Source organism: Schistocerca cancellata, chromosome 4, assembly GCF_023864275.1.
Source record: "Schistocerca cancellata isolate TAMUIC-IGC-003103 chromosome 4, iqSchCanc2.1, whole genome shotgun sequence".
Lineage (NCBI taxonomy): Eukaryota > Metazoa > Arthropoda > Insecta > Orthoptera > Acrididae > Schistocerca > Schistocerca cancellata.
This window is the reverse complement of record NC_064629.1, coordinates 293,070,293-293,131,240: the sequence shown is the minus strand read 5'-3', so window position 1 is coordinate 293,131,240 and position 60,948 is coordinate 293,070,293. Positions and strand designations below refer to the sequence as shown.

General features: G+C 38.8%; 5 protein-coding genes across 5 annotated transcripts; all 5 read right to left on the bottom strand.

Moving 5' to 3' along the window:
- Nucleotides 1–3,176: 3,176 nt before the first annotated feature.
- On the bottom strand, nt 3,177–4,392 carry LOC126184118 (translation initiation factor IF-2-like). The gene is made up of 3 exons (XM_049926483.1): nt 4,214–4,392; nt 3,926–4,129; nt 3,177–3,756 (listed from the first exon to the last, which is right to left on the bottom strand). Exons 1-3 carry the CDS (start codon nt 4,390–4,392, stop codon nt 3,177–3,179), a joined length of 963 nt encoding a protein of 320 aa, XP_049782440.1.
- A 5,592-nt stretch (nt 4,393–9,984) lies between these two features.
- On the bottom strand, nt 9,985–10,560 carry LOC126184117 (uncharacterized). Its single transcript, XM_049926482.1, has one exon. It carries the CDS (start codon nt 10,558–10,560, stop codon nt 9,985–9,987), a length of 576 nt encoding a protein of 191 aa, XP_049782439.1.
- Nucleotides 10,561–11,354: 794 nt separating this feature from the next.
- Nucleotides 11,355–11,813, bottom strand: LOC126184116 (uncharacterized). The gene has a single exon (XM_049926481.1). It carries the CDS (start codon nt 11,811–11,813, stop codon nt 11,355–11,357), a length of 459 nt encoding a protein of 152 aa, XP_049782438.1.
- A 4,732-nt stretch (nt 11,814–16,545) lies between these two features.
- On the bottom strand, nt 16,546–17,004 carry LOC126184115 (uncharacterized). Its single transcript, XM_049926479.1, has one exon. The coding sequence runs from the start codon at nt 17,002–17,004 to the stop codon at nt 16,546–16,548; it is 459 nt and encodes a 152-aa protein (XP_049782436.1).
- A 33,758-nt stretch (nt 17,005–50,762) lies between these two features.
- On the bottom strand, nt 50,763–51,323 carry LOC126184114 (GATA zinc finger domain-containing protein 14-like). The gene has a single exon (XM_049926478.1). It carries the CDS (start codon nt 51,321–51,323, stop codon nt 50,763–50,765), a length of 561 nt encoding a protein of 186 aa, XP_049782435.1.
- Nucleotides 51,324–60,948: the final 9,625 nt, after the last annotated feature.

Here is a 60,948-nt window from a genome sequence, read left to right as displayed (position 1 = left end):
TGCCATTCTTGGGTTTTTGCCGTACTTGGGTTTTTGCCATACTTGGGTTTTTGCCATTCTTGTGTTTTTGTCATACTTGCGTTTTTGCCATACTTGCGTTTTTCCCATATTTACCTTTCTCATATAATTCGTGAACCTTTAAGGTTTCAGACAATGTCCTACCAACCAATTCTTTCCTGTTGTCAAGTTGTGCCAAAGGTTTATCTTCTCCCACATTTGTGTCTTTCCCAAATTTGCGTCTTTCCCAACATTTGCGACTTTCCCAACATTTGCGTCTTTCCCAACATTTGCGTCTTTCCCAACATTTGCGTCTTTCCCAACATTTGCGTCCTTCCCACATTTGCTTCCTTCCCACATTTGCGTCCTTCCCACATTTGCCTCCTTCCCACATTTGCGTCTTTCCATCATTTGCGTCTTTCCCTCATTTGCGTCTTTCCCACATTTGCGTCTTTCCCAACATTTGCGTCTTTCCCAACATTTGCGTCTTTCCCAACATTTGCGTCTTTCCCAACATTTGCGTCTTTCCCAACATTTGCGTCTTTCCCAACATTTGCGTCCTTCCCACATTTGCGTCCTTCCCACATTTGTGTCTTTCCAACATTTGCGTCTTTCCCTCATTTGCGTCTTTCCCTCATTTGCGACTTTCCCTCATTTGTGTCTTTCCCTCATTTGCGTGTTTCCCTCATTTGCGATTCTCTAATATTTCGTGTACCTATGATACTTCAGATTACGTGCGACCAACCGATTCTTGCCTCTTGCATGTTGTGCCACAAGTTGATCTTCTCCCATATTTGCGTTTTTCCCATATCTGCGTTTTTCACAAATTCGCGTTTTTCCGATATCTGCGTTTTAGCCATGTTTGTGTTTTTGCCATACTGCGTTTTTGCCATATTGCGTTTTTGCCATATTGCATTTGTGGCATATTGCGTTTTTGCCATATTTTGTTTTGCCATATTTTCGATTTTGCCACATTTTCGTTTTTGCCACATTTTCGTTTTTGCCACATTTTCGTTTTTGCCATATTTGCGTTTTTGCCATATTTGCGTTTTTGCCATATTTGCGTTTTTGGCAGGCGTTTTTGCCATATTTGCGTGTTTCCCATATTTGTGTTATTGCCATAAGTGTGTTTTTGCCATATTTGTGTGTTTCCCATATTTGCGTTTTTCCTATATTTGCGTTTTTCCTATATTTGCGTTTTTAATATATTTGCGTTTTTTCTCTATTTGGGTTTTTCCGATATTTGAGTTTTTCCCATATTTGCGTTTTTCCCATATTTGCGTTTTTCCCATATTTGCGTTTTTCAAATATGTCCATTTTTACCATATTTGCGTTTTTCACATATATGCGTTTTTCCCATATGTGCGTTTTTCCCATATGTGCGTTTTTTCCATATGTGCGATTTTCCCGAATGTGCGTTTTTCCCATATGTGTGTTTTTCCCATATGTGCGTTTTTCCCATATGTGCGTTTTTCCCATACGAGCGTTTTTCCTATATGTGCATTGTTCCCATATGTACGTTTTTCCCCTTATATGTGGTTTTCCCAAATGTGCATTTTTTCCATGTTTGCGGTTTTGCCATGTTTGCAGTTTTGCCATGTTTGCAATTTTGCCTTGTTTGCGGTTTTGCCATGTTTGCGGTTTTGCCATGTTTGCGGTTTTGCCATATTTGCATTTCTGCCATATTTCGTTTCTGCCATATTTGCGTTTGTGCCATATTTGCGTTTGTGCCATATTTGCGTTTCTGCCATATTTGCGTTTTTGCCATATTTGCGTTCTTGCCATATTTGCGTTCCTGCCATGTTTGCGTTCTTGCCATATTTGCATTCTTGCCATATTTGCGTTCTTGCCATATTTGCGTTCTTGCCATATTTGCGTGCTTGCCATATTTGCATTATTGCCATATATGCTTTTTTCGCATACTTGCGTTTCTTATATATTTCGTGAACCTTCGACGATTCAGACTATGTCCTACCGACCCATTCTTTATTTTTGTCAAGTTGTCCCACAAGTTTATCTTCTCCCATTTTTGCATTTTTCCCATATTTGCGTTTTTTCCCTATTTGCGTTTTTCCCATATTTGCGTTTTTCCCATATTTCCGTTTTTCCCATATTTGCGTTTTTGCCATATTTGCGTTTTTGCCATTTTTGGGATTATGCCATATTTGCGTTTTTGCCACATGTGCGTTTTTCCCATATTTGCGTTTTTGCTATATTTTCGTTTTTGCCATATTTGCGTTTTTGCCATATTTGCAATTTTGCCACATTTGCATTATTGCCATATTTGCGTTTTTAGCATATTTGCGTTTTTGCCATATTTGCGTTTTTGCCATACTTGCGTTTTTGCCATACTTGGGTTTTTGCCATACTTGGTTTTTTGACATACTTGCGTTTTTGCCATACTTGCGTTTTTCCCATATTTACCTTTCTCATATAATTCGTGAACCTTTAACGATTCAGACAATGTCCTACCAACCAATTCTTTCCTGTTGTCAAGTTGTGCCAAAGTTTTATCTTCTCCCACATTTGTGTCTTTCCCAAATTTGCGTCTTTCCCAACATTTGCGTCTTTCCCAACATTTGCATCTTTCCCAACATTTGCATCTTTCCCAACATTTGCGTCTTTCTCAACATTTGCGTCTTTCTCAACATTTGCGTCTTTCCCAACATTTGCGTCTTTCCCAACATTTGCGTCCTTCCCACATTTGCTTCCTTCCCACATTTGCGTCCTTCCCACATTTGCCTCCTTCCCACATTTGCGTCTTTCCGTCATTTGCGTCCTTCCCTCATTTGCGTCTTTCCCACATTTGCGTCTTTCCCAACATTTGCGTCTTTCCCAACATTTGCGTCTTTCCCAACAATTGTGTGTTTCCCAACATTTGCGTCTTGCCCCACATTTGCGTCTTTCCCAACATTTGCGTCTTTCCCAACATTTGCGTGCTTCCCACATTTGCGTCCTTCCCACATTTGCGTCCTTCCCACATTTGTGTCTTTCCATCATTTGCGTCTTTCCCTCATTTGCGTCTTTCCCTCATTTGCGTCTTTCCCTCATTTGTGTCTTTCCCTCATTTGCGTGTTTCCCTCATCTGCGATTCTCTAATATTTCGTGTACCCATGATGCTTCAGATTATGTGCGACCAACCGATTCTTGCCTCTTGCCATGTTGTGCCACAAGTTGATCTACTCCCATATTTGCGTTTTTCCCATATCTGCGTTTTTCACAAATTCGCGTTTTTCCGATATCTGCGTTTTAGCCATTTTTGTGTTTTTGCCATACTGCGTTTTTGCCATATTGCATTTTTGCCATATTGCATTTGTGGCATATTGCGTTTTTGCCATATTTTCGATTTTGCCACATTTTCGTTTTTGCCACATTTTCGTTTTTGCCACATTTTCGTTTTTGCCATATTTGCGTTTTTGCCATATTTGCGTTTTTGCCATATTTGCGTTTTTGCCATATTTGCGTTTTCGCCATATTTGCGTTTTCTCCATATTTGCGTTTTCCCCATATTTGGTTTTCCCAATATTTGCGTTTTCCCCATATCTGCGTTTTCCCCATATTTGCGGTTTCCCCATATTTGCGTTTTCCCCATATTTGCGTTTTCCCGATATTTGTGTTTTTTCCATATTTGCGTCTTCCCCATATTTGCGTCTTTCCCCATATTTGCGTTTTCCCCCATAATTGCGTCTCTCCCCATAATTGCGTCTTTCCCCATAATTGCGTCTTTCCCCATAATTGGGTCTTTTCACATATTTGCGTCTATCCCATATTTTCGTTTCCCTAATATTACGTGAACCTTCGATGCTTCAGATTATGTCCTACCAACCGATTTTTGCCTCTTGCCAAGTTGTGATACAAATTGATCTTCTCCCAAATTTTCGTTTTTCCCATATTTTCATTTTTTCAAATATTTGCGTTTTTCCCATACCTGCGTTTTTCCCATATTTGCGTTTTCCCCATATTTGCGTTTTCCCCATATTTGCGTCTTTCCCCATATTTGCGTCTTTCCCCATAATTGCGTCTTTCCCCATAATTGCGTCTTTCCCCATAATTGCGTCTTTCCCCATAATTGCGTCTTTCCCGATATCTGCGTCTTCTCCCATATTTGCGTATTTCCCATATTTGCGTTTCTCTAATATTACATGAACCTTCGATGCTTCAGATTATGTCCTACCAACCGATTATTGCCTCTTGCCAAGTTGTGATACAAATTAACCTTCTCCCAAATTTTCGTTTTTCCCATATTTGTGATTCTCCCATATTTACGCTTTTCCCATATTTGCGTTTTTCAAATATTTGCGTTTTACCCATATTTGCGTTTTTCCCATACCTGCGTTTTTCCCATATTAGCGTTTTTCCCATATTTGCGATTACCCATATTTGCGCTTCTCCCATATTTGAATTTATTCCATATTTGCGTTTTTCCCATATTTGCGTTTTTCCTTAGGTGCGTTTTTCCCTTATGTGCGTTTTTCCCTTATGTGCGTTTTTCCCGTATGAGTGTTTTCCCCATATGTGCGTTGTTCCCGCATGTGCGTTTTTCCCGCATGTGCGTTTCTCCCACATGTGCGATTTCCCCGTATGTGAGTTTTTCCCGTATTTGCGTTTTTGCCATATTTGCGTTTTTGCCAGATTTGCGTTTTTGCGATATTTGCGTTTTTGCCCTATTTGCGTTTTTGCCAGGCGTTTTTGCAATATTTGCGTGTTTCCCATATTTGTGTTATTGCCATACGAGTGTTTTTGCCATATTTGCGTGTTTCCCATATTTGCGTTTTTCCTATATTGGCGTTTTTCCTATATTTGCGTTTTTCATATATTTGCGTTTTTTCTATATGTGCGTTTTTCCCATATTTGAGTTTTTCCCATATTTGCGTTTTTCCCATATTTGCGTTTTTCCCATATTTGCGCTTTTCAAATATGTGCATTTTTACCATATTTGCGTTTTTCACATATATGCGTTTTTCCCATATGTGCGTTTTTCCCATATGTGCGTTTTTCCCATATGTGCGTTTTTCCTATATGTGCATTGTTCCCATATGTGCGTTTTTCCCCTTATATGCGGTTTTCCCAAATGTGCGTTTTTTCCATATTTGCGGTTTTGCCATGTTTGCAGTTTTGCCATTTTTGCAGTTTTGCCTTGTTTGCAGTTTTGCCATGTTTGCGGTTTTGCCATGTCTGCGGTTTTCCATGTTTGTGGTTTTGCCATATTTGCAATTCTGCCACATTTGCGTTTCTGCCTTATTTGCGTTTGTGCCATATTTGCGTTTCTGCCATATTTGCGTTTCTGCCATATTTGCGTTTTTGCCATATTTGCGTTCTTGCCATATTTGCGTTCCTGCCATGTTTGCGTTCTTGCCATATTTGCATTCTTGCCATATTTGTGTTCTTGCCATTTTTGCGTTCTTGCCATATTTGCGTTCTTGCCATATTTGCATTCTTGCCATATTTGCGTTTTTCCCTTTTTTGCGTTTTTCCCATATTTGCGCTTTCCCATATTTGCGTTTTTCCCATATTTGCGTTTTTCCCACATTTGCGTTTTTCCCATATTTGCGTTTTTCCCATATTGCGTCTTCCCATATTAGCGTTTTTCCCATATTTGCGTTTTTCCCATATTTGCGTTTTTCCCATATTTGCGTTTTTCATTATTTGCGTTTTTCCCATATTTGCGTTTTTCCCATACATGCGTTTCTTATATATTTCTTGAACCTTCGACGAATCAGACTATCTCCTACCGACCCATTCCTTATTTTTGTCAAGTTGTGCCACAAGTTTATCTTCTCCCAGTTTTGCATTTTTCCCATATTTGCGTTTTTCCCCTATTTGCGTTTTTCCCATATTTGCGTTTTTCCCATATTTGCGTTTTTGCCATATTTGCGTTTTTGCCATATTTGCGTTTTTGCCATATTTCCATTTTTGCCATTTTTGCGTTTTTGATATATTTCCATTTTTGCCATATTTACATTTTTGCCATTTTGGCGTTTTGCCATGTTTGCGTTTTTGCCATATTTGCGTTTTTGCCATTTTTGCGATTTTACCATATTTGCGTTTATGCCACATTTGCGTTTTTCTCATATTTGCGTTTTTGCTATATTTGCGTTTTTGCCATATTTGCGTTTTTGCCATATTTGCAATTTTGCCAGATTTGCGTTATTGCCATATTTGCGTTTTTACCATATTTGCGTTTTTGCCATATTTGCGTTTTTGCCATACTTGCGTTTTTTGCCATACTTGCATTTTTGCCATGCTTGGGTTTTTGCCAGACTTGGGTTTTTGCCATACTTGGGTTTTTGCCATACTTGGGTTTTTGCCATACTTGGTTTTTTGTCATACTTGCGTTTTTGCCATACTTGCGTTTTTCACATGTTTACATTTCTCATATAGTTCGTGAACCTTTAACGATTCAGACAATGTCCTACCAACCAATTCTTTCCTGTTGTCAAGTTGCGCCAAAGGTTTATCTTCTCCCACATTTGTGTCTTTCCCAAATTTGCGTCTTTCCCAACATTTGCGTCTTTCCCAACATTTGCATCTTTCCCAACATTTGCGTCTTTCCCAACATTTGCGTCTTTCCCAACATTTGCATCTTTCCCAACATTTGCGTCTTTCCCAACTTTTGCGTCCTACCCACATTTGCGTCCTTCCCACATTTGCCTCCTTCCCACATTTGCGTCTTTCCGTCATTTGCGTCTTTCCCTCATTTGCGTCTTTCCCACATTTGCGTCTTTCCCAACATTTGCGTCTCTCCCAACATTTGCGTCTTTCCCAACAATTGTGTGTTTCCCAACATTTGCGTCTTTCCCAACATTTGCATCTTTCCCAACATTTGCGTCTTTCCCAACATTTGCGTCTTTCCCAACATTTGCGTCTTTCCCAACATTTGCGTCCTTCCCACATTTGCGTCCTTCCCACATTTGCGTCCTTCACACATTTGCGTCCTTCCCACATTTGTGTCTTTCCATCATTTGCGTCTTTCCCTCATTTGCGTCTTTCCCTCATTTGCGTCCTTCCCACATTTGCGTCCTTCCCACATTTCTGTCTTTCCATCATTTGCGTCTTTCCCTCATTTGTGTCTCTCCCTCATTTGCGTGCTTCCCTCATTTGCGATTCTCTAATATTTCGTGTACCTATGATGCTTCAGATTATGTGCGACCAACCGATTCTTGCCTCTTGCCATGTTGTGCCACAAGTTGATCTTCTCCCATATTTGCGTTTTTCCCATATCTGCGTTTTTCACACATTCGCGTTTTTCCGATATCTGCGTTTTAGCCATTTTTGTGTTTTTGCCATACTGCGTTTTTGCCATATTGCGTTTTTGCCATATTGCATTTGTGGCATATTGCGTTTTTGCCATATTTTGTTTTGCCATATTTCGATTTTGCCACATTTTCGTTTTTGCCACATTTTCGTTTTTGCCACATTTTCGTTTTTGCCATATTTGCGTTTTTGCCATATTTGCGTTTTCCCCATATTTGCGTTTTCCCCATATTTGGTTTTCCCAATATTTGCGTTTTTGCCATATTTGCGTTTTCCCCATATTTGCGTTTTCCCCATATTTGCGTTTTCCCCATATCTGCGTTTTCCCCTTATCTGCGTTTTCCCCATATCTGCGTTTTCCCCATATTTGCGTTTTCCCTATATTTGCGTTTTCCCCATATTTGCGTTTTCCCCATATTTGCGTTTTCCCCATATTTGCATTTTCCAGATATTTGTGTTTTCTCCATATTTGCGTTTTCCCCATATTTGCGTCTTTCCCCATATTTGCGTCTTTCCCCATAATTGCGTCCTTCCCCATAATTGCGTCTTTCCCCATAATTGCGTCTTTCCCCATAATTGCGTCTTTTCCCATATTTGCGTCTATCCCATATTTGCGTTTCCATAATATTACGTGAACCTTCGATGCTTCAGACTATGTCCTACCAACCGATTTTTGCCTCTTGCCAAGTTGTGATACAAATTGATCTTCTCCCAAATTTTCGTTTTTCCCATATTTTCATTTTTTCAAATATTTGCGTTTTTCCCATACCTGCGTTCTTCCCATATTTGCGTTGTCCCCATATATGCGTTTTCCCCATATTTGCGTTTTCCCCATATTTGCGTCTTTCCCCATAATTGCGTCTTTCCCGATATCTGCGTCTTTTCCCATATTTGCGTATTTCCCATATTTGCGTTTCTCTAATATTACGTGAACCTTCGATGCTTCAGATTATGTCCTACCAACCGATTTTTGCCTCTTGCCAAGTTGTGATACAAATTGACCTTCTCCCAAATGTTCGTTTTTCCCATATTTGCGATTTTCCCATATTTGCGCTTTTCCCATATTTGCGTTTTTCAAATATTTGCGTTTTACCCATATTTGCGTTTTTCCCATACCTGCGTTTTTCCCATATTAGCGTTTTTCCCATATTTGCAATTACCCATATTTACGCTTCTCCTATATTTGAATTTATTCCATATTTGCGTTTTTCCCATATTTGCGTTTTTCCTTATGTGCGTTTTTCCCTTATGTGCGTTTTTCCCTTATGTGCGTTTTTCCCATATGAGTGTTTTCCCCATATGTGCGTTTTTCCCGTATGTGCGTTTTTCCCGCATGTGCGTTTTTCCCGCATGTGCGTTTTCCCCGTATGTGAGTTTTTCCCGTATTTGCGTTTTTGCCATATTTGCGTTTTTGCGAGATTTGCGTTTTTGCGATATTTGCGTTTTTGCCAGTCGTTTTTGCCATATTTGCGTGTTTCCCATATTTGTGTTATTGCCATAAGTGTGTTTTTGCCATATTTCCATGTTTCCCATATTTGCGTTTTTCCTATATTTGCGTTTTTCCTATATTTGCGTTTTTCATATATTTGCGTTTTTTTTTATTTGCGTTTTTCCCATATTTGAGTTTTTCCCATATTTGCGTTTTTCCCATATTTGCGTTTTTCAAATATGTGTGTTTTTACCATATTTGCGTTTTTCACATATATGCGTTTTTCCCATATGTGCGTTTTTCCCATATGTGCGTTTTTCCCATATGTGCGTTTTTCCTATATATGCATTGTTCCCATATGTGCGTTTTTCCCCTTATATGCGGTTTTCCCAAATGTGCGTTTTTTCCATGTTTGCGGTTTTGCCATGTTTGCGGTTTTGCCATGTTTGCGGTTTTGCCATGTTTGCAGTTTTGCCATGTTTGCGTTTTGGCCAAGTTTGCGTTTTTGCCATTAATGCGTTTTTCCCCTATTGGCGTTATTGCCATAAGTGTGTTTTTGTCATATTTGCGTTTTTGTCATATTTGCGTTTTTCCCATATTAGCGTTTTTCCCATATTAGCGATTACCCATATTTGCGCTTCTCCCATATTTGAATTTATTCCATATTTGCGTTTTTCCCATATTTGCGTTTTTCCTTAGGTGCGTTTTTCCCTTATGTGCGTTTTTCCCTTATGTGCGTTTTTCCCGTATGAGTGTTTTCCCCATATGTGCGTTTTTCCCGCATGTGCGTTTTTCCCGCATGTGTGTTTCACCCACATGTGCTTTTTCCCCGTATGTGAGTTTTTCCCGTATTTGCGTTTTTGCCATATTTGCGTTTTTGCCAGATTTGCGTTTTTGCCATATTTGCGTTTTTGCCATATTTGCGTTTTTGCCAGGCGTTTTTGCAATATTTGCGTGTTTCCCATATTTGTGTTATTGCCATACGAGTGTTTTTGCCATATTTGCGTGTTTCCCATATTTGCGTTTTTCCTATATTGGCGTTTTTCCTATATTTGCGTTTTTCATATATTTGCGTTTTTTCTATATGTGCGTTTTTCCCATATTTGAGTTTTTCCCATATTTGCGTTTTTCCCATATTTGCGTTTTTCTCATATTTTCGTTTTTCAAATATGTGCATTTTTACCATATTTGCGTTTTTCACATATATGCGTTTTTCCCATATGTGCGTTTTTCCCATATGTGCGTTTTTCCCATATGTGCGTTTTTCCTATATGTGCATTGTTCCCATATGTGCGTTTTTCCCCTTATATGCGGTTTTCCCAAATGTGCGTTTTTTCCATGTTTGCGGTTTTGCCATGTTTGCAGTTTTGCCATGTTTGCGGTTTTGCCATATTTGCATTTCTGCCATATTTGTGTTTCTGCCATATTTGCGTTTCTGCCTTATTTGCGTTTGTGCCATATTTGCGTTTCTGCCATATTTGCGTTTCTGCCATATTTGCGTTTTTGCCATATTTGCGTTCTTGCCATATTTGCGTTCCTGCCATGTTTGCGTTCTTGCCATATTTACATTCTTGCCATATTTGTGTTCTTGCCATATTTGCGTTCTTGCCATATTTGCGTTCTTGCCATATTTTCATTCTTGCCATATTTGCGTTTTTCCCTTTTTTGCGTTTTTCCCATATTTGCGCTTTCCCATATTTGCGTGTTTCCCATATTTGCGTTTTTCCCACATTTGCGTTTTTCCCATATTTGCGTTTTTCCCATATTGCGTCTTCCCATATTAGCGTTTTTCCCATATTTGCGTCTTTCCCATATTTGCGTTTTTCCCATATTTGCGTTTTTCCATATTTGCGTTTTTCCCATATTTGCGTTTTTCCCATACTTGCGTTTCTTATATATTTCTTGAACCTTCGACGAATCAGACTATGTCCTACTGACCCATTCTTTATTTTTGTCAAGTTGTGCCGCAAGTTTATCTTCTCCCATTTTTGCATTTTTCCCATATTTGCGTTTTTCCACTATTTGCGTTTTTCCCATATTTGCGTTTTTCCCATATTTGCGTTTTTCCCATCTTTGCGTTTTTGCCATATTTGCGTTTTTGCCATATTTGCGTTTTTGCCATATTTCCATTTTTTCCATTTTTGCGTTTTTGATATATTTCCATTTTTGCCATATTTCCATTTTTGCCATTTTGGTGTTTTTGCCATATTTGCTTTTTTGCCATATTTGCGTTTTTGCCATTTTTGCGATTTTGCCATATTTGCGTTTTTGCCACATTTGCGTTTTTCTCATATTTGCGTTTTTGCTATATTTGCGTTTTTGCCATATTTGCGTTTTTGCCATATTTGCAATTTTGCCAGATTTGCGTTATTGCCATATTTGCATTTTTACCATATTTGCATTTTTGCCATATTTGCGTTTTTGCCATACTTGCGTTTTTTCCCATACTTGCATTTTTGCCATTCTTGGGTTTTTGCCAGACTTGGGTTTTTGCCATATTTGGGTTTTTGCCATACTTGGGTTTTTGCCATACTTGGTTTTTTGTCATACTTGCGTTTTTGCCATACTTGCGTTTTTCACATGTTTACATTTCTCATATAATTCGTGAACCTTTAACGATTCAGACAATGTCCTACCAACCAATTCTTTCCTGTTGTCAAGTTGTGCCGCAAGTTTATCTTCTCCCATTTTTGCATTTTTCCCATATTTGCGTTTTTCCACTATTTGCGTTTTTGCCATATTTGCGTTTTCGCCATATTTGCGTTTTCTCCATATTTGCGTTTTCCCCATATTTGGTTTTCCCAATATTTGCGTTTTTGCTATATTTGCGTTTTCCCCATATTTGCGTTATCCCCATATTTGCGTTTTCCCCATATCTGCGTTTTCCCCATATCTGCGTTTTCCCCATATCTGCGTTTTCCCCATATTTGCGTTTTCCCCATATTTGCGTTTTCCCCATATTTGCGTTTTCCCCATATTTGCGTTTTCCCCATATTTGCGTTTTCCCCATATTTGCGTTTTCCAGATATTTGTGTTTTCTCCATATTTGCGTTTTCCCCATATTTGCGTCTTTCCCCATATTTGCGTCTTTCCCCATAATTGCGTCTTTCCCCATAATTGCGTCTTTTCCCATATTTGCGTCTATCCCATATTTGCGTTTCCCTAATATTACGTGAACCTTCGATGCTTCAGATTATGTCCTACCAACCGATTTTTGCCTCTTGCCAAGTTGTGATACAAATTGATCTTCTCCCAAATTTTCGTTTTTCCCATATTTTCATTTTTTCAAATATTTGCGTTTTTCCCATACCTGCGTTTTTCCCATATTTGCGTTGTCCCCATATTTGCGTTTTCCCCATATTTGCGTTTTCCCCATATTTGCGTCTTTCCCCATATTTGCGTATTTCCCCATAATTGCGTCTTTCCCCATAATTGCGTCTTTCCCGATATCTGCGTCTTTTCCCATATTTGCATATATCCCATATTTGCGTTTCTCTAATATTACGTGAACCTTCGATGCTTCAGATTATGTCCTACCAACCGATTTTTGCCTCTTGCCAAGTTGTGATACAAATTGACCTTCTCCCAAATTTTCGTTTTTCCCATATTTGCGATTTTCCCATATTTGCGTTTTTCCCATATTTGCGTTTTTCAAATATTTGCGTTTTACCCATATTTGCGTTTTTCCCATACCTGCGTTTTTCCCATATTAGCGTTTTTCCCATATTTGCAATTACCCATATTTGCGCTTCTTCCATATTTGAATTTATTCCATATTTGCGTTTTTCCCATATTTGCGTTTTTCCTTATGTGCGTTTTTCCCTTATGTGCGTTTTTCCCTTATGTGTGTTTTTCCCATATGAGTGTTTTCCCCATATGTGCGTTTTTCCCGTATGTGCGTTTTTCCCGCATGTGCGTTTTTCCCGCATGTGCGTTTTCCCCGTATGTGAGTTTTTCCCGTATTTGCGTTTCTGCCATATTTGCGTTTTTGCCAGATTTGCGTTTTTGCCATATTTGCGTTTTTGCCATATTTGCGTTTTTGCCAGGTGTTTTTGCCATATTTGCGTGTTTCCCATATTTGTGTTATTGCCATAAGTCTGTTTTTGCCATATTTCCATGTTTCCCATATTTGCGTTTTTCCTATATTTGCGTATTTCCTATATTTGCGTTTTCCATATATTTGCGTTTTTTCTATATTTGCGTTTTCCCCATATTTGAGTTTTTCCCATATTTGCGTTTTTCCCATATTTGCGTTTTTCCCCATATTTGCGTCTTTCCCCATAATTGGGTCCTTCCCCATAATTGCGTCTTTCCCCATAATTGCGTCTTTCCCCATAATTGCGTCTTTTCCCATATTTGCGTCTATCCCATATTTGCGTTTCCATAATATTACGTGAACCTTCGATGCTTCAGACTATGTCCTACCAACCGATTTTTGCCTCTTGCCAAGTTGTGATACAAATTGATCTTCTCCCAAATTTTCGTTTTTCCCATATTTTCATTTTTTCAAATATTTGCGTTTTTCCCATACCTGCGTTTTTCCCATATTTGCGTTGTCCCCATATATGCGTTTTCCCCATATTTGCGTTTTCCCCATATTTGCGTCTTTCCCCATAATTGCGTCTTTCCCGATATCTGCGTCTTTTCCCATATTTGCGTATTTCCCATATTTGCGTTTCTCTAATATTACGTGAACCTTCGATGCTTCAGATTATGTCCTACCAACCGATTTTTGCCTCTTGCCAAGTTGTGATACAAATTGACCTTCTCCCAAATGTTCGTTTTTCCCATATTTGCGATTTTCCCATATTTGCGCTTTTCCCATATTTGCGTTTTTCAAATATTTGCGTTTTACCCATATTTGCGTTTTTCCCATACCTGCGTTTTTCCCATATTAGCGTTTTTCCCATATTTGCAATTACCCATATTTACGCTTCTCCTATATTTGAATTTATTCCATATTTGCGTTTTTCCCATATTTGCGTTTTTCCTTATGTGCGTTTTTCCCTTATGTGCGTTTTTCCCTTATGTGCGTTTTTCCCATATGAGTGTTTTCCCCATATGTGCGTTTTTCCCGTATGTGCGTTTTTCCCGCATGTGCGTTTTTCCCGCATGTGCGTTTTCCCCGTATGTGAGTTTTTCCCGTATTTGCGTTTTTGCCATATTTGCGTTTTTGCGAGACTTGCGTTTTTGCGATATTTGCGTTTTTGCCATATTTGCGTTTTTGCCAGTCGTTTTTGCCATATTTGCGTGTTTCCCATATTTGTGTTATTGCCATAAGTGTGTTTTTGCCATATTTCCATGTTTCCCATATTTGCGTTTTTCCTATATTTGCGTTTTTCCTATATTTGCGTTTTTCATATATTTGCGTTTTTTTTTATTTGCGTTTTTCCCATATTTGAGTTTTTCCCATATTTGCGTTTTTCCCATATTTGCGTTTTTCAAATATGTGTGTTTTTACCATATTTGCGTTTTTCACATATATGCGTTTTTCCCATATGTGCGTTTTTCCCATATGTGCGTTTTTCCCATATGTGCGTTTTTCCTATATATGCATTGTTCCCATATGTGCGTTTTTCCCCTTATATGCGGTTTTCCCAAATGTGCGTTTTTTCCATGTTTGCGGTTTTGCCATGTTTGCGGTTTTGCCATGTTTGCGGTTTTGCCATGTTTGCAGTTTTGCCATGTTTGCGTTTTGGCCAAGTTTGCGTTTTTGCCATTAATGCGTTTTTCCCCTATTGGCGTTATTGCCATAAGTGTGTTTTTGTCATATTTGCGTTTTTGTCATATTTGCGTTTTTCCCATATTAGCGTTTTTCCCATATTTGCGATTACCCATATTTGCGCTTCTCCCATATTTGAATTTATTCCATATTTGCGTTTTTCCCATATTTGCGTTTTTCCTTAGGTGCGTTTTTCCCTTATGTGCGTTTTTCCCTTATGTGCGTTTTTCCCGTATGAGTGTTTTCCCCATATGTGCGTTTTTCCCGCATGTGCGTTTTTCCCGCATGTGTGTTTCACCCACATGTGCTTTTTCCCCGTATGTGAGTTTTTCCCGTATTTGCGTTTTTGCCATATTTGCGTTTTTGCCAGATTTGCGTTTTTGCCATATTTGCGTTTTTGCCATATTTGCGTTTTTGCCAGGCGTTTTTGCAATATTTGCGTGTTTCCCATATTTGTGTTATTGCCATACGAGTGTTTTTGCCATATTTGCGTGTTTCCCATATTTGCGTTTTTCCTATATTGGCGTTTTTCCTATATTTGCGTTTTTCATATATTTGCGTTTTTTCTATATGTGCGTTTTTCCCATATTTGAGTTTTTCCCATATTTGCGTTTTTCCCATATTTGCGTTTTTCTCATATTTTCGTTTTTCAAATATGTGCATTTTTACCATATTTGCGTTTTTCACATATATGCGTTTTTCCCATATGTGCGTTTTTCCCATATGTGCGTTTTTCCCATATGTGCGTTTTTCCTATATGTGCATTGTTCCCATATGTGCGTTTTTCCCCTTATATGCGGTTTTCCCAAATGTGCGTTTTTTCCATGTTTGCGGTTTTGCCATGTTTGCGGTTTTGCCATGTTTGCGGTTTTGCCATATTTGCATTTCTGCCATATTTGTGTTTCTGCCATATTTGCGTTTCTGCCTTATTTGCGTTTGTGCCATATTTGCGTTTCTGCCATATTTGCGTTTCTGCCATATTTGCGTTTTTGCCATATTTGCGTTCTTGCCATATTTGCGTTCCTGCCATGTTTGCGTTCTTGCCATATTTACATTCTTGCCATATTTGTGTTCTTGCCATATTTGCGTTCTTGCCATATTTGCGTTCTTGCCATATTTTCATTCTTGCCATATTTGCGTTTTTCCCTTTTTTGCGTTTTTCCCATATTTGCGCTTTCCCATATTTGCGTGTTTCCCATATTTGCGTTTTTCCCACATTTGCGTTTTTCCCATATTTGCGTTTTTCCCATATTGCGTCTTCCCATATTAGCGTTTTTCCCATATTTGCGTCTTTCCCATATTTGCGTTTTTCCATATTTGCGTTTTTCCCATATTTGCGTTTTTCCCATACTTGCGTTTCTTATATATTTCTTGAACCTTCGACGAATCAGACTATGTCCTACTGACCCATTCTTTATTTTTGTCAAGTTGTGCCGCAAGTTTATCTTCTCCCATTTTTGCATTTTTCCCATATTTGCGTTTTTCCACTATTTGCGTTTTTCCCATATTTGCGTTTTTCCCATATTTGCGTTTTTCCCATCTTTGCGTTTTTGCCATATTTGCGTTTTTGCCATATTTGCGTTTTTGCCATATTTCCATTTTTTCCATTTTTGCGTTTTTGATATATTTCCATTTTTGCCATATTTCCATTTTTGCCATTTTGGTGTTTTTGCCATATTTGCGTTTTTGCCATATTTGCGTTTTTGCCATTTTTGCGATTTTGCCATATTTGCGTTTTTGCCACATTTGCGTTTTTCTCATATTTGCGTTTTTGCTATATTTGCGTTTTTGCCATATTTGCGTTTTTGCCATATTTGCAATTTTGCCAGATTTGCGTTATTGCCATATTTGCATTTTTACCATATTTGCATTTTTGCCATATTTGCGTTTTTGCCATACTTGCGTTTTTTCCCATACTTGCATTTTTGCCATTTTTGGGTTTTTGCCAGACTTGGGTTTTTGCCATATTTGGGTTTTTGCCATACTTGGGTTTTTGCCATACTTGGTTTTTTGTCATACTTGCGTTTTTGCCATACTTGCGTTTTTCACATGTTTACATTTCTCATATAATTCGTGAACCTTTAACGATTCAGACAATGTCCTACCAACCAATTCTTTCCTGTTGTCAAGTTGTGCCGCAAGTTTATCTTCTCCCATTTTTGCATTTTTCCCATATTTGCGTTTTTCCACTATTTGCGTTTTTGCCATATTTGCGTTTTCGCCATATTTGCGTTTTCTCCATATTTGCGTTTTCCCCATAGTTGGTTTTCCCAATATTTGCGTTTTTGCCATATTTGCGTTTTCCCCATATTTGCGTTATCCCCATATTTGCGTTTTCCCCATATCTGCGTTTTCCCCATATCTGCGTTTTCCCCATATCTGCGTTTTCCCCATATTTGCGTTTTCCCCATATTTGCGTTTTCCCCATATTTGCGTTTTCCCCATATTTGCGTTTTCCCCATATTTGCGTTTTCCCCATATTTGCGTTTTCCAGATATTTGTGTTTTCTCCATATTTGTGTTTTCCCCATATTTGCGTCTTTCCCCATATTTGCGTCTTTCCCCATAATTGCGTCTTTCCCCATAATTGCGTCTTTTCCCATATTTGCGTCTATCCCATATTTGCGTTTCCCTAATATTACGTGAACCTTCGATGCTTCAGATTATGTCCTACCAACCGATTTTTGCCTCTTGCCAAGTTGTGATACAAATTGATCTTCTCCCAAATTTTCGTTTTTCCCATATTTTCATTTTTTCAAATATTTGCGTTTTTCCCATACCTGCGTTTTTCCCATATTTGCGTTGTCCCCATATTTGCGTTTTCCCCATATTTGCGTTTTCCCCATATTTGCGTCTTTCCCCATATTTGCGTATTTCCCCATAATTGCGTCTTTCCCCATAATTGCGTCTTTCCCGATATCTGCGTCTTTTCCCATATTTGCATATATCCCATATTTGCGTTTCTCTAATATTACGTGAACCTTCGATGCTTCAGATTATGTCCTACCAACCGATTTTTGCCTCTTGCCAAGTTGTGATACAAATTGACCTTCTCCCAAATTTTCGTTTTTCCCATATTTGCGATTTTCCCATATTTGCGTTTTTCCCATATTTGCGTTTTTCAAATATTTGCGTTTTACCCATATTTGCGTTTTTCCCATACCTGCGTTTTTCCCATATTAGCGTTTTTCCCATATTTGCAATTACCCATATTTGCGCTTCTCCCATATTTGAATTTATTCCATATTTGCGTTTTTCCCATATTTGCGTTTTTCCTTATGTGCGTTTTTCCCTTATGTGCGTTTTTCCCTTATGTGTGTTTTTCCCATATGAGTGTTTTCCCCATATGTGCGTTTTTCCCGTATGTGCGTTTTTCCCGCATGTGCGTTTTTCCCGCATGTGCGTTTTCCCCGTATGTGAGTTTTTCCCGTATTTGCGTTTCTGCCATATTTGCGTTTTTGCCAGATTTGCGTTTTTGGCATATTTGCGTTTTTGCCATATTTGCGTTTTTGCCAGGTGTTTTTGCCATATTTGCGTGTTTCCCATATTTGTGTTATTGCCATAAGTCTGTTTTTGCCATATTTCCATGTTTCCCATATTTGCGTTTTTCCTATATTTGCGTATTTCCTATATTTGCGTTTTCCATATATTTGCGTTTTTTCTATATTTGCGTTTTCCCCATATTTGAGTTTTTCCCATATTTGCGTTTTTCCCATATTTGCGTTTTTCCCATATTTGCGTTTTTCAAATATGTGCGTTTTTACCATATTTGCGTTTTTCACATATATGCGTTTTTCCCATATGTGCGTTTTTCCCATATGTGCGTTTTTCCCATATGTGCGTTTTTCCTATATGTGCATTGTTCCCATATGTGCGTTTTTCCCCTTATATGCGGTTTTCCCAAATGTGCGTTTTTTCCATATTTGCGGTTTTGCCATGTTTGCAGTTTTGCCATGTTTGCAGTTTTGCCTTGTTTGCGGTTTTGCCATGTTTGCGGTTTTGCCATGTTTGCGGTTTTGCCATGTTTGCAGTTTTGCCATGTTTGCGTTTTGGCCAAGTTTGCGCTTTTGCCATTAATGCGTTTTTACCCTATTGGCGTTATTGCCATAAGTGTGTTTTTGTCATATTTGCGTTTTTGTCATATTTGCGTTTTTGCCATATTTGCGTTTTCCCCATATTTGCGTTTTCCCCATATTTGCGTTTTCCCCATATTTGCGTTTCCCCCAGAATTGCGTTTCCCCCATAATTGCGTTTTTCCCATAATTGCGTTTTTCACATAATTGCGTCTGTCCCATAATTGCGTCTTTCCCATAATTCCGTCTTTCCCATAAATGCGTCTTTGCGTCTTTCCCATAATTGCGTCTTTCTCATATTTGCGTCTTTCTCATAATTGCCACATTCCCATATTGGCGTTTCTCCAATATTACGTGAACCTTCGATGCTTCAGATTATGTCCTACCAACCGATTTCTGCCTCTTGCCAAGTTGTGATACAAATTGATCTTCTCCCAAATTTTCGTTTTTCCCATATTTGCGATTTTATCATATTTGTGTTTTTCCCATATTTGCGTTTTTCAAATATTTGCGTTTTTCCCATATTTGCGTTTTTCCCATACCTGCGTTTTTCCCATATTAGCGTTTTTCCCATACCTGCGTTTTTCCCATACCTGCCTTTTTCCCATATTTGCGTTTTTCTCATATTTGAATTTATTCCATATTTGCGTTTTTCCCATATGTGCGTTTTTCCGTATGTGCGTTTTTCCCTTATGTGCGTTTTTCCCATATGTGCGTTTTCCCGCATGTGCGTTTTCCCCGCATTTACGTTTTTCCCGTATGTGCGTTTTTCCCGTATGTGCATTTTCACCGTATGTGCGTTTTTCCCGTATTTGCGTTTTTGCCATATTTGTGTGTTTGCCATATTTGCGTTTTTGCCACAAGTGTGTGTTTGCCACATTTGCGTGTTTCCCATATTTGTGTTTTTCCTATATTTGCTTTTTTCCTATATTTGCGTTTTTCCCATATTTGCGTTTTTCCCATATTTGCGTTTTTCCCATATTTGTGATTTCATATCTTCGTTTTTCCCGTATGCGTATTTCCCGTATGTGCGTTTTTCCCCCTGTTTGCGTTTTTCCCCTGTTTGCGTTTTTCCCAGGTTTGCGTTCTTCCCAGGTATGCGTTTTTCCCAGGTTTGCGTTTCCCCAGGTTTGCGTTTTTCCCAGGTTTGCGTTTTTCCCAGGTTTGGGTTTTTCCCATGTTTACGTTTTTCCCATGTTTGCGTTTTTCCCATGTTTGCGTTTTTCCCATGTTTGCGTTTTTCCCATATTTGCGTCTTTACCACATTTGCGATTCTCTAATATTTCGTGAACCTATGATGCTGCGGAGTATGTCCTACCAAACGATTCTTGCCTCTTGCCAAGTTGTGCCACAAGTTGATCTTCACCCATATTTGCGTTTTTCCCATATTTGCGTTTTGCCCATATTTGCGTTTCTCCCATATTTGCGTTTCTCCCATATTTGCGTTATTCCCATATTTGCGTTTGTCCCATATTTGCGTTTTTCCCATATTTACGTTTTTCCCATATTTGCGTTTTTCCCATATTTGCCTTTTTCCCTTATTTCGGTCCCACATTTGCTTTTATTACCGCATTCGCCTTTTTCCCGCATTTACGGTTTCCCGCATTTTCGGTTTCCCGCATTTGCGTTTTTCCCGCATTTGCGATTTTCCCACATTTGCGTTTTTCCCACATTTGCGTTTTTCCCACATTTGCGTTTTTCCCACATTTGCAGATTTCCCACATTTGCGTTTTTCCCATATTTGCGTTTTTCCAATATTTGCGTTTTTGCCATATTTGCGTTTTTGCCATATTTGCGTTTTTGCCATATTTACGTTTTTGCCATATTTACGTTTTTGCCATATCTGCAATTTTGCCATATCTCCGTTTTCTCATAGTTACGTTTTTCCATTTTTGCGTTTTCCCATATTTGCGTTTTTCTCATATTTGCATTTTTCTCATATTTGCGTTTTTCTCATATTTGCGTTTTTCACATATTTGCGTTTTTCTCATATTTGCATTATCCCAAATTTGCGAATTCGCATATTTGCTTTTTTCCCATATTTGCGTTCTTCCCATATTTGCGTTTTTCCCATATTTGCGTTTTTCGCATATCTGTGTTTTTCGCAAATCTGCGTTTTTCCAATATGTGGGTTTTCCCATATCTGCGTTTTCCCATACCTGTGTTTTCCCATACCTGCGTTTTCACCATACCTGCGTTTTTCCCATATTTGCGTTTTTCCAATATCTCCGTTTTCCCATATCTCCGTTTTTCCCATATTTGAGTTTTTCCCCTATTTGCATTTTCCGCATATCCGCCAATTCCTATATGTGCGTTTTTGCCATATGTGCGTTTTTGCCAAATGTGCGTTTTTCCCATATTTGCGTTTTTCCCATATGTGCGTTTTTCCCATATGTGCGTTTTTCCCATATGTGCGTTTTCCCCATATGTGCTTTTTTCCCATATGTGCGTTTTTCGCATATCTGCGTTTTTTGCATATCTGCGTTGTGCCCATATGTGCGTTGTGCCCGTACGTGCATTTTTCCCGTATGTGCATTTTTCCCATATGTGCGTTTTTCCCATATATGCGTTTTTCCCATATGTGCGTTTTTCCCATATGTGCGTTTTTCCCATATGTGCTTTTTTCCCACATGTGCGTTTTTCGCATATCTGCGTTGTGCCCGTATGTGCGTTGTGCCCGTATGTGCGTTGTGCCCGTATGTGCGTTGTGCCCGTATGTGTGATGTGCCCGTATGTGCGTTGTGCCCGTATGTGCGTTGTGCCCGTATATGCGTTGTGCCCGTATCTGCGTTGTGCCCGTATCTGTGTTGTGCCCGTATCTGCGTTTTTCCCATATCTGCGTTTTTCGCATAAATGCGTTTTTCCCATACCTGCGTTTTCCGCATACCTGCGATTTTGCCATATTCTCTTTTTTCCAATATCTCCGTTTTTTCCATATCTCCGTTTTTCCCATATCTCCGTTTTTCCCATATTTGAGTTTTCCCCTATTTGCATTTTCCGCATATCTGCGAATTCCCATATATGCGTTTTTGCCATGTTTGCGTTTTACCCATATTTGCGTTTCACTCATATTTGCTATTTTCCCATATTTGCGTTTTTCCAATATTTGCGTTTTTCCCATATTTGCGTTTTTCCCAACTTTGCGTTTTTCCCAAATTTGCGTTTTTCCCATATGTGCGTTTTTCCCATATGTGCGTTTTTCCCATATGTACGTTTTTCCCATATGTGAGTTTTTCCCATATGTGGGTATTTCCCATATGTGCATTTTTCCCAAACGTTCGTTTTTCCCATATGTGCGTTTTTCCCATATGTTCGTTTTTCCCATATGTACGTTTTTCCCATATGTGCGTTTTTCCCATATGTGCGTTTTTCCCATATGTGCGTTTCTTTCCATATGAAACGTCCCCTTAGAACAATTTATACAAGGCTCTGCTTAAACTGACACAATATTTCTAGCGCAATGCAATCTGCCTTTCAAAAAATCCCTACAAAAACTGGCCCTGACTAACATTAACCTATACCTTTCACAAATCACTTATCTCACCAAAAATCTTCGTTACTCGAACTACTGCAATACAGCGAACGCCACTACTGCCAGCTAAATAAAAGATTCAAACTTCTGAAGGCTCTAACTACTGATAGGCATAGTTAGCAAATGAAAGATTTTTGTAGAGAACAAACAATGTATTTACCTTAATAGTCATATATATATAGCAGTTCATGACATTTGGTCTAACAAATTTCAAAACTCCACCATCTCTCTCCCCACTTCCACCACTGCTGGCGGCTCACCTCCAACTGCGCAACGCTATGCGCTGTTCACATCCAGCTGCCGCTGCCCAACACTACAATGGCAGACAACAATGCAAACTAGGCACAGACTGCACACAGCACAGCCAGTGATTTTCATACAGAGCGCTACGTAATGTTGCCAATAAGAAAACATAAACTGCCTACTTACATAGCCCCCCTGCACCCCACAAAAATTGTTTTGGGCACTGGCCAATACAGATTTGAAAAAAAAAGTTTTCATAATTACAATAAGAAAAATACGAAATGCACACACTTATTAATACAATGTTGGTCAAAAGCTACAATTTTCTCACAGTCCATAAAGACAGTCCTGATCATACATCACAGTGACACTGCCGTTTCTTTTCTCAAAGTCTGAGCAGTAAAAGACAATGCACACGGAAGTAGTGGATTTCTATGCAGTCTTGAAGAAGTAGTGTTGTCCTTCCAACGGAAAGACAGTGCTGACTCTTGCCATGCTGACAGATAATGGGCCACAACAGAGCAAACCCACAGCAGAGTCATTCGACGTTTTGAAGAATATTGGTAGGTAGGTCATCACAGAGTAGACCCACTGTAGTCCTGGTAGAGATTACAGTATTGGTGAGTCATCAAAGATGCAGACCCACTGTAGTCCATGTAGAGACGGCCAGCAGCCATCTGTTGCGACTGTGCAGGTGCACAATCACCATCGAAGAGTGTTGCAGAGAAGATAGCCAGTCCATAAACCACCACTTGTGCATGCACAAAGTTTTTGGAATTGTCCTTAGAAGTCTTGCAGACAGTATAGCAAGTCCATACTTGTACACTCACTTGTACACTCACGAAGTTTTTGGAATTGTCCTTAGAACCAGCAATGCTGTTATCCAGTCCCTTGCTGAAATAGTAACACATGTGCAAACACTAACAGTCCCAACTTCTCACATAATGTGCATTACTGAGACCAACAGAAACGTGTGCAGTGAAGTATAACGTACAAGTTACTTAATTTGATGAACTGGAGTCAATTACAATTTTATAACATAAGAATACAATGACAAAGGTGCAAAATACATAATTAAAAACATAATAATACAGATAACATTTGTAGTAATACCGGCTATACAAAACAATAGAAATAAACATATACATCAGTCTTACAGGAATTATGACATGAGTACATACATAAAAGATTAAAATAACTTTCGAAACATCAACTTTACACATGAGCATTAAAACAAAACAGAATAAATAATGTCTAAGCATATTTACAAGGTAAATAACATATTATTAATGCCAATTATATTTGAGGAGAACAGTATTCCTCATCATAGTGAATGTAGCTTAATATTAACAGAAGAAAAAATTCTATGAAACTACACAGAGACAGGAAGAAAACAAATACACAAGGGTTGTAAGTAGGCTGTTTAGGTTTTCTTAGCGCTCTGTATGAAAGTCACTGGCTGTGCTGTGTGCAGTCTGTGGCTGGTTGGCATTGTTGTAATACTCGCCATTGTAGCGTTGGGCAGCTGGATGTTAACAGCGCGTAGGGTTGCGCAGTTGGAGGTGAGCCGCCAGCAGTGGTAGATGTGGGGAGAGAAATGGCGGAGTTTTGAAATTTGTAAAAATGGATGTCATGAACTACTGTATATGTTATGACTTTTGATGAATATTAAGGTAAATACATTGTCTGTTCTCTACAAAAATCTTTCATTTGATAACTATGCCTACTAGTAGTAGTTTGAATCTTTTATTTAGCTGGCAGTAGTGGCGCTCGCTGTATTGCTGTAGCTTGAGTAACGAAGATTTTTGTGAGGTAAGTGATTTGTGAAAGGTATAGGTTAATGTTAGTCAGGTCCATTCTTTTGTAGGGATTTTTGAAAGTCAGATTGCGTTGCGCTAAAAATATTGTGTGTCAGTTTAAGCACAGTCTTGTATAAATTCTTCAAAAAAATGTCGACCCTTAGCCTAGGATACCTCACTGGAATCTTCTGATTTTTTCTTGTAGTTTGTGTATTTAGTGTAGCTTTTGTTTATTGCTAGCGCGTAATTATAGAGAGAATTGCCTTGGTAGTTGTGGTTTTTCATTGTTACACAGTAAAACAGTTGTGGCATGCATGTAGATTTGCACCAAGTATTTCGCAGCTGCGCTTGCAATTAACGAGATATTATTTTCAGTGCTATGTAATGTGTTCTCTTATTGTTGTTCTTCAAATTGTGTTTTTCTGTGTTATCGTGTGAAATATTGTGACAATAATGGCGTGTGAAAAACGTAATACTAGGCTCCAAAGTAAAATGAGAAATGACAGTGAAGACGAAAGCAGTGTGTTAGCGCCACCGAGTAATGAATTAATTAATGTTCAAAGTAGTAATTTGGTATTTGTACATAGGGAAATGGAGTGGGCTGCAAACAATGGTGTAGACAGTGAAACAATTAGTGAACAGGGAAGCATTATCGATCGATCGGTCGGCAACAGCTTGCCTCAGGAATTCGAAATGACAGGACACAATGTTGCAAATACTGTAGATTCAGGTTTTGCGTCATCACCCTTTTCTCAAATAAGTCAAGACACATTTTCTGCTTTTCAAACTGCGAATATTGCCAGTTCAAATGCATTGCCGAAAAGCACTGAGGAACATGTTTCAGACATCAGTGCATTGTTATTACAATTAATGCAACAAATGGGACAAAATCTTCAAAAGTTAGACACAATGGAACAAAATCTTCAAAAGTTAGACGCAATGGAACAAAAGCAGAGACAAACACAGCAAAAGCTTTAAAAGTTAGACACAATGGAACAACAGCAGAGACAAACACAGGAACAGTTAGACACAATGGAACAAAATCTTTGGAAGTTAGACACCACACTTGTACAAACACGTGAAGATTTAACTACTGAGTTTCATAACATTGAATCGAAATGTCAAAAAGTCTGTAATGACGTAAAAACACAAATTTGTGAGCATTTTCAACCTATTTTTTCGCGGCATGAAAACGCATTACAGAATCACGAAGCAGCCATAAAAGAACTGCAAACCATTGTTCATGAAAATCATGAGACCCTGCAAGCTAAAATTGACTCAGTTGCATCTACCGATTCGGTTACGCAACTTGCAAAAGCTCAAGAAAACTTACAGGATATAGTAGATACTCTGAAAATTGGTTCAGAAAGACACACTGGGGAAATGTGTTCACTATCGGAGAAAGTAGCCGAACTTTCGGATGAGGTCACTAACTTATGTACGAAGGTAGATGATAATCTGAATGACACAAAACTGGTAGTCTTTAATGACAGAGAAGAGTGCGAACAAATTAGGAAACTGAAACAAAATCTGAATCAAATTAATACGCAACACCAAAAAGAAATCCGGGAAGTACAAGATCAGCTCACACAGGTAATACAAGAATTACGTGTTTCAGAGGACAGTCGCGCTCCAATACGGGAAGAGGGACATAGAAATACGGAACAGCCACAAAATAATAACACAGGGCTCTTCGGAAATTATGAAAGAAATTGGCAAGGTACACCGAATTTTGAGATGGAACCGCCGAAACGACGTAACAATGACCGACATGCGACTCACCGACATGTTGATTTTGATTATAAGCTGTTCATTACTACACGTAAATTCAAAACGTTTAAGAATTCTGCCAACGACATTCATCTGCAAGCGTGGCTTCATCAATTCTCTCATTGTTTTCCTCCCAACTGGTCATTGGAGCACAGGTCAGAATTTATGTGTGGCTACTTGGAGAATGAACCAGCTGTAAGAATGCGATCGGTCATTCACGACTGTCACAGTGAAGGAGAATTTTACTATGCGTTCCTCTCAGCATATTGGTCTCAAGCTACACAAGACCGAGTAAAACATAGCGTCATAATGATGAAACATTTCGAACAATCTGAATTTTCCAGTCTTGTGAAATATTTTGAAGACATGTTGCACAAGAATCAGTACCTGTCAAACCCATACAGCCCCTCAGAACTCATCCGCATTTGCTTAATCAAACTGCCTGAACATTTACGACATATTATTTTAGCAGGACGTTACAAAGACGACATTGAAGCTTTTCAGGGACTGTTACAAGAACTGGAAATTGACACTGACAATCGCGGAATGCGAAAACAGGAGTACAACAATTACAGGTCACATCTGTCACAATTCCGCAATGACAGAAATAATACACGACAAGGCTATTCTTATAACGTAACCCGTGACCAAAACAGACACCACCCGTATGACAACCGTTGGCAGAGTAGTAATAATTACAGGGAAAGATCACCTCTCCGCGGTAATGACTATCACAGAGACAATCAGAGAAACAGACAATATGGGAACCAAAATAATTATTATCAAGGGAGACAGAATAACTTTAGACGCAACGGTCCAGCGTGCAGTTATGACTCAGGGAGAAATTCTCCACCACGTGACCGACAACAAAGAAACTATGGAATCTATCGACATGACGACAGACGATATGATCGTAACGACAGACCTGAACTGCATCAGAACTGGCGGGATTTAAACAGGGCAGGGCCCTATTGTCATGGTGAATTTGTAGAAGTTAGGTCTCCAAATCCCAATAACGACGCGCCAACAAAGAGACAATAGGCAATGACTCATACCACTGGCAGCCACAAAACGTACTTATGAAACTGACGACGCAGCTGCCATAGCTAGTAATTACGTAAAAATGGAAGACATTAGGGATATTTTACTCCAGGAACACGACGTAAAACATAACAACATTGCATATCCTGTGATTCACATTACTGTAAGTGACGTAAAATTTACGGTAGTACTTGACTCTGGCAGTCCCATTTCAGTAATTAGTGAAACAGCTTTTAGCAAATGCAACAAATCGAACGATTGCCCCACACTTCCGTTACGTAAGATTAAATTACAAGGTGCAATCTTTGGAAAAAGTGTAGATGTACGCCAACAAACCAATTTAGAATTCTTTTGCCGAAGCCACAGCTTCTCTATGAACTTTCTTATTGTTCCATTATTGTCGACGGAAATTATACTGGGAGTAGACTTTTTGAATGAATACAAAGCAATCTTAAGCTTTCACGATGCTGAAATAAGTTTAGAGTGAAAGGGTACAGTACCGCCCGACATTGAAAATAGGTACAGCACACTTCATTATTTTTGTCAGAACAACACATTTTTTGTAAAATAACTCAATTTCAATTAATACAGCGAAGCCGGATACCAGTGTAGGAAAGAATGACAATTTATTTATTTAATTTATCGTATGTGCACTCCCACAAAATAAATCCCTACATCCAGTTTGGTGAGATCTTTTGAAATGAATGAATGTATGGTCGTCTGCTAACCACAGATAGTGAATGTGAATATATGATCATCTTTTGAGTCGATCCTTTGGCCACCTTTGGTGGAACCAAAGAGATGAAATTTACCAGAGCTTTGAGCGCCTGAAATGTAGCTGGCCAATAGGGTAGTAAGGTGCTCCCCCACTTCAGCAGAGGTGGAGAGGACCTCGAGAACGGCCATGTTTTAGGCTCTCTGCCGCTGGATCCTGTGCTGTTAACACCTGTTTTAGATGTGCTCCGTGATGACGAAAGAGTGGAGGCATGGTATGCATGTGGAATATTTAAGAGTAGTTTGAAATAATAATTTCTCTATTTCAGGAACTTTTGTGGGGAGAATTAAATGTCAGGCAGGTAATATTAATGGGATTGTAGTAATCTTCGGAAGTGACCAACGGTCACAAAGAAACCACGTGTAGCAATAAGTTGAAATACTTCCGTGTGCTTAAGCTAAGCTGAATTACTAGCGTGTGTACAATAAGTTGAAATATTTAAGAAATAGCGTGTGTACCATAAGTTGAAATATTTAAGAAATGGCGTGTGCAGGACTTGAAATTAGAGATGTGTACTTCCACATGGTGAGTACTGTGTGAGTCTCAATCTGTGTATGAGACAAAGGATAAAGAGAAGTACTCGTCCATGGCATCAGTTCGCGTGTGTGATGAATACATTAATACTAAGTTGCGTGTGACGCTAGATTCAAACTCTGAGAGAGAAGTAAGGTGAGTCGGCCGTCTATCCAGCAACGCCACATGGCTTGCATTGCACAGGAAGACGTGCATTTATCTCCAGAGTTCACAGTAGGAAAGTAGAATTACAAAGTGGGGCAGTGTCGTGTGAAACTGGGATCAATATTAATTGAAGTGGGAAAGCTGAAAGTGATCATGTTGTAACCATTCTCTGTGTAGTATTTCATATTGTTGTGTAGTGTATGTCATGTAATTTGGGTATGTGTGGTTTCCATGGGTGTGTAGCGAAGTAGTTTCAAAAGATTAGTGGGTTATGCTTGTTCCTTCTGCACCGCTCGGTCTGGAGGAAAGTTTCGTGATGATGATTGTGAGAGTCGAAGTGTGAGGTATAATAAAAGATCCACCATCCTATCCAGAAAGTGCACTGTAGCGTTAAATAAATTACGAGACCATAATATAGAGATTCACTAATGTAAAGCCATGCCCACTGGGCGGAATTTCTCATATGTTATTCTTGTAGGTTATAGAATTTGTGTGTTTAGGTTAGGGAATTTATCAGAATAAATCAGATAGTGAAAAGAAAGAGATTGGTAGACTATTCCTTCAAATTGTATGTTGTCATAATGTCCCGAATTTATAATGTGTGCGCCATTCATATTCAGTGGGACGGCCACGTGTTAATAAAAGCCGTCAAATAAAAGACAAAAAGAAAATGTGGTACTGCCAGTGCGTAGTGTACAGTCAGAGTTCTGTAAATCACTGATAGTCAGATATGCGTTTCCGTTGCGTAGTAATCATATAGGAGGATAACTTGTAACTTAAGTGAGAGTACTAGAGCTAATATTACTTGATAACTAAGAATGAATCCACTCGCTTGGCAGACCACTCATCTTGCAGGCCTGACTGCTTGATGCCACAGTATGAGCTAGGCATGTGGGTGCCTCTCATAATTTCGACCCTGCCAGGATATTTTGCTGTTAGAATTTCCTGTTAAGATTTTTTATTATTTTTTGATGGAATATATTGTAATAGCGCTAAGAAGTAAAGTTTTTTTTTTGTTTGCAATTTCTTTCTGGATTGGTAAGGATCTTTTATTTTTTTATGTAATTAATTGCTATATCGTCCAAGGCTGGAAGATCGTTATAATTTTTTTTGCGTAATGTCCGTAGTAACTAGGTCGCAGTCGAAAAGTGTAGCCACCATGGAGAATAGCGATTCTGGGGTGGACGTAGCAGTGCAGCAGGAAGTAGGTGTTGACCATGGGTTAATGAGCGGGGACGGCAAGCACTCCGAAGGGGCTGAATTGTTCAATGGACCGCTGCAAGGTGATCCTTTGAGCGGCGGGCTTTGTTCAGAATCGGGGGCTTTTCCCGACGGCGCGGGCGAGCCGGGACTAGGTCAGGTATGCAGTGAAAGTGCAGCTACCCTTAGCGAAGCTATGGTTTCTCAGACGAACGAGGTGAGCTCGCCGAAAGTAGCAAATGACAGTGTGCTACTGCAGTTGTTACAGCAGATGAATAGAGACAATAAGGAGAGAGATAGGGAGAATAAAGAGAGGGATAGAGATAATAAGGAAAGATGGGAAGCGATGAATAGAGACAATAAGGAGAGAGATAGTGAGAATAAGGAAAGATTTGAAGCAACTAAGGAAAGATTGGAGGCAATGGATAAGGGGAATAAAGAGGCAATGAGGAAGCTACACACAGTTATCGATGAGCGTCTGTCCGCAGTTAATAATCGGTTAGATGAGGGGGAGAAGAATCTGAATGCAGTGAAGCAAGAATGTGATGCCGTGAAAGAAAAAGCCAATAATTTGGAGGTACGAATAAGTGCAATAGAGAGCGGTATTACAGAACGTAGGGACGTGTTGCCGGATGAGCGAATCAAAGAGATAGTGGAGGACTTACTTGCAGATAAACAAGGGGCATTAGACAGCGTGGAAGCTCAAGTCACCCGGCAGGAAGTGGCGCTAAATAAACACAGGGATGAAGTTGCGGAGGTAGTGGTCAGAATGAATACGATTAGCGCAGATATAGAAAAGATCAGTATGAGAGGGGAAACAGGCTCTGACAGTACGCAGCGAGAGGTTTATGCCGACCAGGAGGAGATACAATCACTATTACAGTTTAGAGAGGCACAATTAGAAACAAATAGGAAACATAGGGAAGAACTTGCACAGTTGCAATTAGCGTGCAGAAGTGAAGGAGAAACACCACCAGGTAGACTGCAGAGGGAGAGTGAGATAAATTCAAAAAACGAAAATAGACAGAAAGAGGAAGACGAACTCAGAGATTTAGAAGAACGGTTGTGTCGGATAAAACAGGTGGCAAACCCGACTGGGTATGGTCCAAGGTCGGAAAACATAAGTGCGGAAGAAGAATGTAGGAGGCACTTCGTGTCGGTACAAACTTACACTTGTTTTCCGGATCCTGATAATTATCAACATCCATGCCTGTGGCTGTCTCAGTTTCAAGATTCATTACCTTCATCGTGGAGACCGCTCCTCAAAATGAAGTTTGTGTGTGACCATTTGAGGGACGAGGCTAGAGCGAAAATGCAGGAAGTTATTAAAGATTGTAGTAGCTACAAGATATTTTGTGACAAGTTTTTAAATGAATTCTGGTCGAAAAGTAAGCAGGACCAGGTTAAGCAAAGCATATTGATGATGCCAAATTGTAATGAAGGTGGTATAAGAGATCCAGTGTCATGCTATCAGGAAATGCTGAGACGAAATAGGTATTTGGATGTGCCATACGAAACTGGGGAGCTCATTACGATCTGTATAACGAAGTTGCCAGTGAGATTGCGCAGAGATATAGTGATAGCAGGCAGAGGCATAGACGATTCCGCGTCATTTCAGCACTTGTTACAGGAACTGGGTAATGAGAGCAACATTGTGAACGGCGACACGACTCATAGGTCAGACAGAGTTGAGGATAGGAACGGCAGAAACTATCATAATGACAGGAGAGCATGGAATCAGAGGAATGACGGAAATGGAAGATGGCGAGGAAATAGGGGGCAGAATTCATGGGGATATCGACCGGCAAACCGGGAAAATAGAAGATGGGACAGAGATGGAAGAAGAAGGGAAAATGAAAATGATGGGCGAAGAGAGGATAGGCAGTCATTGGGTTCACGAGAGGACAATCACTCTCACAATGACGGAGGGACAAGAAGGTGACTACATGATAGACGGGTAAAAACCAGGGCTATAAATGACGTAAATATTAGGTATATCGATTACGGAAAACTAAGGGAGAATCTGTTAGAGGAGGTAGGAGATGTGGGGAGTGAAGTCCACCCAATAATTAGCGTAGAAATAAATAATATAATCGTACCTTGTGTCATCGACACAGGCAGTGTAATGAGTGTTTTGAGGGAAGATGTGTTTAAGTGTTGTAGTCTTACAAAACCATGGCCAACGTTGCCATTGCAAAGGACAACAGTGAGAGGGGCAATTACAGGAAAGGGAATTGAGGTGAAGTTACAAGCGCAGGTAGACTTTGTGTGCCAGGCGAAGAGGTTTAGTACAGTGTTCATGATTGTGTTGTCTCTAACTGTTGAAGGGATATTAGGCGTTAATTTTTTGAACCAATATAAAGCAGTCGTTAACATGAGAAATGGTTCGATGGAGTTGAAACGAGATTCGGAGGAAATTACATTAAGATTCGACGATTGCTTATATGCTAAAGATAACGCACACTTAGCGCTATGCCTGGCGGTAAAGTCCGGTAGACAAGCACAGAATACGGGGTTCGAACAAGAGGAGAAGGAAATTCATAAATGTTTGGAGGAGGAGATCAGGGAGAAAATCTGGCATTTACGAGGGACCACGGTCTACGGGGAATTGCAGAAAATTTTATACGAGAATAGAAAGGTATTTAAACATGCTGCGGGTACAATAAGAAATTTTGTGTATAGATTCAAGGTCAAGCCACATAAACAGTTTAGGGCCCAAGTGTACCCGATACCCGTTGTGTACAAAGAAAGAGTGGAAGCTGAGATCGAAAGCATGCTACAACAAGGGATTATCGAACCAGCATCCAGTCCGTACAACAGCCCTTTAGTTTGTGTTGAAAAAAAGGATGGGTCAATTAGATTAGTTTTGGACGCAAGAAGGATTAATAAGATAATAGAGCCAGAGACAGATCGGCCGCTGACACTTGACGAATTGCTACAAAAGTTCCACGGGATCAGAGTCCTCAGCTCAGTTGATTTGAGAATGAGTTTCTGGCAGGTGGAGTTAGATAGGGGGTGTAGAAAATACACTGCTTTCTTGTGCTACGGGAAATCATATCAATTTCGGAAACTACCATTTGGGTTAAATGTATCATCCGCGGCATTTATCAGGGCGCTAAATACGGTCATTCCTAATGAAATAAAAGATAAGGTAACACAGTACGTGGATGATGTCCTGATAGCCGAAAGAAACTGGGAAGACCACAATAGAACGTTAAGCATATTGCTCGGTGCATTGGAGAAACATGGGGTAACCGTGAATTTGGGAAAGTCAGAATTTGGACGAAAAGAAATCGAGTTTCTAGGTCACGTTGTGACACCAGAGGGAATAAGACCAAATCCAGACAAACTCGAAGCAATCAGAGATTTTCCGGTGCCAAGAACAAAACGTCAGCTACGGGGTTATCTAGGATTAATCAATTTTTACAGGAGGTTCATTAAGATTGGGGGTACAGCGACACCCAGACTATGTCAGCTGACTGGAAAGAAAATGGTATGGAATTGGGACTCTGTCGCGCAGAAAGAGTATGAGGCGTTAAAGAAGGCACTGCTATCGGCACCTCTTCTCGGGCATCCAGACCTAGGGAAAGAGTTTTGTATGGCCACGGACAGTTCCCGTAGTGGACTTGGGGTAACATTGTTCCAAGAGCAAGAGCAAGGAGGAGAAGTAATACAACAACCTATTGCATTTGCGAGCCGAGTGCTTAGCAAAGCTGAGAGAAATTACACGGTAACTGAGCTTGAAGCTTTGGCAATAGTATGGGGTTTTAGTAAGTTTAGATACTATTTGTATGGGAGGCATACTAAAATCTATACTGACCACAAGTCACTACAGGTGATGTCGGCCAAACTTAATCATAGACGACTCGCTAGGTGGGCACTCTATTTACAGGAGTTTCAGTTTTCGGTCATGTATATTCCTGGGCCACAGAATATAGTGGCAGATGCGTTGTCAAGGAGCCCAGTAGGTCATGGTCAATGCTTTGATGAGGAGGTAAACGAGAACAGATATGATATATTGTATATGCAGGGCGTGCCGTTCGAGAAATACATAGGGACGGTACTCACAAATATCGCGAAAGAGCAGGATAAAGACGCGTCATGGAGAATGGTGAAGGACAGAGTTAGAGCGAACTCAGATGCCAATATAGCGCGCTTTTATACAATTCAGAACGGGGTCCTTTTCTACCGTAGAAATCCGAACACACAGGACTGGGTGTTGTGTATACCAAATGAAGTAGTCAACAAGTTGATCTGGTACACACACCTAAGTTACGGGCATTACGGGGCAAGGAAATGCTGTAAGAAGTTAAGGGAATCAGTTTATTTCATTAGTATGGAGAGGAGGATCAAGAAAGTGCTTGGTAGTTGCAAATTGTGCCAGAAGGCAAAATCGTTAACTATCTCATGCAAAGTACCGCTTTTTCCGATAGTGCCAGGTAGATTGAGGGAATTCGGAGCAACAGATTTGTTTGGCCCGCTACCTAAGTCAGTGCAGGGATATAGATATGTTTTAGTAGCAGTGGAATTGGTGTCAAAGTATGTGACTTTTACCGCATTGAAACGTGCGACGGGAAGGACAGTAGCAGCAGCGATCGTTAAAAACTTTTTGCGAGAAGTAGGAACTGTAGAAAAGTTCATAGCTGACAATGGACCACAATATAGATCCAGACAATGGCTAACCACACTGAAGAGAAGAAGGATAAAACCGGTGTTCATATCCCGATACCATGCTGCAAGTAACCCCAGTGAAAGAGTAGTAAAAGAACTGGAAAAGTTGTGTAAGATCTATTGCCATAGGCAACATAGAAGTTGGAGTATTTTTCTCAAAGATTTTCAGGACATCCTCAATGAGCTACCACATGGAGCAACTGGTTTATCACCAATTACGGTACTAAAGAATGAACCACCACCAGATCGAGTCAGGGAGCTGGTAGATTTTCCGCGATCAGGAAAGCAGAGGTACACAGAAATTGTCAAGGTTGCGATAGAGCGTATTAAGAAAGCAGCTAAGGATAGGCAGGAGAAGCAGAAAGGAAAGATCCGTAAGATCGAATTGGCAGTAGGAGACAAGGTTCTAATTAAAACTCATCGATTATCAAAGAAGCACAGATTCCTAACTAGCAAATTCTTTACGGTGTATAGTGGACCATTCAGAGTGAGGCGGATTGTCCATGAAAATGCTGTACTGATTGAGACGATCAAGGGAAAACAATCTCGTGGGCTTCATCACATTTCTAACATCAAATTGTGGAAAAGTTAAGGCTAGATCTAAAGTAGGCAATTTATGGTAGCTAGTCAGTGTATTTATTTGTGGTGTGTAACGTTGTGCAGGGTCAAATCGAACATAAGAATTTTCAGGCGGGATGTCAGGAAGTATGACGGAATAGACTGGTCGAATGAGTCATGAACAGGAGTCGACAGAATGGTGTATGTACGTATTTTTTGTCATATGAATAAGGATCAAGCAGAAACGACGTGATGATTAATGAGTGGATAAAGATGGTAGATAGAGAAGCGACGTGATAAATAGTAGTAGATAAAGGTGATATTTAAGGAAAGAAGCGACGTGAAGCAGTGTGATTAATAAAAAGAGATTCGACGGGATGAAACAGTGGTAAATAAAGGTGAGTAGAATTAATAATGTCGAGATGTCTTAGATGTATGTTACAGAGAGGCCTGTGTATGCTGCAATAGAGATTGATGTCAATGGCGAAGGAAGACCAGGAAATGATGCAGTAATGGACGGACGGAGAGCCGAAATACGAATGAAGAGATGAGGACAACTGCACAATGTGAAGGGACATGAAGGGAGTATGAGATTCAGATGGTGAACGTTGTGGAATACGGACGTTAAGATGTAATATAAGTGTAGATCTAATTCTTACCATAAGATTTGCAATTTGGTGAAAATAATATTTTTTGTTGTTGTTGAAGCCTGGTACCAGTATAACTAATTAAAACGGTACCAAGAATGTGTACAGTTATTTTGCAGGATGAGTAATTTGTGTATTTTTTGTTCTTAGATGAAATGTCGCAATTCTAAGTGATATTTAGCAGGAGGAATGCAGAGGTAAGCCGATGGAGAGAGATGCCAGAGTGAAAGGACGAATTCGGAGACTGGAATGCTATCTCCGAAACAGCTTCATGTGTTATGTGGTTGAGTATAAGGGAACAAAGGTATGGTATGTTGTCGTGAGTGTGGTGGTGTTAAGGTTAGCTGACTTCTAGACCTATTCTGTTAGTGTATTAATGGACTGAATGAGAAGGAAAATGTGATGTCTGGTGAGTGAGAGTCGTAGAGTACTGTGATCAATGCGCACACTCCTGTAAAGGGGATGCTACCGATCTGTAACTAAAACATTATTGTGTATTGTTTGATTTGGATGAACCTCGATGGCAGGTCAGGACCTGACATCATGTGGATGGTACATACGTGTCCTAGAAATGTTGTTATATATAATAAAATGTAAAATATATAAATAGATACTAATATCAGTCTGTCACAGGCACACAGGTGCATTGTATGTTGTAGATTTAGAGTCATCAGTTTCTAAAATGTTTATTGTGTTAGGATGTTAAAGTAATTTACTATTTAATAACCTGTGGTAGGTAATTGTGAGCTGTGTAGATTATTTCTTATTTTTTTGTTAGAACACTTTCAAGGGGTATTAATTTCAGTCTGTCACAAGCACAAAGGTGCGTTGTATATTGTAGTATTAGGAGCAACAGTTTCTAATATTTTCGCTGTGATAGGATGTTAGAGTAGTCTACTATTTTATATTGTAATTATGAGTTGTATAGATTGTTTATTATTCCTTTTGTTTTTTTTACACTTTCATGTTTTGTATGAAGGACGAAAGGTACAATCAGTAGCACAAGTATGGGCTGTATATAGAAAAGAGATAAATGTTGATGTTGTATGTGTAGAAAACTAGGGTGTATAGTTTTATGTTTTTTAGAACAAAGATTCTTTTATTACCAATGTATCTAATAGATCATACAGGTAATCAATGAGTATTTAAATAATGTAACAATATCCTTTTGTCTGTAATGTTGCGAGATGCACTGAAGGGTCTGACTGATTGGGTGTCGTAGCGCTGAGGGCTACACCGAACACGCTCGTACCACATAAGCCAAGCAGACGGCGGCAACAGAGCCGGGGCGCTCCCCACTCCAATGCCGGTCGGGGTACGCTCCACGCGCGCGCTACAGCAGGTCAACCGCCTGGGGCGACACGCACGTACCACTGGCCATTCGTAAGTTCCGCCACCCTTACGACTGGGGAAAGTATCCCGCGGAGACAACAGCGGGTGGTTTCTTCTGCTCAACGGGGCGCGTGCGGCGGCGCCACGGCAGAAAGGACGACGCGCGACAGAGCCCGGCGGGCATTTTTTACCAGCAACTATTAACTAGTACTGGACTGTGGAGCCGTGAAACAAGACGACTGCTCGTATGTCTCCATAAGGTGGAAAGTGAAGGACTGGTGTTTCCACGTTGTGAGTGGTGGAAAGATTTTGTCTTTAGCAGACAGGACGATTGTTTTGTTTTGTCTTGACCACTGGATGGTGGGATCCATAAACTTTTGGCAGTGACTTGTTAAGTGTGCTTTGTGAATTGCATGTGGGACACTTGGTACACTTAAAGAGGACAGTTGTCGTTTGGTGACTAATTATTGTATGAACGCAAGAAACTAAAGTGGGACATTGACATTTGCATTTGTACTAGGAGACATTTCTTGAATTGGTGCGGGAATAAGTGCTGTTTGTTGGAACTTACGACTTTTAATTACACCATGAACTGAAAGGACAGAACCGTGGGTAATAGTAGTTGTAGGGTCATTTCTGGTCGACCAGATTCGTGTGGATGGTACGCTGAGTGTGACTATGACATTTGTGTTTAATGTGAGATACACTTTACTGTTCAGTGCGTGTTCAAAATGCTGATTTGAGTGACTTAAAGACTTTCGTCCGGGTAACCATGGGAGAGCTTTGACACCGAGACAGTGTTTCTAGGGACCCTGTCAGCAACTTTTTTGACCCCAAGAAAATCACAGAATGGAATGATTCTGTGTGACTCGCAAGATAGGGAATAATGTACTTGTAATTGTGTAAATTTTTTTAATATGTTTCATTCCTGAAGGGACAGCAAGTGTAATTGTATTTCATTAACATTTGTGTTTAGAATAGATAGTGTGTTTTTTTTTGTTTGTTCTGGGTTATCAAGTACACGTAACATGTTTATTAGAATATTTGGTACAAGGATGCTTTCATTATTAGCCAGTGGCGTAATACTAACGTAGCGGCTCTTGTTGCATTGGTCAGTAAGGTTGTCACAGGGGACAAGAATTTGCATTGCACAACAAATATCGGAATTAACTGATGCATTTTGATGTCGTGGACAGTATTGATCTTGTTGGTGTGTTGACTGAAGCCACTTATTTGCATTATCACAGTGGTGATATTTCACATTAAAGTGTAACGAAGGCTAGTCGAAATGCAAGTTCTTGTCGTCTAAATGTGTGACAACAGAGAAATGAGCAGTAGAGTAAGATACAAGAGCTACTGGTGGATTCAAGCACTTATTGCTAAACTATTTACTGCGTGTATTGATCAAAGTTGATGGACTGACTGGCTCAGCAGCAGGTATTTGTACTGGTGGATAAGGATAAGGTTAAACTCACTGTCGAGTAGTTGTGGCAATTGCCTAAGTGATGATAGTTAATTAGGTATGTCATGATGTCTTAGACGAACTATATTACATAACCAGTATGTAACTTGTGGTATATTTCATTGTTTTTCTTCTCAGTTTTATTTCTCTGTAGGTTTGATGTATATTTTAGAGTAATGGTATGGAGCCTGACATTCTACATGTAACTAGTGTACGCAATGTTTTTCTTTTGTTGATTTTGTTTTGTATTTAGACTTTGCTGTGTAAAGGTTTTTACCCCGCAATTTATGAATGTCAGATTACTTGCTCTGTGTTTGGACGGTGAGCTATTTAAAATTTCATGAGTACAATTAGTATTTTTTTTATTTCTCATAGAATTAGTGAAGTTTGGATTACTCATAAAAATAACGAAGATCCCAGTAACTAAGCAAATTTTTATCTCACCATTATTTTTTATTTGTATGATGTAATGTTTTATTTGTCATGTGGATTGTTGTAAATTTGAATGTGTACGTTACTCCGGATTGTGGAGAGTACAATAATGCAACAACTGTGTCAATAATTTGCTATTGAGGTCACCAGGGGCTAAGGTCTCCTCCTGGTTATTTTGATGACTTGCTACGTTTCTTCTAATACAGTTTTCTGAAAAAAATTTTCGGAACTACCCTCGCATTGCAAGGATAGTACCATGCCATTTTTTTCTGCATGGGTAGCCGGTGGTGAAAGGGTACAGTACCGCCCGACATTGAAAATAGGTACAGCACACTTCATTATTTTTGTCAGAACAACACATTTTTTGTAAAATAACTCAATTTCAATTAATACAGCGAAGCCGGATACCAGTGTAGGAAAGAATGACAATTTATTTATTTAATTTATCATATGTGCACTCCCACAAAATAAATCCCTACATCCAGTTTGGTGAGATCTTTTGAAATGAATGAATGTATGGTCGTCTGCTAACCACAGATAGTGAATGTGAATATATGATCATCTTTTGAGTCGATCCTTTGGCCACCTTTGGTGGAACCAAAGAGATGAAATTTACCAGAGCTTTGAGCGCCTGAAATGTAGCTGGCCAATAGGGTAGTAAGGTGCTCCCCCACTTCAGCAGAGGTGGAGAGGACCTCGAGAACGGCCATGTTTTAGGCTCTCTGCCGCTGGATCCTGTGCTGTTAACACCTGTTTTAGATGTGCTCCGTAATGACGAAAGAGTGGAGGCATGATATGCATGTGGAATATTTAAGAGTAGTTTGAAATAATAATTTCTCTATTTCAGGAACTTTTGTGGGGAGAATTAAATGTCAGGCAGGTAATATTAATGGGATTGTAGTAATCTTCGGAAGTGACCAACGGTCACAAAGAAACCACGTGTAGCAATAAGTTGAAATACTTCCGTGTGCTTAAGCTAAGCTGAATTACTAGCGTGTGTACAATAAGTTGAAATATTTAAGAAATAGCGTGTGTACCATAAGTTGAAATATTTAAGAAATGGCGTGTGCAGGACTTGAAATTAGAGATGTGTACTTCCACATGGTGAGTACTGTGTGAGTCTCAATCTGTGTATGAGACAAAGGATAAAGAGAAGTACTCGTCCATGGCATCAGTTCGCGTGTGTGATGAATACATTAATACTACGTTGCGTGTGACGCTAGATTCAAACTCTGAGAGAGAAGTAAGGTGAGTCGGCCGTCTATCCAGCAACGCCACATGGCTTGCATTGCACAGGAAGACGTGCATTTATCTCCAGAGTTCACAGTAGGAAAGTAGAATTACAAAGTGGGGCAGTGTCGTGTGAAACTGGGATCAATATTAATTGAAGTGGGAAAGCTGAAAGTGATCATGTTGTAACCATTCTCTGTGTAGTATTTCATATTGTTGTGTAGTGTATGTCATGTAATTTGGGTATGTGTGGTTTCCATGGGTGTGTAGCGAAGTAGTTTCAAAAGATTAGTGGGTTATGCTTGTTCCTTCTGCACCGCTCGGTCTGGAGGAAAGTTTCGTGATGATGATTGTGAGAGTCGAAGTGTGAGGTATAATAAAAGATCCACCATCCTATCCAGAAAGTGCACTGTAGCGTTAAATAAATTACGAGACCATAATATAGAGATTCACTAATGTAAAGCCATGCCCACTGGGCGGAATTTCTCATATGTTATTCTTGTAGGTTATAGAATTTGTGTGTTTAGGTTAGGGAATTTATCAGAATAAATCAGATAGTGAAAAGAAAGAGATTGGTAGACTATTCCTTCAAATTGTATGTTGTCATAATGTCCCGAATTTATAATGTGTGCGCCATTCATATTCAGTGGGACGGCCACGTGTTAATAAAAGCCGTCAAATAAAAGACAAAAAGAAAATGTGGTACTGCCAGTGCGTAGTGTACAGTCAGAGTTCTGTAAATCACTGATAGTCAGATATGCGTTTCCGTTGCGTAGTAATCATATAGGAGGATAACTTGTAACTTAAGTGAGAGTACTAGAGCTAATATTACTCGATAACTAAGAATGAATCCACTCGCTTGGCAGACCACTCATCTTGCAGGCCTGACTGCTTGATGCCACAGTATGAGCTAGGCATGTGGGTGCCTCTCAAGAGAAAGAAGGTAAGTCAATAGCTTTGAAATTTGAAGACTGGCTCTCAAACCATGATGAGGAAATTAATCGGCTTTACCTTCTGTTAGACACCAGTTCGGAATTTTCTACGGAACTAGACACTAACAATCACTCTGCAAGTACTGACAGGGATGATACCGACGGCATATTTGAAACTAATGAGTTAATTCAGAATAAAATTCAAACAATTGAGAATTGTAATGACACTGATAGGCAGGACCTTTTTGAGATTTTACAAGCACATTCCACAGTTTTTACTCACAAAACAGGAACAATCAAGGGATTTCAATACCAAGTTCGTGTTCGTGAGCATACTAAATTTTGTGTTAGACCATACGTAATTCCAGCACATTATAGGGACCGTGATAGAACAGAAATACAATCTATGCTTGACGAGGGCATTATTGAGCCTACAGTAAGCTCATACAACAATCCGTTACATGTTGTTGAGAAGAAAAATGGATCGATCAGGCTTGTCTTAGATTCGAGACAAATCAATACTATAATTATTCCTGAAACAGACAGGCCGCAGACGATGGAAGAACTTCTTCAAAATTTTAATGGTGTAAAAGTGTTGTCTTTCATTGATCTCAGATCCAGCTTTTATCAGATCGAACTTCATCCAGAATGTAGAAAATACACAGCTTTCCTTTGTTTCGGCGTTTGTTATCAGTTTCGGAAACTTCCTTTTGGTTTGAACATTTCTTCGCCAGCATTCATTCGTGGGTTAAATTCCATATTACCTGAGTTCTTAAAACGTCACATCACCTTATATGTGGACGATATTCTAATAGCAGAAGCCTCATGGGAACAGCACAATCGCATCCTCAACAGTTTGTTACGTATTTTTGCAGAATCTGGAATTACAGTTAACTTGGAAAAGTCTGAATTCGGTAGGTCAAAGGTGAAGTTTTTGGGGCATATTATTTCTTCTGAAGGCATTCAGCCGGATCCTGAAAAGTTAGAAGCAATCAGAGCCATTCCAGTTCCATCCACAAAAAAACAAGTCCGCAGTTTTCTAGGTCTCGTAAATTTTTACCGTCGTTTTCTGAATATGCAAATTCTTGTTACACCAAAACTTTGTTCTCTCACTGGAAAAAATACTATTTGGAACTGGGACGAACAAGCACAGTTGGAATTCAATTCTTTGAAAGAAGCGTTACTTCACGCGCCAATACTAGGTCATCCAGATCTGTCACAAGATTTCTGCCTTAGCACGGATTCTTCTAAAGTCGGTCTTGGTGCCCCAGAAGCCACAGAAAATGACACTACTGTTCAGAAAACCATTGCTTTTGCTAGCCGAGTGCTAACAAAATCTGAAAAAAATTATTCCGTTACTGAATTAGAAGCTTTAGCTATCGTTTGGGCATTTAACAAATTCCGTTTCTCTCTTTCTGGCAAGCACGTAAAAGTATACAGTGATCATCGTGCATTACAATTTCTTATGTCTTCAAAATTAAATCATGACAGGTTAAAACGTTGGGCATTGTTTCTGCAAGAATTCCGCTTCACAATAGTCTACATTCCCGGCAAGGAGAACATTGTTGCGGACGCGCTGTCACGCGCACCGTCTGGGCTTGAGAAAAGTAACACAGAAGGCAACCTCGAGAAAAATTTCAGTATTCTTTACATTCAGAAAGTCGCCTTTGAAAACTTCATCACCATATCTTTAAAGGACATTGCTCATGAACAAGATAAAGATCCGATTTGGAAAGACATCAAAAGTAAATGGCATGAAAAGCCGCACACTCAGATTCGGCATTATTATCTGGTTAGAAACAACATACTGTTCAAATGCTGCACAGTTGATGACAAGCTATGGGTACTCTGTATTCCTGACGATTTTGTTAATAAGCTCATTTGGTTCATTCATTTCAGCTACGTACATTTTGGCCCACGAAAATGTTATCATATTCTTCGAACGACTTGTTATTTTAACCATATGGAAAAGCGAATTCGAAGAGTCTTGTCTATTTGTAAACTTTGTCAAAAGGCGAAACCATCTACTATCTCCCATCGTGCTCCGCTGTTTCCTATTATTCCTTCTAAATTAAAAGAACTTGCTGCTGTTGATCTCTTGGGACCACTTGTCAGAACATCTAATGGATTTGCGTACGTTCTAGTCGCTGTTGAACTTACTTCAAAATTTGTTTCTTTCACTCCGTTACGTAAAGCCACTGGATGGTCTGTATCCAACGCCTTTGTTAAAAATTTCTTACGTGAAGTTGGCCATGTTGCTAAAGTCATTTCAGATAACGGACCGCAATTCAGATCTGCTGTTTGGTCACGCATGCTTCGGAATCATAAAATCAAACCTGTTTTTATTTCATTGTACTCACCACATTGTAACCCATCTGAACGGATTATGAAAGAAATCAATTAGCTTTGTAGACTTTATTGTCACAGAAATCATCAGCATTGGGACAGATATTTACACTTATTTCAAAAAGTGCTGAATGAAATGCCTCATGATTCCACTGCTTTACCACCTACTCTTGTACTAAAGAATGTAGAACCACCGAACAGAATCAGAGAGCTTGTACCTTTCCCGAATACACGTAAACTTCGACACAAAGACAATTGATTTGGCTCTTAAAAATATAAAATCTGCAGCAGAAAAAAGGAGAAAACTACACGGTAAAGCAAATGCAAAGAAATTATATATTGGTCAGAAAGTTCTCATTAAAGGTCATTCATTGTCACATAAGAAGAAGCACTTGAGTCACAAATTCTTTCTAGTTTACAATGGACCTTACAGAATCCGACGTATACCACATGATAATTGCGTTGAAGTTGAAACTCTGCGTACTAGGAAGAGTAAAGGTTTACACCACATTTCACATGTAAAACAGTTTATTGAAAGATAATCTGCTTTTTAACTTTGTCTCTGCCATAAAACGTTTCACTTCACATTTCTAGTATGCATTGTCAGACTTAGAAACTGTTACCATGCAACAATGTTTGAAGTTAAAAATCCAGTCAAGAACCAAGAGAACTAATTTAAATAGAAATTACGAATGCATTGTTATTGTGAACAGACGTCACAGTGTTATTGTGTGTGTGCATTCTTGCTTGTTAGTTGCACGATTACGTAACGACTATAAGGCTCACATACTTAGAACATTTACCAGTACTGCTAATGAGATTGTAATGCAACATTTTGGTTTACTTGAAAATACATTCTGGATTTAAAGTATTTTCTGTGAGATACCAGATGACACAGTGGTTAGTTTATGTCACAGCTACACGATTTTATCACGACGCTACTAATGAGTGACAATTTACAATGTTGCTTTTGCAGTGTTTCTGTTTTATATCTGCACAGTTTTTTTTAATTCTTCTGTAAAGTGAGACATGTTTAGGGTGGTGACTTTTGTGCTATGGCTACAAGGAGACAGCCTTTTCCGTAGGACAACAATACTTTACAGCACAGTACTTTCCTCATCACGGCAATAAGCGTAATAACTAAGATATCTATACGCAAAGCATTTCACTTTAGTTTATCATGAGGTAAGTACATTGGCTTCTGCAGAACTTAGTTTTCGGAGGACGATAACTACGACACTTCCACAGAGATTATCTTACAGCAAGAAGCACATTTAGCGCTACAGTACACGTATTTGAGTGATTAATTTTGTACTTAAATCATTTATTTTTAATGATATTTGAAGTACAATGATACAAAGGTTTTCCGTAAAACATTTAATTCCATTCTTGTAATCTGTAACACCTGAGGGTATAATTACATTGATCCTCAGGGGGGTACACGCTTACTATGTGTACCACGTGTGTGGCAAGCACAAGGAGCCCTAGCTAATATGGTATTTACTTATACAACTTTACACATCAGTACCATATTTCTCCAACACAGAATTACACAGCTCCCTGATTATTTAACAGAGAAACAAACATTTTTTTACTACATCAGTGGCACATGTTTACGCAATTACACAGTTGGGTAACTTCACACTTACGAAATTGTATTTTGTCTGTACTTTGTGAACTCTCCATATTTTTTCGGACCCATTGTGATATTATGAGAGCTTTGAATGGTATATTTGGTATGGGATCACGATTTTTAAAGTACGTCTGAGGCAGATGACACTTTTGACATGAGCAGAGAATTTTTTTAGGTTTTGAAACTATTGGAGGAAGCTACGACGATTTTGAGATTTGACTGAGGTGTTATGATTTTATTATTACGACGACGATGTGTTTTATGCTGCTGAGGTATGTTTATGATTAATAGGCTGATGCTATATGAGTTATTTGATTATACTACGTATCTCTTATGATGAAATATTTAAGAAGTGTCGATGAATATGTATATGTATAATGAGGTAAGGAATAATTAGTGGTTAGGGACTCTGGTTTGTGAATAAGGATGTTGGAAACCAAGAATCGTACTTTAAGAGTTATGTAATGTATGTAAATGAGTGAATGTATTACAATGCCGACGAAAATTTTTTGGACACCGTTATATTCATAAGATTTTGTTTCTACACTATTGCAACGCAAATTCTCGACCCATGAAATTTTGTATATGAGACTGTCACTGTAGCGGAAACTGCTGTCGTAAATATTTCCATAAGAAAGTTAAGTGACCACCTGCACGTAATGCGTCGTGGGCACCCAGCTGTGTCAGACGCCGGGAGAACAAGTCATTAGCGAGTGCCTCGTCGGAGGCACAGGTATAAAAAAAGAAAGGGGAGGCCATTGTCCTCGCTATTGACATTTCCTTGTTGAAAGCATACTGTGGAGCTCGTAATTTATGATATTTACTAAAATGCCAAATGAAATGATTAGAAACATTTTACATCTATTGTCTTTGTAGTTGAGAGATTGCTCATTTTGTTTAATATCTGGTTTCCAGCTGCGTTGCAGCATTAGTTTTATAAAATAAACTTAGATGCATTTGCTAATGTGAACACTTTCTGTCAACAGATCTATTAAATAATTATTTTATGATCCACATTCTTCGAAAAAGGAGCTCTTTGAAGGGAAAGAACAATAAGAAGGGACTGATAACAATAACTGCATATATAATTTTCTTTTCAAGTACTTGGTAATTTTTTGTAGAATTAGTTTTTGTGGTGCACCACTTTAATTACATAGACATTAAGATGTGAATATACATTTCCCTTATCTGCATTGTTGTTTTAACTGTAATATTTTTTTATGCTTGAGCTATGTCATGTTTAGATATAAGTTATTTCTGCTGCTGTTTGCCAGGCATAGTGCTACTAAATTTCACTATGTATTACTCTGATAAGCTAGTTTTACTACTGATTTATTTTTCTTGTTGCTGCACATTGGCTCATATTAGTTGTAATGTTGCATTGCTTGGTAATTTAGATTTACTGTAGCTTGCTTTGCAATTTTCCAGTTTTTTGTCATTGCTGTTTGTGTTAATTGTTTTGTGCTGCTGCATTGCCTCGTCCCTTAGTTTAGCATCTGAGCTCAGTAGATTTAAATTAGCTTAATAGGGGGTAGACTATATAAGAAACTAACTATGAAGAATTGGAAGAAATGCATTGAGAAGCTATAAGAAAATGGTGTGGCCAAAAAAAGGATTTTGAAAGAGGATATGAACAAAAAAAGTAGGGTTTAGGGACAACAGGTTTAGGTAGGATTTTCTTGGAAATAAATGTTGAGGTAAGATAATGGTAAATAAATAATGAGGTAAGAAATGTGTCAACAGAATACAGAAAGCATGCTTGGATAGAATTTTTTGGCTGTAGCAAATGTCGAAATAAGACAAAAGATCTATGGAATGAAGTTTTGGGTTGGACTGCAGTACCAAATGTTACACTGAAAACGAACCCTGTCCTTTCCTTTTGTGTTATTCTACTATGTGTTTGTGTACTCTTGTGTATTTGTTTTCTTCCTGTCTCTGTGTAGTTTCATAGGATTTTTTTCTCTTATAATACTAAGCTACATTCACTATGATGAATACTGTTATCCTCAAATATAATTGGCATTAATAATATGTTATTTACCTTGTAAATATGCTTAGACATTATTTATTCTGTTTTGTTTTAATGCTCATGTGTAAAGTTGATGTTTCGAAAGTTATTTTAATCTTTTATGTATGTACTCATGTCATAATTCCTGTAAGACTGATGTATATGTTTATTTCTATTGTTTTGTATAGCCTGTATTACTACAAATGTTATCTGTATTATTATGTTTTTAATTATGTATTTTGCACCTTTGTCATTGTATTCTTATGTTATAAAATTGTAATTGACAGCAGTTCATCAAATTAAGTAACTTGTAAGTTCCATTCCACTGCACACATTTCTGTTGATCATAGTAATGCACAATATGTGAGAAGTTGGGACTGTTAGTGTTTGCATGTGTGTTAATAATTCAGCAAGGGACTGGATAACAGCATTGCTGGTTCTAAGGACAATTCCAAAAACTTTGTGAGTGCACAAGTGGTGGTTATGGACTTGCTATATTCTCCGCAAGACACTTCGATGGTGATTGTGCACCTGCACAGTCGCAACAGATGGCTGCTGGCCATCTCTACACGGACTACAGTGGGTCTGCATCTTTGATGACCCACCAATACCATTATTTCTACCAGGACTACAGCGGGTCTACTCTGTGATGACCTACCTACGAATATTCTTCAAAACGTCGAATGACTCTGCTGTGGGTTTGCTCTGTTGTGGCCCATTACCTGTCAGCAAGTCAAGAGTCAGCACTGTCTTTCCGTTGGAAGGACAACACTACTTCTTCAAGACTGCATGGAAATCCACTACTTCTGTGTGCAATTTCTTTTACTAATGAGACTTTGTGAAAAAAAACTGTAATTACTATTACGATGAATGATCAGGACTGTCTTTATGGACTGTGAGAAAATTTTAGCTTTTGACCAACATTGTATTAATACGTGTGTGCATTTGATTTCTTTGTTATTGTAATTGTGAAAAAAATTTTAACAAATATGTATTGACCAGTGCCCAAAACAATTTGAAAATTTTTTTGTGGGGAGCATGGGGGCTATGTAAGTAGGCTGTTTAGGTTTTCTTAGCGCTCTGTATGAAAATCACTGGCTGTGCTGTGCGCAGTCTGTGGCTGGTTGGCATTGTTGTAATACTCGCCATTGTAGCGTTGGGCAGCTGGATGTTAACAGCGCGTAGCGTTGCGCAGTTGGAGGTGAGCCGCCAGCAGTGGTGGATGTGGGGAGAGAAATGGCGGAGTTTTGAAATTTGTAAAAATGGATGTCATGAACTACTGTATATATTATGACTTTTGATGAATATTAAGGTAAATACATTGTCTGTTCTCTACTAAAATCCTTCATTTGCTAACTATGCCTACTAGTAGTTAGTGCCTTCAGTAGTTTGAATCTTTTATTTAGCTGGCAGTAGTGGCACTCACTGTATTGCAGTAGTTCGAGTAACCAAGATTTTTGTGAGGTAAGTGATTTGTGAAAGGTATAGGTTAATGTTAGTCAGGGCCATTCTTTTGTAGGGATTTTTGAAAGTCAGATTGCGTTGCGCTAACAATATTGTGTGCCAGTTTAAGCACAGTCTTGTATAAATTATTCAAAGGGGACGTTTCAGGGTACACAAACACATAGTGGGATAACACAAAAGGAATGGACAGGGTTCGTTTTCAGTGTAACATTTGGTACTGCAGTCCAACCCAAAACTTCATTCCCCAGATTTTTCATCTTATTTCAACCTTTGCTTCCACCAAAAAAAATCCTATCCAAGCATGCTTTCTGTATTTTTCTCGTATAACCTCTCAGTGCATTTCTTCAAATTCATCGCAACTCATTCTCTTATATGCTACCCCCTCTTAAGCTAACTTAAATCTACTGAGCTCAGATGCTAAACTAAGGGATGAGTCAATGCAGCAGCACAAAATAATTAACACAAACATCAATGACAAAAAATTCAAATTGACAAAGTAAGCAACAATATTACAACTAATATGCAATGAGCAGCAAACAAGAAAAATAAATCAGTAATAAACTGGCTTAGCAGAGTAACACAAAGTCAAATTCAGTAACACTATGCCTGGCAAACAGCAGTAACTTATACCTAAACATGACATAGCTCAAGCAGAAAAAATATTACACTAAATACAACAATGCAGATAAGGGAAATGTCTATTCACATCTTAATGTCTAAGTAATTAAAGTGGTGCACCACAACTTATTCTACGAAACATATTACCAAGTAGTTGAAAAGAAAATGATGTATCCAAGTCCTGTGAAGGGAAATGTCTTTTTGTGCTCCTTCGTTTTTTTTATTATGTTATTGTTTACTGGATCTGTAGGCATAAAATATCTATATTAGTACATTCATAAAATTTTATTTTAACCAATGCTGCAGTGCAGCTAGAAACTAGATATAAAAGAAAATGAGCAAATATGTACAAAGGACGGCATGAAACATAATTCATTAGCCATATGGCATTTCATAAGGCAGTAAAAATTCTCTCAATTCTCGAGAAAGACGCTTGTCATAACCAAGTGTGCAGATGTAAGAATGTTTCCAAGTAATGAGCGTGTCGTATTTGCGGTGCTTTCTACAACGGAATGTCAATAGCGAGGATAATGGCCTCCCTTTTTTTTCTACCTGTGCCTCTGGAAAGGCATACCCTAATGGCTCTTTCTCCAGGCGTCTGACACAGCTGGGTGCCCACGACGCATTACGTGCAAGTGGTCCGTTAACTTTCTTACGGAAATATTTACAACAGCAGTTTCCGCTACAGTGACAGTCTCATATAAAAATATTTCACAGGTCAAGAATTTGCATTACAAAGCTGTAGAAACAAAATCCTGTTGATATAACAGTGTCCAAAAATTTTCGTCGGCATTGTAATACATTCACGCATTTACATACATTTCATAACTCTTAAAGTACGATTCTTGGTTTCCAACAACCTTTTTCACAAACCAGAGTCCCTGAACACTACTCATTGTTCCTTACCTTATTCGTCGACACTTCTTCAATATTTCATCATAACATACGTAGCATAATCAAATAACTCATATAGCATCAGCTTATTGATCATAAACATACCGCAACAGTATAATACACAAAGTCATCATAATAATAAAATCATAACACCTCAGTCAACTCTCAAAATCGTCGTAGCTTCCTCCAATAATTTCAAAACCTAAAAAAATTCTCTGCTCATGTCAAAAGTGTCATCTGCCTCAAACGTACTTTAAAAATCGTACTGTGCTGTAACGTATTATTGTGCTACGAAAAAGGTTGTCTCATTGTAGCTATACCACAAAAGTTACTACTAAAACATGTTTTACTTTCCAGAATAATACAAAAAAACTGTGCAGATAGGAAACAGAAACACCGCAAAAGCAACATTGTAAATTATCACTCATTAGTAGCATCGTGATAAAGTCGTGTAGCTGTCACATAAACTAACCACTGTGTCATCTGGTATCTCACTGAAAGTACTTTAAATCCAGAATGTATTTTCAAGTAAACCAAAATGTTGCATTAAAATCTCATTAGCAGTACTGGTAAATGTTCTAAGTATGTGAGCCTTATAGTCGTTACGTAATCGTGCAACTAACAAGTAAGAATGCACACACACAATAACACTGTGTCGTCTGTTCACAATAACAATGCATTCGTAATTTCTGTTTAAATAAGTTATCTTGGTTCTTGACTGGATATTTAACTTCAAACATTGTTCCATGGTAACAGTTTCTAAGTGTGACAATGCATACTAGAAATGTAAAGTGAAAAGTTATATGGCAAAGACAAAGTTAAAAGGCAGATTATCTTCCAATAAATGATTTTACATGTAAAATGTGGTGTAACCCTTTGCTCTTCCCAGTATGCAGAGTTTCAACTTTAACGCAATTATCATGTGGTATACGTCGGTAAAGAATACTGGAATTTTTCTCAAGGTTAGCGTCTATGTTATTTTTCTCTGAGCCAGCCAGCACACGTGGCTGCCTGCGGTGCGGGTCATTGTCTGTTTCTTAGTTGGTGCGCATCGTTACTGGGATTCGGAGACCTAGCTTCTACAAATTCATGTTTTCGAAAGTCCCCTGCTCTATTTGAATCCCGCCAGTTCTGATAAAATTCAGGTCTGTCGCTATCATTATATCGTCTGTCGTCATGTCGGTAGATACTACAGTTTCTTTCTTGTTGGTTAAGTGGTGGAGAATTTCTCCCTGAATTATCACTGCACGGTGGACCGTTGCGTCTGAAGTTATTCTGTCTCCCGTGATAATAATAGTTCTGGTTGCCAAATTGTCTGTTTCTGTGATTGTCTCCGTCATATTCATTACTACGGAAATGCGATCTTTCTCTGTAACTATTACTCTGCCAGTGGTTGTCGTATGGGTGGTGTCTGTTTTGTTCACGATTTGTATTGTGAGAATAGCCTTGTCGTGTCCAGTTGTTATTTCTTTCATCGCGGAATTGCGACGGATGTGACTTGTAGTGATTGTTTTCCTGTTTTCGCATCCCGCGGCTGTCTGTGTCAATTTCTAATTCTTGTAAGAGTCCCTGAAAAACTTCCATGTCGTCTTTGCAACGTCCTGCCAAAATAATATGTCGTAAATGTTCAGGCAGCTTGATTAAGCAAATGCGGATGAGTTCTGAGGGGCTGTATGTGTTTGAAAGATACTGATTCTTGTGCAACATGTCTTCAAAATATTTCACAAGACTGGAAAATTCAGATTGCTCGGAATGTTTCATCATTATGATGCTATGTTTTACTCGGTCTTGTGTAGCTTGAGACCAATATGCTGAGAGGAAGGCATGGTAAAATTCTCCTTCACTGTGGCAATCGTGAATGACCCATCACATTCTTACAGCTGGTTCATTCTCTAAATAGCCACACATAAATTCTAATCTGTGCTCTAATGGCCAGTTGGGAGGTAAACAATGAGAGAATTGATGGAGCCACGCTTGTGGATGAATGTCGTTGGCAGAATTCATAAATATTTTGAATTTACGTGTAGTAATGAACAGCTTATAGTCGAAATCATCATGTCGGCGAGTCGCATATCGGTCGTTGTTATGTCGTTTCGGCGGTTCCATTTCAAAATTCGATGCACCTTGCCAATTTCTTTCATAATTTCCGAAGTGCCCTGTGTTATTATTTTGTGGCTGTTCCGTATTTCTATGTCCCTCTTCCTGTATTGGAGCGCGAGTGTACTCTGAAATATAATTTCTTGTATTACCGGCGTCAATTGATCTTGTACTTCCCGGATTTCTCTTTTGTACTGTGTATTGATTTGATTTTGATTTTGTTTGAATTTTCTAATTTGTTCATACTCTTCTGTGTCAGTAAAGACTACCGGTTTTGTGTCATTCAGATTATCATCTACCTTCGTAGATAAATTACTTAGCTGATCCGAAAGTTCAACTACTTTCTCTGATAATGAACTAATTTCCTCCATGTGTCTTTCTGAACCAATTTTCAGAGTATCTACTGTGTCCTTTAAGTTTTCTTGAGTTTTTGCAAGTTTCGTAACCGAATCGGTAGATGCAACTGAGTCAATTTTAGCCCACAAGGTCTCATGATTTTCATGAACAATGGTTTGCAGTTCTTTTATGGCTGCTTCGTGATTCTGTAATGCATTTTCATGCTGGGAAAAAATAGGTTGAAAATGCTCACAAATTTGTGTTTTTACATCATTACAGACTTTTTGACATTTCGATTCAATGTTATGTAACTCAGTAGTTAAATCTTCACGTGTTTGTTCAAGTGTGGTGTCTAACTTTTGAAGCTTTTGCTGTGTTTGTCTCTGATTTTGTTCCATTGTGTTTAACTTTTGAAGATTTTGTTCCATTGTGTCTAACTTTTGAAGATTTTGTCCCATTTGTTGCATTAATTGTAATAACAATGCCTTAGTGTCTGGAATCTGTTCCTCTATGCTTTTCGGCAGTGCATTTGCACCAGCAACATTCACATTTTGACAAGCAGAAAATGTATCTTGACTTATTTGAGAAAACGGTGAGGACGCAAAACCTGAATCTACAGTATTTGCAAAATTGTGTCCTATCATTTCGGATTCCTGAGGCGAGCTGTTGCCGAGCGATCGATCGATAATGCTTCCCTGTTCACTAATTGTTTCACTGCCTTCGCCATTGTTTGCCGCCCGCTCCATTTCCCTATGCACAGTTACCAAATTACTATGTTGAACATTAGTTAATTCATTACATGGTGGCGCTAACACACTACTTTCGTCTTCACTGTCATTTCTCAGTTTACTTTGGAGCCTAGTATTACATTCTTCACACGCCATTATTGTCACAATATTTCACACAACACAGAAAAACACAATTCGAAGAGCAAAAATAGGGGAATACATTAACATAGCACTGAAAATAATATCTAGTTAATTGCAAGCGCAGCTGCGAAATACTCGGTGCAAATCTACATGCATGCCACAACTGTTTTACTGTACAACAATGAAAGACTGCAACTACGAAGGAGATTCTCAATACAATTACGCACTAGCAATAAACAAAATCCACACTAATTACACAAACTACAAGAAAAAATCAGAAGATTCCAGTGAGGTATCCTCGGCTAAGGGTCGACAAATGAAACGTCCCCTTAGAAAAATTTATACAAGACTGTGCTTAAACTAACACAATATTTTTAGCGCAACGCAATCTGACTTTCAAAAAATCCCTACAAAAGAATGGCCCTGACTAACATTAACCTATACCTTTCACAAATCACTTATCTCACCAAAAATCTTCGTTACTCGAACTACTGCAATACAGCGAGCGCCACTACTGTCAGCTAAATAAAAGATTCAAACTACTGAAGGCACTAACTACTGATAGCCATAGTTAGCAAATGAAAGATTTTTGATAGAGAACAAACAATGTATTTGCCTTAATATCATCAAAAGTCATAATATATGTTATTTCAAAACTCCGCCATCTCTCTCCTCACATCCACCACTGCTGGCGGCTCACCTCTAACTGCCCAACGCTACGCACTGTTCACATCCAGCTGCCGCTGCCCAACACTACAATGGCAGACAACAATGCAAACTAGCCAAAGACTGCACACAGCACAGCCAGTGATTCTCATACAGAGCGCTACGTGGCGTTACCTATAAGAAAACCTAAACAGCCTACTTACACATATTTGCTTTTTTCCCATATTTGCATTTTCCCATATTTGCGTTTTCCCCTATTTGCGTTTTTCCCATATTTGCGTTTTTCCCATATTTGCGTTTTTCGCATATCTGCGTTTTTCCCATATGTGCGTTTTTCTCATATGTGCGTTTTTCCCATATGTGCGTTTTTCCCATATGTGCGTTTTTCTCATATGTGCGTTTTTCCCATATGTGCGTTTTTCCCATATGTGCTGTTTCCCATATGTGCATTTTTCCCATATGTGCGTTTTTCCCATATGTGCGTTTTTCCCATATGTGCGTTTTTCCCATATGTGCTGTTTCCCATATGGGCGTTTTTCCCATTTGTGCGTTTTTCCCATATGTGCGTTTTTCCCATATGTGCGTTTTTCCCATATCTGCGTTTTTCGCATATCTGCGTTTTTCCCATATGTGCGTTGTGCCCATATGTGCGTTGTGCCCATATGTGCGTCTTTCCCATATCTGCGTTTTTGCCACATCTGCGTTTTTCCCATATCTGCGTTTTTCCCGTATCTGCGTTTTTCCCGTATCTGCGTTTTTCCCGTATCTACGTTTTTCCCGTATCTGCGTTTTTCCCGTATCTGCGTTTTTCCCGTATCTGCGTTTTTCGCATATTAGCGTTTTTCCCATATGTGCTTTTTTCCCATATGTGCGGTTTTCCCATATGTGCGTTTTTCACATATGTGCGTTTTTCCCGTATCTGCGTTTTTGCTGTATTTGTGTTTTGCCATTTTGGGGTTTTGCCATTTTTGAGTATTTGCCATATTTGGGTTTTTTTCGTATTTGCGTTTTTCCAATATTTACTTTTTTCCCATAATTGCTTTTTTTCCGCACAGCACAGCCAGTGATTTTCATACAGAGCGCTACGTGGCGTCACCAATACGAAAACCTAAACAGCCTACTTACACATATTTGCGTTTTTCCCATATTTGCATTTATCCTATATTTTCGTTTTTTCCATATCTGCGTTTTTCCCATATCTGCGTTTTTCCAATATCTGTGTTTTTCCCATACGTGCGTTTTTCCCATATGTGCGTTTTTCCCATATTTGCGTTTTTCCCATATTTGCGTTTTTCCCAAATTTGCGTTTTTCCCATATTTGCGTTTTTCCCATAAGTGAGTTTTTCCCATCTTTGCGTTTTTCCCATAGTTGCGTTTTTCCCATATTGGCGTTTTTCCCGTATTTCGGTCCCACATTTGCTTTTTTTACCGCATTTGCGTTTTTCCTGCATTTGCATTATTCCTGCATTTGCGTTTTTCCCGCATTTTCGGTTTTCCCGCATTTGCGTTTTTCCCGCATTTGCGTTTTCCCACATTTGCGTTTTTCCCACATTTGTGTTTCTCTCACATTTGCATTTTCCCCACATTTGCGTTTTTCGCAAATTTGCGTTTTTCCCATATTTGCGTTGTTCGCATATCTGCGTTTTTCCCATAAGTGCGTTTTTCCCATAAGTGCGTTTTTCCCATATGTGCGTTTTTCCCATATCTGCGATTTCCCATATCTGCGTTTTTCCCATATCTGCATTTATCCCATATTTGCGTTTTTCCCATATTTGCGTTTTCCCCATATTTGCGTTTTCCCATATTTGCGTTTTAGTCATATTTGCGTTTTCGCCAAATTTGCGTTTTTGCCATATTTGCGTGTTTGCCATATTTGCATTTTTGCCATATTTGCGTTTCTCGCATATTTGCGTTCTATGCATATTTGCGTTTTTCCAATATTTGCGTTTTTCGCATATCTGCGTTTTTCGCATATCTGCCTTTTTCGCATATCGGCGTTCTTCCCGAATCAGCGTTTTTTCCCGCATCTGCATTTTTGCCGTATTTGCGTTAAGCCATTTCTGCGGTTTGCCATTTTTGAGTATTTGCCATATTTGCGTTTTTTTCACATTTGCGTTTTTTCGATATTTGAGTTTTTCCCATATTTGCGTTTTTCCCATATTTGCGTTTTTCGCATATTTGCTTTTCCCCATATTTGCATGTTTCCCATATTTACGTTTTTCCTATATCTCCGTTTTTCCCGTATTTGCGTTTTTCCCCTATTTGCATTTTCCGCACATCCACGAATTCCCATATGTGCGTTTTTCCCATATGTGCATTGTGCCCATATGTGCGTTGTGCCCATATGTGCGTCTTTCCCATATCTGCGTTTTTCCCATATCTGCGTTATTCCCATATCTGCGTTTTTCCCATATCTGCGTTTTTCCCGTATATGCGTTTTTCCTGTATCTGCGTTTTTCCCCTATCTGCGTTTTTCCCATATCTGCGTTTTTCGCATATCAGCGTTTTTCCCATATTAGCGTTTTTCCCATATTAGCGTTTTTCCCATATGTGCGTTTTCCCCATATGTGCGTTTTTCCCATATCTGCGTTTTCCCCATATCTGTGTTTTTCTTAGATTTGTGTTTCTCCCATATCTGCGTTTTTCCCATATTTGCATTTTTCCCATATTTGCGTTATTCCCATATTTGCGTTTTTCCCATATTTGCGTTTTTGCCATATTTGCGTTTTTGCCATATTTGCGTTTTTGCCATATTTGCGTTTGTCCCATATTTGCGTTTGTCCCATTTTTGCATTTGTCCCATTTTTGCGTTTGTCCCATTTTTGTTTTCCCATAATTCGTGAACCTTTGGTGCTTCAGATTATGTCCTACCAACCGATTCTTTCCTCTTGTCAAGTTGTGCCAAAAGTTTACCTTCTCCCACATTTGCGTCTTTCCCACATTTGCATCTTTCCCACATTTGCGGCTTTCCCACTTTTGCGTCCCTCCCACATTTGCGTCTTTCCCACATTTGCGTCTTTCCCATATTTGCGTTTTCCGCATATCCTCGTTTTCCCATATGTGCGTTTTTCCCATATGTGAATTTTTGCCATATTTGCGTTTCACCCATATTTGCGTTTTTCACATATTTGCGTTTTTCCGACTATTTACTTTTTTCCCCTGTTTGCCTTTTTCCCATAATTGCGTTTTTCCCATATTTGCGTTGTTCCCATATTTGCGTTTTGCCCATAGTTGCGTTTTTCTATTTTTGCGTTTTTCCCATATTTGCGTTTTTCGCGTATCTGCGTTTTTCCCATATTTGCGTTTTTCCCATATGTGCGTTTTTCCCATATGTGCGTTTTTCCCATATGTGCGTTTTTCCCATATGTGCGTTTTTCCCATATCTGCGTTTTCCCCATATCTGCGTTTTTCTTAGATTTGTGTTTTTCCCATATCTGCGTTTTTCCCATATTTGCATTTTTCCCATATTTGCGTTATTCCCATATTTGCGTTTTTCCCATATTTGCGTTTTTGCCATATTTTCGTTTTTGCCATATTTGCGTTATTGCCATATTTGCGTTTGTCCCATATTTGCGTTTGTCCCATTTTTGCGTTTGTCTCATTTTTGCGTTTGTCCCATTTTTGTGTTTTCCAATAATTCGTGAACCTTTGGTGCTTCAGATTATGTCCTACCAACCGATTCTTTCCTGTTGTCAAGTTGTGCCAAAAGTTTACCTTCTTCCACATTTGCGTCTTTCCCACATTTGCATCTTTCCCACATCTGCGGCTTTCCCACATTTGCGTCCCTCCCACATTTGCGTCTTTCCCACATTTGCGTCTTTCCCATATTTGCGTTTTCCGCATATCCTCGTTTTCCCATATGTGCGTTTTTCCCATATGTGAATTTTTGCCATATTTGCGTTTCACCCATATTTGCGTTTTTCACGTATTTGCGTTTTTTCCCATATTAGCGTTTTTCCCATATTTGCGTTTTTCCCATATTTGCGTTTTTCCCATATTTGCGTTTTCCGCATATCCTCATTTTTCCCATGTGTTCATTTTTGCCATCTTTGCGTTTCACCCATAATTGCGTTTCACCCATATTTGCGTTTTTCCCATATTTGCGTTTTTCCTACTATTTACTTTTTTTCCCTGTTTGCTTTTTTCCCATAATTGCGTTTTTCCCATATTTGCGTTGTTCCCATATTTGCGTTTTTCCCATATCTGCGTTTTCCCATATTTGCGTTTTTCCCATATTTGCGTTTTTCCCATATTTGCGTTTTTGGCGTATCTGCGTTTTTCCCATATGTGCGTTTTTCCCATATGTGCGTTTTTCCCATATGTGCGTTTTTCCCATATGTGCGTTTTTCCCATATCTGTGTTTTCCCCATATCTGCGTTTTTCTTATATTTGCGTTTCTCCCATATCTGCGTTTTCCCATATTTGCGTTTTTCCCATATTTTCGTTTTTCCCATATTTGCGTTTTTCCCATATTTGCGTTTTTCCCATATTTGCGTTTTCCCATAATTGCGTTTTTCCCATATTTGCGTTTTTGCCATATTTACGTTTTTGCCATATTGTGTTTTTGCCATATTTGCGTTTTGTAGTGTTGCTCTTGGAGGACGAAAATAAAAAGAATTGTTACTTATTTCTTTAATGTCGAAAAAGTGAATATTTTGGTGGGCCACTTGGCAACAGAATCAGGGATTGACTACACTATTATAATAACATATGTTGAGCAATAAATACCTGAATAAGAGCAGCATATTGATATATATTTGAGATCGTTCAGAAGAAACATTATAATGTCTATGCATTTTTTATAGTTGCAATGTAGTCATACCCGGATCAACACTAAGGGACCAGAAGATTTATGGACTTTAAAAGAAATGCAACACTACAAAATTAAAAAAAAAATTGGCTCAGAAATAATAGGAAAACGATAATGTTCCTCCTGCCTCAGCTGCGTTGGGCCCATCAGTGTGATCGTAATTTCTGGTGATTAACTAACACAAATTAATTATCAATTGATTGAATGAGGAGATGGAAATAATCAATGTTAATTTACTAAAATAAGCACACTTACATGTAATACACTTTTTTTTAATGATACATACCTTTTCATATTAAATTACAATAGATGACTATTGTGGTTAAATACTTTATACATAACAGTCAAAATGTCCTCTTGATGCTGTCTGCTCGTAATCAGTTACCAGAAACTACATGCTTTCTGATTGAAAAAAAAATAACATTTAGCATTTTCACTCAATATTTTCACATAGAACGTAAAACACAGTTGCGGAACGCAGCAAGTCCGCCTCCGCCTCTCATGGAATACAAACAGTAAAAGGTGAGGCGCCAAAAGCCTCATTTGTCTTGAAACAACAGAATTCTTTTTTATACCATTAATCGATACATGTACATAGAGATTTACAGGCACCGCGCAAGAACGGCAAATATATAGAGTAATAGATTCTGTCGCTGCTATGCGATGGTTCATTTCTTTTACTTTACAATTGTGCGATAACTTTAGGCCATCAGGCGTTTACTATTGAGCGTATATTAATGTTTGTGAGGCGAAAATTACTAATATTACACCGCCACACATGAGGAGGGAAGGAATACCGAAGGTGTTACTTTCATCCTCATGCCCAATGGAATATTTGTAATTTTCGGGTGTAACATACAGGTTATTAAAAGTTTCATTTCACATTCATTCCATAATAAAAGAATTAACGTTTCAATTTGTAATTGCTGACGGTGGATCATTGTGAATTTGTTCTGTTATTCTATCAGTGTTGGCATGGATTCAGTCTTTCTTGATGATTCTTAAAATTAAGGCTATAAGCACACATATTTACAAAATTTATAAGGAAATAGAGTCACACTTCATTTTTCATCATTACAAAAGTAATTTGACTATCACAACTGGTACACAACTTTCTGTTTTGACTGTATTCATTATATTGTCATCGTCTTGTCGATTGATTGCCTTGTCCGTTGTCGCACTTAATTATACATTTATTTTCGTCCCACATGCACTATTTATGATAGACTTGGATTGTAGAGCGGCCACTGGTGATGGCTTCGACAAGGAAGTCCGTATCTTTCACTTTCAGGGCTCGAGTGTGGCTCTCCGAATTATTTCACATATGAAACAGATAAAATATCGTATATTAGAATAGCTTACAAAACTAATTTTATATACATGTGGGATGGGATATAGGAGGATGGGATCCTTTGACGTATTTTCGTGTGCTTATTTTCATTCGTATCGTGACCTCTCGTTAAAGTTTACATTTCAACAGTGTTCAGAGGTGACCTTGTGACTTGTCTATTTGCACAATCAGTCATTATAATAATTACGCTAACTTCTCTATCTTAGAGTCTCTCAGAACGTTTATGATACATACAAAAATGTTTTCAGTACTGGGTGTGAATGTTTTTGCTACAGAATGTAGCGCATAGCAACTACTGTTGGCGGTCGAACGTTCACATTATTTCGTCACATGGTGGCTGTCCGCCTCCACTGTTGCGAGCAATCTTGAAATTCAGTCTGTGCGCGCGCACGTGACCGGAGCTTTCTTGCAGAGCGTTGATTTCGCGCTTGAGGTGCCGTGCGTCGCTTTTGTTCGGCGGATCGTGGCTTTGTGCTTTTTAGATTGCTGGAGGGAGCTTCTGCCACCGAAACTGCCTCACATCACTTCCTGTCCACTATCCAATTACGGATTCACAGGTAAGTGGTAGCTACCGCTTCAACTGCATGTGTGGAATGACACTGATTATTACACACTGCACACATCAATGAATTTTTCACACATATGGTGCAGTAGAATACTGCCACTGAAAATCGTCGATCTGTAAAACTTCACTTTTACTGTGGTGAGCGTCTGCGTGAACGGGGTATTAAAAGAAATTCTCGCTTCATAACATCCCACGGTGTTAACAAGTTGATTTACATACTAATATTTACAAGAGTTCATTTAAATCGAGAAATAATCTAATTTACCACTTTGAATCAGAACAATTGTTTCTTAATTGGTCTTTTTGTTTATTTATGCCTGCGGTCACAGGTAGGCTATTATAAGACCTTTTCCTTTGACCAAATTCATTCCAATCTCCTTTACAAATTAATTTCATTCATAGTAATCTTTATCACGCTTGCTTATTCATTTTGTAGGCCCAATAAATTTTTTTAGTGCTCATCTTATTTAGTGACTTGTGGGGGGAGCTTCATTTATGTCAAAGTTTTTCTCGTA

Coding starts and splice junctions, on each gene's coding strand:
- LOC126184118 (XM_049926483.1), bottom strand. CDS start 4,392: ATGGGAGAAGCGCAAATATGGGTAATCGCAAATATGGGAAAAACGCTA. Junction 4,130..4,213: donor AAACGAAAATTTGGGAGAAG/GTTAATTTGTAT, acceptor ATGTAATATTAG/AGAAACGCAAATATGGGAAA. Junction 3,757..3,925: donor CAAATATGGGAAAAACGCAG/GTATGGGAAAAA, acceptor AATATGGGATAG/ACGCAAATATGTGAAAAGAC.
- LOC126184117 (XM_049926482.1), bottom strand. CDS start 10,560: ATGGGAAAAACGCAAATATGGGAAAAACGCAAATATGGAAAAACGCAA.
- LOC126184116 (XM_049926481.1), bottom strand. CDS start 11,813: ATGGGAAAAGACGCAATTATGGGGAAAGACGCAATTATGGGGAAAGAC.
- LOC126184115 (XM_049926479.1), bottom strand. CDS start 17,004: ATGGGAAAAGACGCAATTATGGGGAAAGACGCAATTATGGGGAAAGAC.
- LOC126184114 (XM_049926478.1), bottom strand. CDS start 51,323: ATGGAAGTTTTTCAGGGACTCTTACAAGAATTAGAAATTGACACAGAC.